Source organism: Silene latifolia, chromosome Y (assembly GCF_048544455.1).
Source record: "Silene latifolia isolate original U9 population chromosome Y, ASM4854445v1, whole genome shotgun sequence".
Classification (NCBI taxonomy): Eukaryota; Viridiplantae; Streptophyta; class Magnoliopsida; order Caryophyllales; family Caryophyllaceae; genus Silene; species Silene latifolia.
The window spans coordinates 172,438,422-172,510,510 of record NC_133538.1 but is presented as its reverse complement, the minus strand read 5'-3'; the positions used below and the strand labels follow the sequence as shown (position 1 = coordinate 172,510,510).

The 72,089-nt window shown below is 38.1% G+C and overlaps 2 protein-coding genes, 1 long non-coding RNA gene and 1 other non-coding gene across 4 annotated transcripts; 2 read left to right on the top strand and 2 right to left on the bottom strand.

Moving 5' to 3' along the window:
* Positions 1-32,908: 32,908 nt before the first annotated feature.
* LOC141636945 (small nucleolar RNA R71) lies at positions 32,909-33,015 on the top strand. The gene has a single exon (XR_012541510.1). It is a non-coding gene; the product is annotated as a small nucleolar RNA R71 (small nucleolar RNA).
* Positions 33,016-39,983: 6,968 nt separating this feature from the next.
* Positions 39,984-40,852, top strand: LOC141630152 (uncharacterized). The gene is made up of 2 exons (XR_012537443.1): positions 39,984-40,068; positions 40,496-40,852. It is a non-coding gene; the product is annotated as an uncharacterized LOC141630152 (long non-coding RNA).
* Positions 40,853-46,776: 5,924 nt separating this feature from the next.
* Positions 46,777-47,528, bottom strand: LOC141629433 (uncharacterized). The gene is made up of 2 exons (XM_074442436.1): positions 47,362-47,528; positions 46,777-47,224 (listed from the first exon to the last, which is right to left on the bottom strand). Exons 1-2 carry the CDS (start codon positions 47,526-47,528, stop codon positions 46,777-46,779), a joined length of 615 nt encoding a protein of 204 aa, XP_074298537.1.
* A 181-nt stretch (positions 47,529-47,709) lies between these two features.
* LOC141629432 (uncharacterized) lies at positions 47,710-50,588 on the bottom strand. Its single transcript, XM_074442435.1, has 3 exons — positions 50,492-50,588; positions 48,910-50,437; positions 47,710-48,310 (listed from the first exon to the last, which is right to left on the bottom strand). The coding sequence occupies exons 1-3, from the start codon at positions 50,586-50,588 to the stop codon at positions 47,710-47,712; spliced, it is 2,226 nt and encodes a 741-aa protein (XP_074298536.1).
* Positions 50,589-72,089: the final 21,501 nt, after the last annotated feature.

Genomic DNA, 72,089 nt, shown 5'->3' with positions numbered 1-72,089 from the left:
GTTTTTATTCCAAGTCCCAAAAGATAAAACAAATAAATAACTAAAAGCCCAAGCACGAGCTAAACGCGGCCAACAAAGCATCTGTCGACCGAATCTAAGTCTCTGTCGATCGACATACTTGGACCCTGTCGATCGACAGCCATCAATAGCTCCAAAAATAAATCTTCATGTGACCACGGCAGGTATGTCGATGGACCATCTTCCTCTGTCGATCGACACACCTTTTCTGTCGATCGACCAAACAGCTCTTCACCGGTTGTCCGTCTACAGCTTTCAACACAAGGTCGAACACGAACTCATCTCTTACCTTAATCAATGGGTTTTGGCTCATAATCGCACATTTGGACCTAAAACCTGCACAAGTCACACAACTCACCCAGTAGCGAGAAATGGGAGGAAATAATAGTGATATGATCGTAATAAACCATGAAAATGCGTGCCAAAAGAAGGGAAATATCGTATGTAAAATGCACGCATCAAACCTCCCCAAACCAAACCCTTGCTTGTCCCCAAGCAAGCAATAAGTAGAAATAGGAAAGTGGACAAACGGAGTGGCATGAGACTCAGAGCTAGCTACACAATTGACTCGCCCAAACTAATTTAATGAAACAATGGACACCAATGCTAAGGAATTAACTCCAAAGTGAGAGAGCACAAAAATCAAAATGCAAACGAGTTAAATTAATGTCCAAAAACTACCGAACCGTCGACCTTGCAAGACCCATCAATGTCGGACTCTCACGGTCGCTCATCACTTATTCAAGGCACATAGTGAGTATAAATTTTTTTTGTAAGATAGAAAGAATATAGACACTCACCTAACTACGACCTACAAAAACATGCATGCAGTATAACATGATAGGTATCTCTAGCAACCGTACACATACACTCCAACCAAACAAGGTCCATAACACATGCTGAGGACTTACATATGAAAGTGAGGAGAGGTAAATGGGTAAGAAGGGGCAAAAATATTTGGATATGTGGAGGTAAAAGCCAAGCTAGCACCGAACACAACCAAAAGTAAACACATTCCACTTCTAATCCAACATCAAAAATTAAGCATAATGCCAAGTGCGGCATAAACTCGCTCACAACCACAACAAAACTCCTCAAATTATGAATAGGATGATTATAGGAGTAAAATAAAATTTCCATCTTTTTTTTCTCTTTCATTCTCATTTTTTCTTTCACTTCTTTTTCACTGTTTTCATTTTTTTTTTCCTCTTTTTTTTCTTCATCAATTTTTTTTTCACCTTCCTTCCAACACAAAATCATTCTTCATAGATTGACCACAACAAGACTTCCAAACTTACCAACAAGACTAGCTTGACATGGGTAGGCCATATAGGAATGTAGTTGAAAAAATGGGTCAAAAGGGCAAATTTGGCTAATGTGAGGCTAATAGGTTAAACATAAAGGAAGGGTCGCCTCCCCACATATGTCACCACCACAAACCCGAGTGTATGTAGGCAAAAGAGACAAATTTAATGCTTGTGAAAATTAATGTTACATGCTTTGTAAGAAGTACTACTTACATCCTAAATGAAACCGGTCATGAATGTCACCAGTTTATAAGCTCTAACCTTAGAATGTATATGTAGTTTGCCAACAAGTAGGTCAAGTCTATTCGTTCGATAGAATCTATCAAAAACTCATAGATTATGCAAATGATTTTCTCAAAATAAAGGTGTCACAAGTTTAAGGCTTAGGCGAGATAACAAAAGTATAAATGCAGTGTCATCATTGTTACATAGCCACTCCTGACTCGACTAAAACACTACCTAAAAGCAAACATATTTTTGTATTTTTCCAATTTTTCAATTTTTTTTTAAAGAACAAGAAAATGCAAGAAAAATTCATATGGATGCAAAAAAGACATATGTATACCCTCCCCTAACCAAATCACACAATGCCCTCATTGTGTTCAGCAAACAATCAACAGCAGCAGAAAAATATAGGGAAGGGATAGACGAACAAAGTGAATGCAAATGAAACAAAGAGTGAGAAAAGAGAACTTACAACCTATATACAAAGAGGGCCTCCCCAAACCATCAACAACCATAGGGAGGGCGTGGCCAGCTACCACTACTCAGCATCCGTATAAGACAGATTCGTGCCATCCGTCTCGTCGTCGTCTTCATTACCACTATTCTCCTCATCATTACTACGAGCATCAATTGCTACACCATAATCGTCACTGTCACTAGTAGGAGGCGAGAAGCTCTCCGGGAATCGATACCAGGAAGGGTGCACCGCATTAGAAGCGATGTAGCCCGCCTTTGCCTTTGAATTATAAGTGTAGTAAGCGAAAAGAGACTGGTCGATCCGTGACTGCCTAATGTCCCTGCACATCTCAATAAACAATTTATCACGTGCCTTCTGGTCCATGACCGGAGGAGGGACAAAAGGAGGAATAGGAATATAATTAGCATTAAATATAAGTCGCGGTCTAATCTGAGATGTTGAGGGTGTCGGTGTTGTAATATGTGTCGGACGAGGTGGAGGAGATGGGGGAATACTCCCCGAACCAGAAGGCTGACCGACCTCTACAGAAGACCCCATAGTGAACTGTCCAGCTGATAGTTTATAAGATGGAGTCGGAGGTTTGGGTTTCTTAGGGTCAAGAGCGGGGTCAAACTTTGTCATAGGGGTAAGGGGCGGCAGACTGGAGAAAGGCAAGTGGATTAGCCTAAATCCCTCCGCCTTTCAATGTAAAGACGGCTTTATTTCTAGCCAATGAGCGTTGACCAAGTATTTAGTATTAAGCAAGCGGTCATCTTCCAATCTCTTACGGTTACCTTGGTCTATGGCCACTAAATGTGGGGGTGGGAAACCTGGTACAAGCTTACGGGCGAGGTGACTATTCACCCCACCATAATGAATAGATTTCAGGGTCGGGACAGTGTCAAAATGTTCAGCAACTAATTCAGCCACATTTAAAACAAAAGGGTCTTTTTAGTCAATGTTGAGGTACCCAGCCAACATTTCTTGTTCAGGTATGGTCAAATTGTTAGGTTCCTTGCGGCCGAAAATCATAATCCCTATTAGTCAAAACCTATAGCGAATGGGAGGGTGGTCGATATCATTGCCCTTAGGGCGGTCACGATGACTGGTAGACACAACCCTCCAAAGGAGCACAAGCAGGCCCTCCCTCGGGGCACATCGATCACCAGCATTAGCCACCCCGAGAATGAGTGCCAAGTTCAGTCAAGGTCAGTGTATAGTCACGATTAATAAGACGGGACGTAACTCGTCCCTCCTCAATACCCGCAACCTCATCTTCCTGTTCATACACATAACTACTTAAAAATTCATAAGTTAAAGACGCGTATGTGTATTCTTGCATCGTGATCAGGCCACTAGTCCTAGTTCCATTCAACAAATCAATAACGGAATTACGTACACCTATTCCTAATGCATCTAAAGAAACAGCGTCAAATAAACGAGTAGGAATAATAGAACGGGTACAAAGTTTTTCAAACCTGTCGCGCTGGTCCTGTGAGGCAACAGGATATTGGGAAACCCGTCAACACCAGTGATTTCTGTGCGCGGTATCTGTTGGAGTAGTGTCCTCCACAATAAATGCATTTACATATTAAATCTCGTTAAAGGAATATCAGGGATTTATTTATTTATTTTGTCAGCTGGTCATCGTTAATCGGTAATGATTGGCTGACTAGAGTTTGACATTAATATTGTCGTGTGTGACGGTGATCACCGATCCCTTTAGGTCACACCTATAGGATGACGCCCAAAAAGAATGAATTAATTGTTTGTATGAGATACGAGATAATTAATTCCTTGTATTATTTGACTTTTAATTAATTAATTAATTAATTAATTTTATACGATATGTGTATATGTTTTGAGGTGGAATTAATTAGCTATTTAAATTTTACAAGAGGTTGTAAAATTAGCTAAATGGGATAATATTGACACATTGTATGTTGATAAAATGGTCTTATGATTACTTAATAGTTAAGTAGTCATTGGTAGTTAATTAGTATTATTTAAGTGTTAAATAATTAAATTAATATTTTATTATGTAAGATAATTAAATAAAAGACCTATAAGCATTTGCGGGACAAATGTCGAAACCGAAATAGACCCAATTAAGTGTCCATTAAGTGGATTTTTCCACTCCTTTTTGTCTACCATTTTTACCTATAAATACCCATACCATTCCACTATAACTAAGGTTGAAGGAAAATTTGGTCTTTGTTGTTTCTCTTGGCCGGTTTCTACACACCACAAAAGGACCAATTTTTCCTTCTTATTTTCTTCATGTTTTTGTATAAAATCACATATAAATTAACTAATAATATTATCAAAGTAATAATATTATTTAGTACATCAAATTTACATAATACAAGGTTACTACTACTATTATCTAGTTAGTAATTTAGTAGTCTTTTGGGTCGATTCTTGGGTGCTACTCAAAGGAAGTACTCAACTTTGGGTACTTGTTCTTGGAGGATCTTCCTTAACATTTTATAGCTCAAGAACTACAAAGGTAGGAGACCTTTGTGGTGCCCATATTTGCCTTAATCAATGTAAGGAAATTTTTCCTTAAGTTGGTTTTATACCATTTTTTTGTTATATATCTTTGCATGCATGTAGATTTAGACCATATAATAAAATTAGTATGTAATTTTATTATCACTAAGATAGTCTTATTTAGTCTAAATAACTAACAAGTGGTATCAGAGCATTGTTACATACATGCATGTAGTATGAAGACGGTTTTAGTAATTTATGAGATAAATTAATAAAATTTGATATTATGTAGTTAAAATTAGTTTTATGACATGATATGGTCTTGCATATAAATAATCTTGTCATAGAGTGATATGAGATGAAAATTTGATTTTTGTTATATTTTTTCACTTTTTATGACTTAAATTGGCATAAAATTGATTAAAAATGCATTAAAATTAATTAAGAGTTAATTATGTTGCATGTTAATTTTATGCATATTTATTTAAAAATAACCACATTCATGTTCTATTTATGAGAAAATTAGAAACTTTAAATTAATGTGATTAAATTAGGTAGTTTATTAATTTTTATTTGATAAAAATTGGTAAATAATGGTTATTTTGCAAATAAATTATCATTTAACTTTTGGGCTCGAAATTTTTGAATTTTTAGCTCCTAGAAATTGTTCCAAAATGTACAAAATTTTATTTCAAGGTCGTTTCAATTTTTATGATTTGATTTAGAATTAAATCGTAAAATTTGTCATTTTACCGAGAAAATTGTGAAATTGTTTTAAATAAATTTTAAAACCAAAATTTTTCACATGCATATCATTTTGGTGAAAGACCAGAATGTAAAAAATCTTAAAATTTATTTTTTCATAAATATTTTAATTAAATGGAATTTTCCCATAATAATTGTGAATTATTATGTCTTTTTGTCATAATTTAAGTTTTAGTCCCATATAAATTCAAGATAATTAGTGAGAATAATTATTTTGATATTATATCAGATTAGTATGATTAGTGAATCTTAAAATTTTTTTAAGAATTGATTATGGAATTTTAATGGTAAGAATTCCGTCGAAACAAGCTCAAATGATCGTTGCTGGTAAGTTAGACGATTTGGCATGACATATTTACATAATGCATTTTTATTATTCATTTGGATGAATAATTTTTTAGTATTTTATTTATGTAATTTTTTCCTAATATGGCCATAGGTAGAAGTTGGTATTTCCCGTAATGTAAGGGAATATCGACTTGTTTTGTAATTAATTGCGATTTCGTATTGCCCAATTTCTAATTAATTAATAGTTTTTATTTTAATTTTATTACAAATTGTATAATAGGAAATTGTTATGTAATTTAATTATTAGTAGTTAGATGAAGCATCTAAAGACGGAGTTTTCATGAAGACGGTGTTTCCGGAAAGGCGTTCCGAAATCCTAAAGAAGGAGGCCAATTATATGAAGACTCAAGGGACCAAGGAGTTGGTTTTCGAAGTGTAATAGTTTAAGTTAATTAGATTAACTAGGTGGCCATATTAGGACTTGATTGTTTTAATTTTTATATGCATTCATGCCAAATCGTCACTAAATGTTTTATTTTGTTGTTATCGATCTAATTGTCTAGCATTCACCGATTTTGTTCAATTAAAAGTGATAGACAATTAAATTGATAAGATCTCTCACCTTTGTTTGAAAATTGAGATTAGCCTTAGCAAATAATAGCTCCTATGAATCCCTTCTTCATTAGAGGTAGGTTCGGATCACCGAGGTACACTCTTTTTACGTTGGGTAAGTAGGGTAATAAAAGTTATTACGCGTGAAAATTGGTTGGACTCAACGGAATAAATAAGGGTTGAATCGGTCCACCATGCCTATATTTATTTCTGGGGCTAAAAGATAGATTTTAAGAAAATCCGTCAACCAAGAGTTCTATTAGTAGAATCAGTCAAGATTGTTGACTCACCAAATTTATATAAATATGGGTTGAATCGGTCCACCGTGCCCATATTTATATAAAATTGGATCTTGGAATCATTTATATAATTCAGTGGGAGATCATTATATAAATGGAAACTTGTTTCACAAGCTAAAATATTTAGACAATATATGTTCATCTTTCCTTTCATTTCCTTTGTAGTAATCACGATGGCTTCTACTAGTGAAACCGTCACTATAGCTAGAGATTCATGGCTACGTTCTTTTAAGGAAAAATATGTTTTAAAAGCCGACGGTTGTAATTTTAAAGATTGGGAGGAAAAACATCGATTAGCTGCCGCAGGTGATGGCAAATTATGCTACCTTGTCGATCCCTCTCCCCTTCGCCTAGTACTAGGGCCACTGCCGATGTAAGGGAGGCTTATTCTAATTATCAAAAGGAATCCGCTGCAGTAAAAAAAATGTGTTAATTTTTTCAATGGATCCTGCTTTACAAAGGCAATGTGTCAAGTTTCGCGATGCACATGAAGTATTCTCGAGGCTTTCTACTATGTTTTCTCAAGCCCCGAGGATAATTTAGTATGACACTGCAGTTCGTTTCTTTGAGGCTAACCTCAAAGATGGTCAACCTGTAAGTTCTCACGTACTTAAAATGATTGAGTACGTGGAAACTTTAGAGGGGTTGGGATGCAAGATCCCCGACGAACTTGTGGTTGGCCGAGTGCTCCACTCTCTCTCTCTCTCTCTCTCTCTCTCTCTCTCACGTCAAAGGATTTACCCAATTTAGGTTAACTATAATATGACGAACATGAGAAAAAGTTTACATGAACTTCATTCTTTGCTTGTGCAAGAAGAAAAAGATATGGGATTGAGTGGGAGTACGAGGAAAGTTGTACTTGTGATTAACGTGAAGGGGAAGAAGCAGTTTAAGAGGAACTCTGGTAAGAAGCCCGTACAGTTGGAGGGTAAAGGTAAAATAATTGCGAATTACTCTACCAAGCCTGAACCTATAAAGGGTAATCCTCTTAAAGATACTTGTAATTACTGTAATAACAAGGGACATTGGTGGCGTAATTGCACGAAATACTTGGATGATATCAAAGCTGGCATTGTGAAGCCAACATGTAATTTCTCAACCGAATCTTTTATGATAGACATAAATTATGCTTCAAATACAACTTGGGTATTAGATACTATTTATGGTTCTCACTTGTGCAATCATTTGCAGGGCCTAAAAAGCATAAGAAAGCTAAACAAGGGTGATGTTGATCTCCGAATGGGTAACGGGTCTAAAGTAGCCACCGTCTCAGTAGGAACTTATGTACTTAACTTAGCTTCGGGATTGCAGTTGTTTCTTAATAATTGTTATTTTGTACCGACGTTGTCGAGAAATATAATATCAGTATCTGTGTTAGACACAGAAGATTTTTCTTTTGTAATTAAAGACAAATGTTGTACTTTTTCCCTTAATGGGACTGTATATAGCCAAGCTATTTCAATCAATGGTATTTATATTCTAGATACTTGCAATGATGTTTATCATTTAGATAATAAAAGACTCAAAACAGGTGATCCCGATAAATCTTAATTATGGCATTGTCGATTAGGACACATTAACGAGAAGCGCATTAAAAGACTAGTGTCGACTGGTAATAATTAAACCTTTTGATTTTGAATCACTTGGTACATGCGAATCTTGTCTTCTTGGCAAGATGACTCGTTCACCTTTTCTAGGAAAAGGATCTCGAGCTAGTGAGCTGTTGGGTTTAATACACACCGATGTATGTGGTCCAATGACAGTCACTGCTAGAGGTAATTATGACTATTTCATTACTTTTACCGATGACATGAGTAGATATGGGTATATCTACTTAATGAGGTATAAAAGTGAAGTTTTTGATAAGTTCAAAGAGTTTCAGAATGAAGTAGAAAACCAATTAAATAAGAAGATTAAAATATTACGATCAGATCGTGGTGGGGAGAATTTAAGCAATGACTTTAGAGATCACCTTAAGGACTATGGTATTGTATCCCAGTTAACTCCTCCTGGTACACCATAATTAAATGGTGTGGCTGAAAGGAGGAATCGAACTTTATTAGATATGGTCCGATCAATGGTGAGTCAAACTGAGTTACCGAAGTCATTTTGGAGTTTTGCCATTTCATCTGCTATACGCTCACTTAATCAAAGTCCCACTAAAGCAACTGACAAAACTCCATATGAGATATAGAAAGGGAAGGTCCCGAATTTGCGATACATGAAAGTATGGGGTTGTGATGCTTATAACAAGAGCAAGTCTGACGATAAGCTTGCACCTCGTTCTAAAAAATGTATTTTTGTAGGCTACCCTAAGGAAACGTGTGGATATTACTTCTACAATAGTAGCGAGAACAAAGTGTTTGTGGCTCGTGAAGCTGCCTTTCTAGAAAAAGAGTTCATTTCTAGAAGACAGAGTGGGAGAAAATTTGAACTTGATGAAGTTCAAGAGCCACAAACTGATGTGACAGTACAGGAAGATGTTCCTTCTACGTCTAAATCAGTTATTGTTCCTTCTGAACCTAGGAGGTCAGAGAGGGTTAGTCGCCAGCCTGATAGATACCTTGGTGTTATCGAGGAAGATGGTGACTATGAGGTTTTACTTTTGGAAAGTGATGAACCTAAGACCTACAAAGCAACTATTACTAGTTCTGACTCTAAACTATGGCTCGAGGCCATGCAATCCGAGATGGATTCCATGTACGAAAATCAGGTATGGGACCTGGTTGACTTACCTAAAGATGTTCGACCTCTTCAGTGTAAGTGGATATTTAAGATTAAAATCGGCATGGATGGACATAAAGATGTCTATAAAGCTATATTGGTGGCAAAAGGTTTCACCCAGGTTCATGGTTTACACTATGATGAAACTTTTGCACCAGTTGCTATGCTTAGATCTGTTCGGATAATGTTAGCGATACTGCATTTCATGATTATGAGATATGGCAAATGGATGTCACAACCGCCTTCCTGAACGGGTTTCTGGAAGAGGAAGTGTTCATGACACTGTAACACCCCCATACTCCAAGTGCCTTACCAGGACCACTCAGGTATGAAGACATTACCATCTCGGTTACCCGAGGCAATGATAATCAAATAAACAATGAAGAAACAACGTTTAAATATAAATACTTAGTGAAGAGTTATAATTCTCAAAACCAAACCAAAAGTATAATACATGTTCTCAAACTAACTGTTCTAGCTGAAATGTAAATAAACTAATAAGCTACAACGGAAGACTCCTATCATCATGTCGTGGCCATCCCAGCAATCCCAGACTCATCTCATACCGCTCAATATCCGCTCACCATCCCCGAATGGATCACCGCAGTTTACAAAACAACACCGGGGTCAGTACTAATCACACAACTTAATATATATTAACAATAAGATAAAAATGACCTAGCTTTTAACCGTCATACACACACAATCACGCCAAATCCAATCATCTCAATCACTGACTGTCCACTGGACCAGCCCTGCCAGTGGGGGACCGCAGCCGTACCCACCAAATCCCCGCTCCACATAGTGAGCGATAACCCATGTCCATTAATGTGCACATCCCTTCTGTGGCAGGTTCCACAGAAGGCGAAACTAGGGCGTGAAGCCACTCCCGCAAGTGACCTCACTCAGCCGAGGCCACACCTCGTGAACCATAGACAACGATCACAATCACAATCACAATCACAATACAATTACTATATCAAATAACCAATCACAACACATCAACAATCATCCCATTATGGGACTAATACTGAGTAGGAAATCCTACCTGGAAAGCACACTGTCAGACGGTCTCTACTGCTGTATCAAAAAGCCTCCTCTATGAAACCTCCTCCTATCATACAACACATAAATGCTACCCAATTACATACTACTCAAAAACCCCCAAATCCCTATATTAGGGTTTAACCAAATCAAAGGAAAGACAATAAAAAGGGTACATAGATCTTACCCTCAACGACGAGAACTGACCTTCCAAACTCCGAGGATTGCTAATAATGCGATTAGGATGAAGAACTTGCTTGCTTTCTCTCTTAAACAGTAATTTAGGTTTTGCAAAAGTGATTTAGAATAATGACGACAAAGCTTATATACCTTAATTGCATAATTAACAAAACCCGAGAAAACTCCCCGTAAAACCGGACACTCGATCGAGTACCCGAGGTACTCGATCGAGTACCCCCTTACTCGTTCGAGTACCCTAGTTACTCGATCGAGTACCCAACAGGTCAGAAACTTTTCTAAAACGCAACTTACCCTTACTCGACAGAGTAAGGCCTATTCGATAGAGTACCCCAAGACTTATAAATATGGAGTATTACAGTCTTCCCTCCTTAAAAGGAACTTCGTCCCCGAAGTTCAAACCACTACTAAACAAAGGTACTCCCATAACATTCCCGACTCATCAACCAAAACAAAATTCAACATAAAACATGTTATTAACCCAACTCATCCCGACAAACATACCGACGCAACATACAAAAGGGGTATAAAACTCTTAAAAACTGTTCGCGATCATCTCCTACCCCCCCTAAAAGAAACAAGGTTACGTCCCCGTAACCATACATACCGGATCAAAAAGGAAAGGGTAACGCTCTTTCATAGTTTCCTCTGGTTCCCATGTAGCTTCCTCAGTCTCGTGGTTAGACCAAAGGATCTTGAGCAGAACTGTCTCACCACTCCTAGTCTTTCTAACCTTTCGGTCTAGAATCTGCTTAGGCACCTCAAGATATGATAAGGACTCATCTAGCTCTAAGTTCTCTGTCTCTAACACATGTGACGGATCACTCACATACTTCCGCAGCTGCGATACATGAAACACATTATGCACTCTCTCTAATGCAGCTGGTAAAGCCAAACGGTATGCAACTTCCCCAACTCGCTCTAAGATCTCATAAGGCCCTATAAACTTCTGACTTAGCTTGCCTTTCTTCCCAAATCTCAGAACCCCACGCATAGGAGACACTTTCAAAAGAACCTTGTCCCCAACTTGAAACTCTATGTCCCGGCGATGTAGATCTGCATAACTCTTTTGCCTATCCTGAGCTGCTCTCATCCGTTCCCTGATCATCTTAATATGTTCCACCATCTCATGCACCATCTCTGGTCCTAAAACCACTGCCTCAGCGCTATCGTCCCAACAGATTGGACTCCTACATCTCCTCCCATACAAAGCCTCAAACGGTGCCATACCAATACTAGTGTGATAGCTGTTATTATAAGAAAATTCTATCAAGTCCAACCTCTGTTCCCAGCTACCACCAAAGTCCATCACACAAGCTCGCAACATATCCTCCAGAGTCTTGATTGTTCTCTCAGTCTGTCTGTCTGTCGCAGGATGAAATGTTGTACTCATCTTCAAAGTTGTTCCCAACGATTCCTGCAACTCCTTCCAAAACCTCGATATAAACCTCGCATCTCTGTCAGACACTATGTCCTTAGGGACTCCATGTAACTTAAGCACGTTCTTTCGATAGGCCATAGCCAATTGTGCCTTAGTCCATGTATCTTTCATTGGAACAAAGTGAGCTGATTTGGTCAGTCGATCCACTATTACCCAAATCATATTGTTACCTTGTTGACTCTTTGGCAAACCCACAATGAAATCCATGGAAATGGATTCCCACTTCCACTCAGGTACCTCTAAAGACTGAATCTTACCTTGTGGTCGTCGCTGTTCCCCTTTAACTCTCTAGCATGTCAAACAACGGGACACAAACTCAGCTGTCTCTTTCTTCATCCCAGGCCACCAAAACGTTTTCTTCAAATCCTTGTACAGTTTGTCACCACCCGGATGTACTGAGTATGGTGTACAATGTGCCTCTGTCATGATAGTCTTTTTCAACTCCTCATCATTAGGGACACACCACCTACCATCGAACCTCAAACTACCATCTGTATGAATAGAAAATCGGGACACTGTCCCTTTCTCTACTCCAGCTCTCCACTCCACTATCTTAGGATCCAACGCCTATTTACCTCGAATGTCATCATAAAACTCAAGATGTACTGTCATATCACCCATGGCGTCTCCTTTCTGCATCATATATATCCCAAACCTCGCTACCTCATCTCTCAGCCTCATCAAAGATAGAGCTGTACACAGAGAATGTACACTCTTCATACTCAAAGCATCAGCAACAACATTGGCTTTCCCTTCATGGTAGATGATTTCCATGTCATAATTGCCAATCAGCTCCATCCATCTCCTCTGTCTCATGTTCAACTCCGTTTGAGTGAAAATGTACTTGAGACTCTTGTGATCAGAAAATACCTTAAAGATTGCTCCATAAAGGTAATGTCTCCAAATCTTGAGAGCAAACACCACCGCACCCAACTCCAAATCATGAGTAGGGTAGTTCTCCTCATAAGGCTTCAATTGCCTAGAAGCATATGCAATCACTTTACCGTTCTGCATCAACACACATCCTAACCCATTCTTTGAGGCATCTGTATAAACCTCAAAGTTCTCGCTCCCTTCAGGCAATGCTAAGACAGGAGCTGTGGTCAAACGCTCCTTTAATGTTTGGAACGCCGTCTCACAACTCTCATCCCAACAAAACTTGTTCTCTTTCCTCATCAACGCTGTCATAGGTCTAGCTATCTTGGAGAAATCTTTCACGAACCGTCTGTAGTATCCAGCTAAACCCAAGAAACTCCTAACCTCAGCAACATTCTTTGGTGCTTCCCACTTTGTCACTGCTTCTATTTTTGCCGGATCCACAGCTACCCCATCTTTAGAGATCACATGCCCCAGAAAAGCAACTTTCTCTAACCAGAACTCACACTTGGATAGCTTAGCATACAACTCATGGTCCCTCAAAGTTTGCAACATGATCCTCAGATGCTCCTCATGCTCCTCCTTAGTCTTAGAGTAGACTAAGATATCATCGATAAATACCACTACAAACTGGTCCAAGAACTGTCTGAAGATTCTATTCATCAAATCCATAAACACTGCCGGTGCATTAGACAACCCAAACGGCATCACCACATACTCATAATGGCCATACCTCGACGTAAAAGCTGTCTTTGGTATGTCCACCTCTCTAATCTTCACCTGATGGTACCCCGACCTCAAATAAATCTTAGAAAAGACCGATGCACCACTCAACTGATCAAATAGGTCATCTATCCTTGGCAAAGGATACTTGTTCTTCACGGTCACTCGGTTCAGCTCTCTGTAGTCTATGCACAACCTCAGACTCCCATCTTTCTTCTTTACAAAAAGAACTGGTGCTCCCCACGACGATACACTAGGTCTAATGTATCCCTTCTCTATCAGATCATCCAACTGCTTTCTAAGCTCCTCCATCTCCTTAGGACCCATGCGGTACGGTGCCTTAGAGATTGGCCCCGTCCCTGGTTTCAACTCTACTGTGAAATCTATCTCTCTTCCCGGCGACAACCCCAGAATCTCCTCTGGAAACACATCCTCGAACTCTCCCACCACTGGTATCTGATCAACTGTCGGACTCTCTATCCGGCCATCTCTCACATGGCACAAGATCAAAGGACATCCCTTCCTCAGATAAGACTTCAAGGTGACAGCTGCAATCAACTTAACTTTGGGTTTGACTAGAAACCCACGATAAGACACACTAACGCCCTTAGGACCTCTTAAAGACACTTTCTTTTGATGACAGTCTATCTTAGCTTTATAATTTCCTAACCAATCCATCCCGACTATCATCTCAAAACCGTCAAAAGGAAACTCTAGCAAGTCTACAGGTAGATCAACTTGCCCAACTATCATAGATACATCTCTAAACAACCTCCCACATGATATAGACTCACCCGAAGGTATAAAAACTTGCTCACTAACAGACTCATATACCCTCAAACCCAACCGCTTAATATGACTCGGAGATACAAACGACTGAGAAGCCCCCGAATCAAACAAAACAAAGGTATGAATACCATTAACAAGAAAAGTACCGGTGATAACGTGAGCATCCTCCTCAGCTGCTTTCTTCTCCATCATGAATAACTTTCCACTTGTCTTCTGTCCACCTCCCTGGACAGTACTGGCTGATGTGGTCGGCTTAGCACCCGACCCTTGATTGTTGTTGTTGTTCGTCGGTGGTTTCTGATAAGAATTACCGCCGTTACGGTTGCCTCCACTGTAACTCGACTTCCCGGTTTGGCCATGACCCGGCCCCGGCCTATTGCATTGCATAGCTCTGCGCAGTCTCTGGAAAGTTCCCGGCGCACTTGTGCACTCATGTCTCTTGTGGTCTACACCACCACAGCTATAGCAGGTCACTCCCCAACTACCACTAACACTTCCACGGCCACGCCCATAGGAAGCCCCAAAGATCGAACCCCGACCTTAAGAAAACCCCTTAGACCGAGTGTGGTTGCCTTTCTTGTGATTAGATTGGCCACCACCCTCGCTCTCAGACTTCCTTTTCTCACCACCTAACCTCTCCTGAGCCATCTCCACCAACCTCTCGGCTCTCTCCGACCCTCTCAAAAGCTTCCTTAACATCGTAAGGATCCCCACGGGTAACTTATCCATAATCTTAGGGGTCAACCCTCTCTCAAACCTCAATGCCAAATTCTCTCGCTCAAACCCATATCCTCAAAGATACCTAGACTTATCATTGAACCGCTCTGTAGTACTCGCCACGACATCTCGGCGGTCATCTTAAAATCACAAACTCATCTCTCAACTTACTCCTCACATGCCCAGTACAAACTCCTTTCTTACGAGCCCCTACGAAACTCCTCCCAAGGTATAGCGGGTAAACCTTGGTTTGTATAAATCTCCTTAGCACTCACTTTCACCGTATCCCACCACTTGCACCGCCTCCCTCGGATAGAACGTAGCCTGTTCCACTCTCATCTCATCAGGACAGTGAACCAAATCTAGTATGTTCTCCATCTCTCTAAGCCAACTATCGAGAAGGTTAGGCTCCCCAACTCCCTTATACTCTTTCGGGTTAAACCTCGCTATATAGAGGCTGATTTTAGAATGATCAACCTCCTTCTCCTTATCCTTATCCTTATCTTTCCCCACAGTATTTAAAGCCTCAGTGAGAGCATCCTGATGCTCCAACATCTTAACGATGTCATCTATGTTCATAAGCTCAGCTCTCGCATACAAAGCAGTCTTCTTGGGCGGCATCTTGAAACTATCATAGAAAAAGGGGTGGATATAAACATACGTGATCGGTCCGTTTCGTGTTCACAATTAAAGATGTGGTCGTTGGGTCACGGTCGAATCAAAACACAATTTATAACTTCACAAACAACTCTACAATTAGTAAAGAGGCAAGTAAAGGTCGGATCCCAAGGGACGGGTATTGAAATGAGATTTCTATTGCAACTAGTGGTGTCTAAGGGGTGTCACAAATTGGGTTGATGTAGAAGGTGTTGGGGCTGGTGTCCTCTACAGTTAGTGCAATAACATTTAAATCTCTAAAAGGATCAAAGGGTATACTTTTGTATTATTATCAATTGGTCCACGTTTATCAATAACGGTTGGCTTGCTAGATAAGTTTGACGTTATTGTCATACAGATGGCGGTGATCAACTGGTCCCTAAAAGTCACACCTATAGGATACGTTTGAGAGATGTGACGGTATGAAAATACAGTCATGTTGATGCCTAATTTGACTAAACAGTTAGTCGGAGTTATTGACTAATAATTAGTCAAACGCGATGTTGAGATAATTGTTTAATACGGATTAAATAATACGGGCTAAGGCGAATTAAGCGGTTAATTCGTAAATTAAATATAAACGGTTATATTTAATTAATGTATATTGAATTAATTAATTATACAATATTGTCATTGTCGGACATGTATTAATATATCGACTGAGTCATGTTACTAGTTGATATTTTAATAACCGATAACCGATGATGATTTATAATAAAATCCCGTCATATACATTTTAGCATTTTGAGTCGGACCACGAGTTACAAATAAGGAGAAAGTGGAAAGCCCACTTCCCTCTTGTGATCTCGGTTTGGACGAAGCAACAAAAGGAGAGAGCCTCTCTCCTTTTGACCTAATGCATTTCATTTGACACAAAATTAGGGTTTTGGAGCTCTCTTCTCTGAAATCCTAGATCTCTCATCGAAAAATCTCACAAAAGCTCTCTCAATATTACAAGGCAATTAGAGAGCAATTCTAGCACAAGGGGCATAGTCTCAGACGATCTTGGGTGCAACGATTAGGAGGAAATCTACTTTGATTTCTGTTCTTAGGCCGAATTTCAAAGGACCCGAGGTTGATTCTATTCTCTTATCGTTTTCTCTTGTATTTTTGTTTTATGACAATAATCACATGTTAAAGATACGTTATAGTCCTAAAATTTAAGGGAATTTTACGGATATTTCCCTACAAGTGGTATCAGAGCGAGGCCACGTAAATTTTTCTTTGTGATTTTCATAAAACGTTTTTGAAACGATAATTTTTGTCTAGAAAACCGTGCGGCCAAATGAGCATCACGGTTGTTTCCTGTTTTTTTTTCGTGCATTGAAAACCGTGACATGTATATACACGGTTGATATGTTTTGCTTTTCGATTTGTTCTTTGCATATTGTTATTTTAAACAATAATTATAGCAATATGTTAAAATATTATCAATTGTAGATTTAATTGTATATGAATTAGATCATAATTGCAATTGGTCTTGTTTTGTTCAATCGAATTCACGAGGGTTTTGTTGTTTTTTTGTTAAACCCTAACGCATTCGATCGAGATGTCCTCGTATTTCGATCGAACAATATTGCAAATAAAAGTCCTCGATCGACCACGAGATTAGTCGATCGAGCACTTTCTGTTTGTCAAACCTCTCGATCGACTTGCAGCATCAGTCGATCGAGCCTTTTTGTTCTTCGATCGAGGACTTTAGTGTCTCGATCGAGGAAATGAGTTGTGGCAGCGTTGAAAAATCTTTTTTCATGTTTTAATTTTTCTTTTGGCCATTATATGTACATAATACGGATTTTGTACACTCGCTTGATAGTGAAACGGTTCACTCACGTACCATTTAGTTATTTTAAAGCAATTTAAAGTAACGGATTATCATGAATTAAAATTAAGTTGATAGAAGCGGTTTTGTCAAATAATTTTAATCGTCAAAAGGTGGTTTGGATAAATTTAACATAATTACGGAATTATGTCACGAATAAATTTTGTTTTAGTTGATGCATTTTTATTTATCGTTTTTTTTTTAATGCCTTGAATGTTTTATTACGTATTTAATTTTACAAACTGTTGTAACTTAGTGTGGCCTTAGTAGAACTTGTTACCGTAATGATGGAACACGGTCTTGGTTGTATTTTGAGATCTTGTATCTCCGTTTTGGTTTTTCCTTGTAATTACAGTTTTTTTATTTAGAATGTAAATAGGTTTATATTTTGTAATTTTTAAATTGTAATTTTGAGAAGACCAAAGATGGAGATCGGATGATCACTCCCGCTGCATGGACAAAGATGGAACATCAAGACAAGCTTCTCGGGTCCAACGATGGATTCCAAAGTTGTATTATGTTCTTTTTACTAGGATAGGCCACACTAGGACTTTTATTTACGTTTTGCATTCTTTTACATTTTTTTATTGTAACGATAGTTTGCATCATTTTCCGCCTAAAACCAAACCACCTAATATTTGCATGACAACTGACTCATATAGAGGTTACGCGTTAGTTTTCTATGATATACAGATATCACACGTTTTTATAAGCCATCACCTAAATTAATTCATTCACAAAATGCTAGTTTTTCGTTCACTTAAAATGAATTAAAACTAAGTTGATGGGATCTTCCTCGTATAACCAAAAATTGAGAATAGTCTTTATAGGTCAAACTCCAATGAATCCCTTCTTCGTCGGTAGGCATAATATGACCCCTTCTACGTCGGGTAAGTTGGAACTGATTGACCTATTTTATCTCAACACTATGGTCACTAAACGATCCCGTGATTATGGTGGACTATAGATAGGATTTACGGAAATCTATCGACCAAGAGTTCTAACGATAGAACTAGCTAAACAGTTGGCTTATCAATTTACGGAAATTGAGTCTTGGGATCATTTGTATAATTCTTGAGGTAGATCGATTATACAAGTGCAATGAGTCTACACGTTAAAATGAATTTTAAATAGACTTAAATCACCTCGATGAGTTGCTTATTTCGTTTTGTTTTTCCTTTCTTTTTCAGTGTAGATCACGATCACTTAAACTGCTAATAACAAAATGGCTGGCCGTGCTGACGACCCAATGCCAAGTGCCACATTGGACCGTGAGTCCTGGCTTCGGATCTTCATGAATCAGATGAATCAGTCTACTCGATCAAGAATGATGGATCAAACTTCGCGGACCGGGAGGCGGCATTACGGAATACTGTCGTCGCTGGCCGACGGGAAGCTCAAATATCTGACAGAGCCCATCCCGTCAAACCCAGGCCCCACGGCTGGAGCTAACGAGATCGCCAAGTATAACGATTTCGTCATGGAAGCGGGTGCGATTAAAAACGTACTCATTTTTGCAATGGAATCCAATTTGCAGAAACGCTTCATAGCCCAAGGTGCAAACAAGATTTTCACCACGCTCACTAAGGAATTCTCGAAAGCACCGAGAATCGTGACCTATGAGCATACCACTCGCTTCTTTGATGCAAAACTCCAGAAGGGCCAACCGGTTAGCCCACACATTCTCAACATGATTGAGAATGTCGAGAAACTGGAGGCGCTTGATTGTAAAATCAGCGAGAACATTGTGATTGACCGCATGCTTCATTCACTCCACGATGGTTTTGCGCTTTTTAGAGCGAATTACTATATGAATGATTTGAAGAAAAGTCCTCATGAACTACACTCCCTACTCGTACAGACCGAGAAGGATATGAAGTTTAGTGGGAGCTTGAAACAGGATGTTCTCGTTGTGTCAAACAAGGGCAAGGGTAAGGGCAAAACTCAGGCAGACCTAGCGGTAGGCAAACCGAAGTTTAAGAAGTCGGGATTAGGTAAGAGTGGGCCTGGTGAGTCGAGCACCTCATCAGGCACGACAAAGAGCAAGACCGATAACATGGAATGCCATCATTGCCACAAGACCGGGCATTGGAGGCGTACATGTCCTGTTTACCATGAGGACATAAAAGCAGGTCGCGTTAAACCTGTTGGTATGTCTTCTTCCTCTTCTACTTTTATTCATATGATTGAGATTAACCACGCAAGTTACGGAACTTGGGTACTAGATACTGGTTGTGGTTCTCATCTGTGTAATCATGTGCAGGGGCTCCGAAACATCGAACCCCTCGTAAAGGGTGAGGTGGACCTGCGTGTTGGGAATGGAGCATGAGTGGCTGCCGTCTCAAGGGGAACATATGTGATCTCGCTTCCTAGCGGATTTGAGTTATTTTTATATAACTGCTATTATGTACCCAGTCTATCCAAAAACATTATTTCAGTTTCTGCACTTGACAAACTTGGTTTTTCATTTGTAATAGAGAATAATAGTTGCATTTTCGCATTACACGATATGATTTATGGCAAGGCAGTCTCCATGAACGGAATTTATGTTTTAGATCAGACCACCGAAATATTGCACGTAATGAATAAAAGGTTAAAGGTTGGTGACAAAGACCAAACGTATCTATGGCACTGCCGTATGGGACACATTAATGAGAAACGCGTTAAACAGCTCATAAAGAATGGAGCTATCTTGGCCTTTAATTTTCAATCATTTGGCACGTGTGAATCATGTCTCATTGGTAAGATGACTCGAATTTCCTTCAAAGGTGTTGGAATGCGCGCTGCTGACCTATTAGGACTCATACATACGGATGTGTGTGGACCTATGTCAATCACCGCACGAGAAGGCTATAGATACTTCATCACTTTCACGGACGATTTAAGCAGATATGGCTATGTCTACTTAATGAAGCACAAAAGTGAATCCTTTGAGAAATTCAAAGAATACCAGAATCGGGTACAGAACCAACTGGGTAGAAATATTAAAACACTACGATCAGACCGTGGTGGCGAGTATCTTTCTCACGAGTTTGATCAACACCTTAAGGACTGTGGGATTGCCTTACGCTTAACTCCACCGGAACACCTCGGTTGAATGGTGTGTCCGAACGGAGAAATCGAACACTACTTAATATGGTTCGATCCATGATGAGTCACACCGTGTTGCCTGACTCATTGTGGGGTTATGCTCTTTTGTCAGCTGCTCTAATACTTAACCGAAGTCCGTCTAAAGCTGTTAACAAGACTACATATGAACTATGGAAGGGAACGGACCCTAACTTGTCCTTTATACGGGTTTGGGGCTGCGAGGCTTATGTCAAGTGGAGACACGAGGATAAGCTCGGCCCGCGATCGGTCAAGACATACTTTATAGGTTATCCTAAAGGTACACTTGGTCATTACTTCTATTTGCCAACCGAACAACGTGTATTTGTTGCGGCTAGTGCGACATTCTTAGAGAAGGAATTTCTCGAGAATGCGAAGAGTAATAGAACCTTCGAGCTGTCGGAGATTCCAGAACCAAATACCGAGCAACCATTGGAGGAACCAGTTCCTTCAATCCCAGCTGCGGTGAATATTCCTGAGGAACCTAGGAGGTCGGGAAGAGTCTCTATTCCTCCGGACAGATACATTGGAATGGTCGAGGAACATGACATAGATGACATTCTACTCTTAACGAGTAGTGAACCCGCAACCTATAAAGGTGCCATGACTAGTTCCGACTCAAAGCTATGGCTTGAGGCCATGCAATCCGAGATGGACTCTATGTATGAGAACAACGTATGGGATCTTGTTGATTTACCTGCTAAGGTTCGTCCCCTTCAATGCAAATGGCTTTATAAGATAAAGCATTTTGTGGAAGGTCAACAAGATATCTACAAAGCACGACTAGTTGCTAAAGGTTTCACTCAAGTGCCATGTTTGCACTACGATGAAATTTTTGCACCCGTAGCCATGCTGCGTTCCATTCGGATTATCTTAGCGATTGCCGCTTTTCATGACTATGAAATTTGGCAGATGGATGTGAAAACCGCCTTCTTAAACGGTTATTTGGAGGAAGAGTTGTACATGGTACAACCCGAAGGTTTCATCAATCCTGAACATCCTAAGAAAGTGTGCAAGCTTAAGTGTTCCATTTATGGACTTAAGCAAGCTTCTAGGAGTTGGAATCATCGTTTCAACCAAGTGATAAAAGAAAATGGATTTACTCGATCGGTTGAGGAACCATGTCTATATATCAAGTCGAGTGGGAGCAAGATTGTCTTCCTAATATTGTATGTCGATGACATACTCCTGATTGGGAATGACATACCTCTCTTAACTTCGGTAAAAGTATGGTTGAAGAACCATTTCCAGATGAAAGATCTGGGTGAGGCACAAAGAATTTTGGGCATCCGTATCTATCGAGATAGATCACGTCAGATGTTATCTCTCAGTCAGGAGTCTTATATAGACAAGATACTAGAGAGATTCAGCATGACTAACTCCAAAAAGGGGTTTCTTCCTATGGCTCCAGGGGTGCATTTGAGCAAGTCTCAGGCACCAGAGACACCGGAAGAGAAAGAGCGCATGACACGGATTCCTTATGCCTCGGCTATAGGATCAATCATGTATGCCATGATATGCACACGTCCGGACGTGGCATATGCATTGAGTATGACAAGTCGATTCCAACAAAGATCCAGGTGAATCACATTGGATGGTTGTCAAGAACATTCTTAAGTACCTACGGAGGACTAAAGATTGGGCATTGACTTATGGAGGCGAACAAAAGCTATGCGCAACCGGTTACGCAGATGCTAGCTTCCAAACGGATCGAGATGACTCGAAATCTCAGTCTGGATTCGTTTTTACTCTTAATGGCGCGTAGTCACTGGAAGAGTTCCAAACAAAGTGTTACAACAGATTCTACGATCGAGTCCGAGTACTATGCCGCGTCGTCGAAGTCGCAAAGGAAGCGATATGGATGCGTCAATTCTTACAAGGACTATCAGTAGTGCCTAGTTCGAATGACCCGATCACCATCTATTGCGACAATAGAGGTGCCATCTTCCAAGCTAAGGAGCCTAAGTCTAGCAACAAGTCTAGACATGTACAACGGAAAGCTCATCTAATCCGAGATTACGTGGAGCAAAAGGAGGTAGTGATAGAAAAAATTGCTACAGATGATAATATAGCAGATCCTCTCACTAAACCACTACGACAAGATAAGCATGAAGGGCATGTTAATTCCATGGGAATTAAACGTGTTCCTGAGTTGTAGTACTCTTTTATGGATTAGATTCATTCTCTTTTGTACTCTATACGACATCATCGTTTTGATATTTATATATTTTGTTTTTCATGTGGATTTGTACGACAATTTTGAACACCACAAAGTGAACTGAAAAAACATTATATTTTTTGGTCCTTAATTGCCCACGTGAGCTGATAACTCTGACAATTATTTTGTGACGTTGGTTGATGGTGGGTTCAATGAGCCATAAGTCAAAAGGTTGACTGACCAATCACAGAGGCAAGTTATACGGATATCTCGTAGGACACAATTGTGACATCGACATGGAGTCCTAAATGTTTTATAACATTCGGTGCCAGGTCGTGGATAGGACCTCCATGGTGATCCTAAGAGTCGATTCTTTTGATTATCGATTGTCTCTTGAGACTAAGGCAGATTTTGGGTGACTTTGGTTTCTATCTCACGGTCATCCGTAACAGGGGGCCAAGTAGATTTTTTTCTGGGTCATTTCATGCTGTGCTTAGATCGGCAGGAGTCGAGTTAAAGGAAATATTCAGCCTTTATCAGGTACTCGATATTTCTCAGGGCCACTCGAGGAGTCAGAATCGAAATGCATGGCCATGCTCGAATACGAATTCGTTTTATCAGTTGAGTTACTCTCTAGTCGGGGAAACCACTCTTGATACAGATCGATTGTAAAATACGACCTTTGCCGATCAGGATCTGCAAATTGTTTTACATTGAGTGGGAGAAATTTTAAATGGATATGAGAATCGATTATCGCACATACACTTGTACGGACAAGTGGGATTTTGTTGGAGCCGGTGTCCTCCAGTGAGTGCGGATAACGTTATTGCACGTACACTTGTACGGACAAGTGGGAGCTTGTTGAGGCTGGTGTCCTCTACAGTTAGTGCAATAACATTTAAATCTCTAAAAGGATCAAAGGGTATACTTTTGTATTATTATCAGTTGGTCCACGTTTATCAATAACGGTTGGCTTGCTAGATAAGTTTGACGTTATTGTCATACAGATGGCGGTGATCAACTAGTCCCTAAAAGTCACACTTATAGGATACGTTTGAGAGATGTGATGGTATGAAAATACAGTCATGTTGATGCCTAATTTGACTAAACAGTTAGTCGGAGTTATTGACTAATAATTAGTCAAGCGCGATGTTGAGATAATTATTTAATACGGATTAAATAATACGGGCTAAGGAGAATTAAGAGGTTAATTCGTAAATTAAATATAAACGGTTATATTTAATTATTGTATATTGAATTAATTAATTATACAATATTGTCATTGTCGGACATGTATTAATATATCGACTGAGTCATGTTACTAGTTGATATTTTAATAACCGATAACCGATGACGATTTATAATAAAATCCCGTCATATACATTTTAGCATTTTGAGTCGGACCACGAGTTACAAATAAGGAGAAAGTGGAAAGGTTCGTCAAGGTTCTTTCGATTTCACGGTCAAAAGGTAACAAATCACCTTGTAACCTTCTAGACATGCAAAATATCAAACAACTCGAAAACAATTAGAACAAACCTTGAGGAGTTTTACTTCCCCAAGGCGAAGAAAGACACAACTAATAACAATAAAAAGGAAATCTAAATCAAACAAACACCGTCGCCGGCAACGGCGCCATTTTTGATCGGTCCGTTTCGTGTTCACAATTAAAGATGTGGTCGTTGGGTCACGGTCGAATCAAAACACAATTTATAACTTCACAAACAACTCTACAATTAGTAAAGAGGCAAGTAAAAGTCGGATCCCAAGGGACGGGTATTGAAATGAGATTTCTATTGCAACTAGTGGTGTCTAAGGGGTGTCACAAATTGGGTTAATGTAGAAGGTCACTAATCTAAAATAGCAATGAAAATAAACAAGCAAGATGAATTAAAGGGGTGTAAACAATTGATTAAAAAGCACTAGGGTGTCATGGGATCATAGGGGAATCATGAGAATTGATCATACGAACATGTTCTCAAATTATAAGCAAGCAATTATTGTTGTGATGGATTGAGTTGGGTTATATCTTACAATCCTAGGAAAGTTTGGGTCCCGGAGCCGAATCGATTAGATTGTACAACACCTACAAGTCGACTTAATCTTCCCTACTTAACAACATGCATGGTCTAATGAGACTCGAGTTGGGTTATGTCTTACAAGTCTCATTGAAAAGATAGAAGATGATAGTAAATGCAAGGATTCATAAGCTTAGCATTTCATCAAATATAACATGTGCATGAGTTGAGATCAAAACAAGCAAGCAAATAAAACATGAAAGCATATTAATTTAAGCATGAATCATTCCCCATGTTGGTTTCCCCTAATCACCCATTAACCCTAGCTAAGAGACTACTCACTCATTATCATGTTGATCATGCTAGCAAGGTTTTCAATCATACCAACAATATGAAACATGATGAATAAATGAAAGTAATTAACAATAATTAAAAAGGGATTAAGAGAATTATACCTACTAATTATTCCAACAATAAATCAAAGATAAAAGAAGTACTTGAATGCTTGATTGAGAGGTTGTCAATCTCCCAACAATAACCCAAATAATCTTCAATTACCCAAAATAAAGGATGAACAAAAGAGAGATTAAGGAAATAAAACTTGTATTAGAACTTGATTAATTGTTGATTACAAAACTAAAGAGAGATTTGATTGATATTAACTACTCTAATTATTGATAAGAAGAACATGCTCCTCTAATTAGACTAATGGGGTATTTATAGTGGAAATTAGGGAGGATGCATTAGGGTTAACTAAGGGCTAAACTAGTAATTACACTTTTAGATTGAGCAAGGAGGAGCCGGTATTTTTCGAAGGAAGGGCTTCTTTCTTTTTAACTTGGAGAAGAGGAAATCACGCGTGCCGGAATCAAGGCGGAATAAGGTCGGGAAGGCGGATTTCGCGATGGGGTCCGAGCGGATTCGAGGGAATCCGGGCGGATTGTGGAGGTGGAATCCGAGCGGATTAGAGGAAAGCCGCACGGATTGTGCAGCTGGGGGACGGCCGGATTGGGGACAATCCGCACGGATTGTCACTCAAAGAAGACATCTTCTTCTTTTCTTCCCTTTTCTTCATAAATTCCTTGGGGATTTCCTTGGGGACTCAAGGATCCTTTCTCAACATTGCTCTTCTACTATAATATGTACAAAGGCCTTCTAATCTTGTCTCTCCTTGATGCTTGGTCATTGAATTCAATCAATTTAGTCTCGTTTTGCCATGAAAATGCAAGATTCTTACTCCTTTCCTACTAAGGGATCAAAATCTCAAAGAATATGCAAAACAAAGAACTAAAGATAAGAAATGACCCTAATATGCACTAAAAAGCATGGGAACAAGGCTAATTCGGGGGCTAAATATGCGCTAATTATGATCACATCAAATATCCCCAAACCGAACCTTTGCTCGTCCCGAGTAAAGAGGTGACAAAGACTAGGACCAAGACTAACCTATCCTAATAATATAGCCGATATGAGACAATTAGCGGGTCTCACTCCGCCCCTTCAACTCACAACAAGACAACCATGAGGTAGGATGCCTTCTTGCAAGGCAAGGTGGGTCTTGCCAAAATGGCGACACATCCAAACATTAAGCACACAAAATCACATAATGGATGCATCTACAAAAGGAATAGCCACTTCCTCATCAAGTGGCGGAGGCACTAAAGAGGAACAAATATAAGAGCATGTAATCCTTCACAAATACTAGTTCAACAAATTACTAAGGCTAAGAGGATGGCACTAAATCACCTCCAAATGGTGTTAAACTAGACTACTTTCGTCCTCAATTTCCAAATGCTTTCGTCAAGAGCGATCGGATGGTGGTGGAATGATGATCCCTATGATGCTAGTAGCATATGACATGACAAGTCTCGAATTCTCTACAAAAGTAAAGGTCATGGATCGTCCCAAGCTCGACCAAGTGGCTTGACAAAAGGCTTTTTGGGAATGAAATGCTCAAATCTTTATTCACAACGGGTGGATATGACTAGTATTCAAAATTGTCCTCATTTCACTTTCACATTTCAAAAGTTTAAGATGGGGTTTGTCCCTTCCGGGCTAGTGTCCTTTGCTTTCGCCAATCGCTTATTAGGCAACCGGTTAACCTCTAGACAATAGCTTTTCGGGGTGATAGTCACTCTGTCTCTGGGCGGCCGAATTCACAACCGTATGGGGGCCCAATTCAATGGATCCCGCACCAAAGCACATCGAAGTGGTACGCCTCCATCAAAACAACTTAAATTTCTCAACTTTCAACAATTCATAACATTTGAGGTTCCTTGGCATTAGATTACTTCCACATGACAAAATTCTTTGAAATGAGCACTTCAAGCTTATTGATAGAAAATATTTTTGGGTTGCCTTACCACAAGGTCAAACAAGGTCACCTAGACAAGTTAACCAAGTCCACATCGCATCACGGGGTTGGATAGGTGACTCACATGCAAACCCTGGACTAGGCTTTGGGTCATGGGTCAAAAGACACTAGTATGACACTATCTAGGGTGTTTTACAACCATTCTAGTAGGCAAAGTCTTAAGTTGAACAAGTATTTGTAATAGCTTAGTTGCTCTTGTCAAAGTTCCTAAATAGGCATTTTTCAAAACATTTCTAACATGCAACTACATGCCATGATGCAACTAATATAAACATCCTAATGCAAGTGATTCTATCAACTAATATGACATATAAACTAAATGCAAGTCCTAAATTCACATTGTTATACCGCATCAATCAAAATAAAGCCACATAGTCATTAACATAAAGAGGAAAAAGGAGATTGGAAAGATCATACCATGCGGTCTTCATTATCCTCATGTCTCGGATGTGGCGTAGTCAATCAATGTGAACAAGGATAGAACAAACACAATATATACAAGACAATATATACAGAAGACTACAAAGGGAAATAAACATGTTTTTGGATTTTCAATTTTCAAATTTTTATGTTTTTCGAAATTTTTCAATTTTTTGGATTTTTGAATAAGAGTTAAAATGTTAGAATTCCCATCCCCACACTAATATGGGAATTGTCCTCAATGGCCAAAATGATCGAAATTATGCAAAGATGATGCATGATTTCTATATTAAATGCAATCTACACTAAGCTACACTACATGATGCATGGTTTTTGTTATGACGGAGAGGATAATTTAGATTACCTCCCGTTGTGTATGCATTAACTTCCCCAAACCGAGTGAGACACTATTGCTAATGTCCAAGAATGGGTGTAGTTCATGCACACACTATGAAATGCATGAAACTAATTTGTCATTTTGGATTTTGAAAATGGGAACAATAAAATGAGAACACCTTAATGGTACCGAGGTGTGAGTCCTCTATGGTGCTAGGACTACTCCAACAATGATCAAAATTATAATTAAAACAAAGAGAGAAATAGACAAACCATTAGAGGGTAGGAGCCTCCAAGGCTTGCTAATCTTCCATCATATTATCACCATCACTTTCCTCATTAGAAGTGGTCACATTGCCACTTCCCTCTTTATTTGCTTCTTCACTTTCTTCCTCATCTCGCTCATCATCATCTTCACCATCCTTTTCTCCTTCTTCACTTGCTTCTTCATCAATGTTATCATCGACTTCTTCATCATTACCAACAACCTCATTGTCACCCGAAACGACCCTAGATGCACCCGGAAATAGGACTTCTCTATCCGCCCAACTAGGCAAAGGACATGATGGATCAAGTAGTCCTTGCCTAGCTAAGTGTAGGAGGTGTGGATATTGAGCCAAGTAAGCATTTTTCCGGTCCTCAAAGGCTTGCTTGTGCATTGCTTGCATGAGAAGAGTCAAATAATCATTTCTAGCTTCAACTCCTTCCGGCTTGAACTCTTGATACTCAAAGGGGTAAGGTGGTATGACAATGGAAGAGGAGGGAGTTTTAAGATCACCCTTTTGTTGTTGGATAATATACTCGGCCTCTTTAGAAAGGGGAAGTAGATAATTGGTCCGGTGGACGCTTAGACGACAAATCTTTGAAGGCAAGGTGAACGATCTAGCTTCACTAGTGAGCCATCCATACTTAGTGTCAAGGGGGTTATGGGCAACCCACTTGAACTTGTGTATCATAGTATGCATACCAACAAGATGGCCACCCTCCTTTGCTTTGTACTTGTTATCCTTATTGAAGTTAGGATCAAAGTACTTAGCTAGGATAGTGACTAGGCCGCCATTGACAATAACAGTAGTGCCCTTCTTCCCACAATCAATGTTGAGCCATCTATCTACCAAGAGCCTCAAAGAATTGTAAGGCTTGGTGTGCACTCTTCCAATGTTCAAAGCTGATTCAAGGAGGGTAAAATCAAGTTTGGTGAAATGGTTGGTATCTTTCCTTGCGATTATGGTGTTTCCCATGACCTTGTGCCATACTCTTATGCCCGGATGGTGGACCAAAAGAGCACGACTCGCATGAAAGTCCTCAAATTTCCTCCCGGAAATTGCCTCCCAAAGAGGTTCGGGGTCATACGTTCCATAATTCTTAAAATAACGCGGTTCATCACTAAGACCCAAAATTTCATCCAATTCTTTAAAGGAAATGCGTCTACTAACATTAGCTAGACGAAACTCGAGATTCTCCCTACTCTCAACTTTGGTGAGTTTCAAAGAACTCAAAAATTCCAAGGTAAGGGAGGGGTATGTCAATTCTTTTGATTCAAACAATTTCTCCAACCCCATGGCTTTGAAAAAGGCTCTAGTTTGCTCAAGAACACCCAATTTTTCTAAGGTATCTTCACATATAAATTTGGTGGATTGTAATGACTTCCTAGCAAACTTGGCAAAGGTATTTCTATAGGTTTCGGAAATAAAAGTTACCTACGGATAATGCAAAAGTTGATCAATTTCCGGAGTAGAAGGTATTGTTGCTCCCATAGAAGGTTGTTGTTGCTGTTGCACTTCCATGTTTGGTGTTTCTACCACCATAGCCAATGCTTTCTTTGTTTGAAGAGCCTTTTGCCTTTGTGAGAGTGCCTTAGCCTTTGGTGCCTTTGTTGCTCCCTTAGTTCTTGCCATTGATGAACTAACCAAGAAAAGAATGAAAAATCTTCAATTTGTAGTATACCCAAATCGATTTAAAGGTGAAAGGCTTTGCCTTTATGAACTCAAAAATCGACTCAAAGGTTGAAGATTTTGTGCTTGGTTTTGATTTTTATTGAAGAAGGAGTGATTGATTTGTTGTTAGAAGGATGATTTGATTTGTTTTTGGTGAATGTTGTTGAGGGATTTTGTTTTTGTGATGGAGAGGATGAGGGTTTTGATGTTGTGGGTAGTGTTTACGAATGAATGAATGAATGAATGAAGGAATGTGGGAGGGATTTTATAAAGACCGAAATTTTCGAACTGCAGGGGCAATCCGTGCGGATTCTGCTCTTTCTGGGTTGTACAAAACTCGCCTAAAGACGGGCGGATTCAGAAGAAGACGCTCGGATTTTCTTGATACGGGACGGGCGGATTTGCCTGAAGACGGACGGATTTCAGTCCAGGAAATTTTTCTTGTTTTCCTCAGCAGAGAAGACGGGCGTCTTCAGTCCAGGACGGACGGATTTGCAGATACGGGCGTATTATATTCCAAGATGCCCGGATTCTCTTACAGTCAGAAATCTTCCAAAATCTCAGCTTATAAAGTCGTGCGTCTTCGACCCAGTACGCTCGGATTACTAAAGACGGGCGGATTCTCTGGAATCCGTTCGGATTCGACCCCTTGTACCCGGATTCAGTTCCATCCGTGCACAATGCATTTCCCTTACCATTCTTCTATTCTTCTTCAAATCTTGTGTTCTTCATTGTGGGAGCACTACTAAGGCATGGATAGCCTAGGCAATTGTCATCCCCACACTAAGCTAGAGCACTACACATCAATTGAAATTATTAGTCCCTCCCTCACTTCTCTCAAACATGACAATTATCTTGATCAAAGTAAATAAAAATCCAAAGATGACAAAAAATGCAAGACAAGAATTGAAATGTAAGTTAGGGAGTTAGAAATATTTACAAGTGGTGGTTTAGGGAGGACTCCACCAAACTCTCATTCTTGATGAGATATCAAGGGGGCATGTCCAAGGTGTTGTTGATGTTGCTCAACACCTTGAAAAAGTAATCGAAAGCTTGTTCATTATCATGGTAGAGGTCTTCAATAGACCTTGGCCCTTGTTGTCAGTCTTGATCGATGGCATTACCAATGTAGGGATTAAAAATCCCTTCAAATTCGTTGTCCCAAAGACCACAAACTTCATTAAGTTGATCATTGAAAATCTCTTGATTTGATGGAGAACCCAATTTCTTCTCTTGGCCAATGAGGCCATTCTCTCCTTCCTTGATTGATTTTGATGAGCTTTGCAAGCTCTCCTTGTCACAATTCACTTGCTCTTTGAATGGAGCATCTTCAATTTTCTTCTTCCATTGGAGTTCCGATTTCTTCCTTTCATCCTTTCGGCTATAATGATCAATCATGAAACATGGTTCATGCAAACGAGGAGCTCTCATAGTCTTGTCAAGATTAAAAGTTATGCTTTCATCTCCCACTTCTAGAGTGAGCTCACCATGTTTCACATCAATCACCGCACCCGCGGTGTGTAGGAAAGGTCTTCCTAGAATGATTGGAATGTTGGAATCTTCCTCCATATCAACAATGACAAAGTCCACCGGGATGAAAAACTTCCCAATTAAACGGGGACATCTTCCCATATCCCTAATGGTGTCTTCGTTGATCTATCGGCCATTTGGAGTGTGATATTGGTGCATTTAAGCTCTCCCATCCCCAACTTTTTACTCACCGAGTACGGCATGACACTCACACTAGCCCCTAGATTACATAAGGTTTTGTTGATCGTCGTGTCGCCAATGGTACACGGTATTGAGAAGCTTCCCGGATCCTTTAACTTTGGAGGTGAACTCCCTTGAAGTATTGCACTACTCACCTTAGTGAAGGCGATAGTCTCAAGCTTCCGGATCGACTTCTTCTTTGTGAGGATATCTTTCATGTATTTCGCATAGGCCAAGACGTGATTGATTAATTCCGTGAAAGGAATTGAGACTTCCAAATTCTTCACAATTTCCATGAACTTTCCAAGTTGATCATCAAATTTGGGCTTGGCTTGACGACTTGGAAAAGGAAGTCTAATCACAATGGGCTCCTTCTCCTTGACCTTGTCTTCATTTTTCTTTGAACTTTCTTCTTTTGATGATTCTCCATCTTTGGAGCTTTGCACAATTTCTTCCTTTTCACTAGCTTCCACAACTTCATCCTCAACTTTCTTCCTTGGTGCTTCATACCTTGTACCACTTCTCAAGTGAATGTCACTAACCGTTTCATGTCTAGGGGGATTACTTTGAGGTGGTAATTGCCCCTTTTGTCTTTGTGAACTTGAAGATGCTAGTTGAGTCAATTGTGTTTCCAACATCTTGGTGTGAGCTAGAATGTTGTTGATGGTGGTTTCCTTTGCTTGTCTATCTTTTTGCATTTGAGTGAAAAATTCTTGTTGATTCTTTTGCATTTGGAGGACCGCTTTTTGGACATCAAAGCCTTGGTCATTTTGGTGATTGTATGGATTTTGATTTTGGTAACCTTGGTTTTGATTGTAAAAGGGTCTTTGATTTTGGTTTCTCATGGGTGGTGGAGTGTATGTTGTTTGAGGGTTTTGAACATTTTGGCTTTTGTATGAGAGATTTGGATGGAATTTGGTGTTTTCATTGTAAAAGTTGGAATAAGGGGTACCACTCTTGTATGCTTGGAAAGCATTCACTTGTTCATTTGTTCCCCTACATTCACCTTGGTCATGTCCCAAAGTTCCACAATTCTCACATATCCCACTTGGGATTGATGAGGATGCCGTCATGGCATTAACATGATGCTTTGATGATTTTGAGTTTTCTTCAAGTCTAGCCATAACTTGTTCAAACTTCAAGTTGATTGTGTCAATGTGAGCACTAAGTTGAGCACCCAATTGAGTAACGGAGTCCACTTCATGCTTTCCTCCTCTAGTAGCCTTGCGAGGTCTACTATATTGTGAGTTATGGACCGCCATTTCCTCAATCTTGTTCCATGTTTGATTGTCATCAACTTCGGTGAACATTCCATTTGATCCCATATTGAGAATGTTCCTAGAATCCTCATATAAACCATTCCAAAATTATTGTACCAAAAACCATTCGCTAAGTCCATGGTGAGGACATGAGCGACAAATTCCCTTGAACCGCTCCCAAGCTTCATACAAAGATTCTTCATCCCTTTGCTTAAAACCCGTGATTTGAGCTCTTAGCATGTTAGTCTTTTCCGGTGGGTAGAATTTTTTGTAGAAAGCTAGAGCCAACTTTTTCCAAGAATCTATTCCGAGGGTGGCCTTATCAAGGCCCTTCAACCATTGCTTCGCGGTGCCGATTAGAGAAAAAGGAAATAAGACCCATCTAATTTGGTCTTGAGTCACGCCCGTTGGAGAGATTGCATCACAATAGTCGCAAAATGTTTCCATATGAGAATGAGGGTCTTCACTAGGCATCCCCCCAAATTGGCTCCTCTCAACTAATTGGATGAAGGCGGACTTGGCAATAAAATTTCGGGTTAGATGTTGCGGTGTAGGAGTACCATTTGGTAGATTCTCCTCGGTGGGTACGGAGTGTGACGAGAATTTAGGCATTGTAGGTGGATTTTGTGGGGTATTGTGTAATGGGTTCTCCTCTCCTTCTATTGCGAAAGGGTTGATGAACTCACTAGTGGGTTGAACAACTTCACTAATACCTCTTAAATTCCTCCTAACAAGTCTCTTATTGTTCGTCAAGGTTCTTTCGATTTCACGGTCAAAAGGTAACAAATCACCTTGTAACCTTCTAGACATGCAAAATATCAAACAACTCGAAAACAATTAGAACAAACCTTGAGGAGTTTTACTTCCCCAAGGCGAAGAAAGACACAACTAATAACAATAAAAAGGAAATCTAAATCAAACAAACACCGTCGCCGGCAACGGCGCCATTTTTGATCGGTCCGTTTCGTGTTCACAATTAAAGATGTGGTCATTGGGTCACGATCGAATCAAAACACAATTTATAACTTCACAAACAACTCTACAATTAGTAAAGAGGCAAGTAAAGGTCGGATCCCAAGGGACGGGTATTGAAATGAGATTTCTATTGCAACTAGTGGTGTCTAAGGGGTGTCACAAATTGGGTTGATGTAGAAGGTCACTAAACTAAAATAGCAATGAAAATAAACAAGCAAGATGAATTAAATGGGTGTAAACAATTGATTAAAAAGCATTAGGGTGTCATGGGATCATAGGGGAATCATGGGAATTGATCATACAAACATGTTCTCAAATTATAAGCAAGCAATTATTGTTGTGATGGATTGAGTTGGGTTATATCTTACAATCCTAGGAAAGTTTGGGTCCCGGAGCCGAATCGATTAGATTGTACAACACCTACAAGTCGACTTAATCTTCCCTACTCAACAACATGCATGATCTAATGAGACTCGAGTTGGGTTATATCTTACAAGTCTCATTGAAAAGATAGAAGATGATAGTAAATGCAAGGATTCATAGGCTTAGCATTTCATCAAATATAACATGTGCATGAGTTGAGATCAAAACAAACAAGCAAATAAAACATGAAAGTATATTAATTTAAGCATGAATCATTCCCCATGTTGGTTTCCCCTAATCACCCATTAACCCTAGCTAAGAGACTACTCACTCATTATCATGTTGATCATGCTAGCAAGGTTGTCAATCATACCAACAATATGAAACATGATGAATAAATGAAAGTAATTAACAATAATTATAAAGGGATTAAGAGAATTATACCTACTAATGATTCCAATAATAAAGCAAAGATAAAAGAAGTACTTGAATGCTTGATTGAGAGGTTGTCAATCTCCCAACAATAACCCAAATAATCTTCAATTACCCAAAATAAAGGATGAACAAAAGAGAGATTAAGGAAATAAAACTTGTATTAGAACTTGATTAATTGTTGATTACAAAACTAAAGAGAGATTTGATTGATATTAACTACTCTAATTATTGATAAGAAGAACATGCTCCTCTAATTAGACTAATGGGGTATTTATAGTGGAAATTAGGGAGGATGCATTAGGGTTAACTAAGGGCTAAACTAGTAATTACACTTTTAGATTGAGCAAGGAGGAGCCGGTATTTTTCGAAGGAAGGGCTTCTTTCTTTTTAACTTGGAGAAGAGGAAATCACGCTGTGTGTCGGAACCGGCGGAATAAGGTCGGGACGGGCGGATTCTGGCGATGGGGTCCGAGCGGATTCGAGGGAATCCGGGCGGATTGTGGAGGTTGAATCCGAGCGGATTAGAGGAAAGCCGCACGGATTGTGCAGCTGGGGGACGGCCGGATTAGGGACAATCCGCACGGATTGTCACTCAGCAAGACATCTTCTTCTTTTCTTCCCTTTTCTTCATAAATTCCTTGGGGATTTCCTTGGGGACTCAAGGATCCTTTCTCAACATTGCTCTTCTACTATAATATGTACAAAGGCCTTCTAATCTTGTCTCTCCTTGATGCTTGGTCATTGAATTCGATCAATTTAGTCTCGTTTTGCCATGAAAATGCAAGATTCTTACTCCTTTTCTACCAAGGGATCAAAATCTCAAAGAATATGCAAAATAAAGAACTAAAGATAAGAAATGACCCAAATATGCACTAAAAAGCATGGGAACAAGGCTAATTCGGGGGCTAAATATGCGCTAATTATGGTCACATCAATACGCGCCAAAACCTCAAAACAAGAAAACACGCTGCCCAGACCCCTACTCGATCGAGTTCCCAAACATACTCGATCGAGTAACGGGCTACTCGATCGAGTGCCCAACATACTCGATCGAGTGCCCCAACATCAGACCTCAAACAGACCTTCTGATCTCTAACATACTCGACCGAGTATGTTACTCGATCGAGTGACCCCTTACTCGATCGAGTGCTCGAGGTACTCGATCGAGTGCCCAAAAATACGATTCTGGACTCAAAATCGTCAAAACCCACCCGATCGAGTCAGTCCCACTCAATCGAGTCATGCTAACTCAGAAACGCTACCCGCATGCTATATCATATGCTAACATGCTAAAAACTTTATAAAACCACATATTATATCATAACTAAGCATAAAATGCTACGCATCCTTTCGTACGATCTACGAGATCATTATATCATGTTATTAAATGCCACCTTATAAACATCCAACATGTTATCACTCCAACAACAAGTCTACATATATCATTAACCTTTCTTTCACATTCTCAACTTTCTACTTCAAACATCCAACAATTACACACACTTCATCACATTCTTACACAAGCTAACCAAACAACACATACGACCTTGACATACACCCCCCCATGTGACCGGTTCAAAATTATAGGGCAAGTTCGCGACTTTAGGACGTCTCCCAAGCCTTTGCATTAGCTCCTACAACTTTTACCCCGGGTTCATTTTAATTGACTCCCTATGTTCATTAGGTTCATTGGTTACAGGTTTCAGGATCGTCGCTCTGATACCATTTGTAACACCCCCATACTCCAAGTGCCTTACCAGGACCACTCAGGTATGAAGACATTACCATCTCGGTTACCCGAGGCAATGATAATCAAATAAACAATGAAGAAACAACGTTTAAATATAAATACCTAGTGAAGAGTTACAATTCTCAAAACCAAACCAAAAGTATAATACATGTTCTCAAACTAACTGTTCTAGCTGAAATGTAAATAAACTAATAAGCTACAGCGGAAGACTCCTATCATCATGTCGTGGCCATCCCAGCTATCCCAGTACTCATCTCATACCTGCTCAATATCTGCTCACCATCCCCGAATGGATCACCGCAGGTTTACAAAACAACACCGGGGTCAGTACTAATCACACAACTCAATATATATTAACAATAAGATAAACAGGCAGCTTAATTGTCATACACACATAATCACGCACTACTACAAATCTCTTGTGTTTATGACGCTTGACTATTGACGCTTTAATAAAGCGTCAACCACATAATACACCTCCCGTCTTTATTAGTACGAGCGCAATTATTAAAAATAGAAAATTCACGAAAATTTCACCGCCCCTTCACCTTCTTCCCTCTCTTCTATTTTCCATTGAACAAAACTCTTAACAATAACTGCAAAAATCTCTCAACATTCAACAATAATAATAAAAACCTTATCAACAATAATAAAGAATCTCTCAACAATAATCAATTACTAGCAATAATCGATTCAAACAAAACCCCTAATAAAATCTGCTGCGTTAATTGTTCTATTGGTAGTAATAATCGATTCATTTGGATTCATTCAATCACCCAGTCACAAATTAAGACCAAGGTTTGTTTCTAATAATATTAATATCTGCTGCGTTATTTTCTAATTGATTTATTGCTGCTTTAGATTCCTTTGTTTTCTAATTATAACCCTAGATCTAGTGTTTTTGTTCATTTTTGTACTCTGTATCTAGTAACTTGATTATAGGTGCGCCCGTCAATTCGTTAATATGGGAGAATCCCGGCACTAAATCTGGGTTTTTGAGCATGTATTGATTCGGTTGCGTCTCTTTTACCAACTTTGGGTAAAGTAAATCCATTCTCTTACATTTTGATTTTTGATTTCTAGGGGTTTCGATTTCGATTTTTGAGATCGTTTTAATTTTCTGATGTAGATTTGAAATCTACTATAGCCACCCTTCATCTACTCATTAGGTTCATTCATAATACAATACGTATAATTTATTAAATTATCCTCACAAGTATAGGAATGTATACAAATCTGGTTAACAACTCAAATATGTGTCAAGTTGGATGCACTAGTCTACTGGAGGCATATATTTGACCTTTATTCTTATTTTTTTTATATGAAAGACTATAGATTTACGAATAACCTATATTGTTCATTTTGTTTATGTTCAGAAGTAAAAGCATACTCATGACAATGTCCACTATGCATAGACTATTCAAAAGGTCAGTGCATTCAAGAATGTCTTTTCTTTTAATTTCTCTTTGCATTTGATGTGGTGGATTAACTTTTAAAGTAACAAGTAAGACTTGAGAGGTTAGAAGGGTTGAACAATACCTAGTAACTATGAATCTTTAGAAACAAGTGGAATATACTTTGATATGTTTGATTTGGAGGATAAGTTGTTCTATATTTTTCTTTTGGAAGTTTTCGTGTTGGAATGTAAATTAGGCTGTGCAGAAAATTGCTAGTATTACACAAAATAAGATCGTGACACTAGTAATGTCTGAAAGTTATTGGCTGCTAAAGATCTTTACAATCTTATGATTTTTATTGGAAGTCATTATCAATGCTAAGCTAGTCCAATTGTGAACATCAGAGAAAATATGAATACTGCAGAACCTGCTAATGCAACATATGCAGGTGTGAATTCTCATCTTGATATATTTTCATTTCCCTTCCTCTAGTCGGAGAATGTTTTGTTAGTATATTTGCAATTATTTTTGCGCTGTTTCTTCTATATATGACTTAAGTTTGCATATTCAAGAAATAAGCAGGAGGGACGATTCAAAATCTCATTTGCTAGTTCGATCTAATTCCTTGAAGGCAAGGTTATGATTTCTCCCCTTTTAAGCTACACCATATGTATAAGTGTAAGTCTCCTTTTATTCGTCTTGTGATTTTTTTTTCTAAATAGTATTGTGCCTAATTTCTGTTTCAACATGTGCAAGTCTGGTGTTTCTCTTAATGCCAATGTGAAGTTGTATTCGCCAACAGTATATTCATACACTTGCATTCAAAGGAAAAAACTTTGTAACAATAGTTTTTTCTATTAATAATTACAGGCTTAATGCTCATGGAAGATAGAGAGTCCTAAAAAGAATGTCTCGGTCATAGTCTATATGAGGTTTTGGTACTTAACGTTGGTATAGAGTATGTAATGTCACGAAAATGTATGCCATCACAAAACTTCACTGAGTCCACTAATCTTAATTAGACATTAGCTTTTATAACATTTTATGTCTATGACTTGCAAAAACTTGTTTTGTTTTTTTTTGGTCTAAATCATCCGGTAATCCGAACCACATTGGGCCGACTAATCCGGATTTCGGGGCGTGTCCAACGATTACGGTATTTAAACCCCTCCCAATCGCAGTTGTGGGGGATCGATCCGCAGACCTCCCTACCAAGCGCAGCCCCATGCTACCACTGCGCCAACCAATTTGTTTTGTAATGGCACTTAAAATTACATTCTCCCTTCGTCCCAGTCATTTTCTCATTTGTGTATCCTTTAAAAAAATACTTATTCACTCATTAATAAATTTGGTTTCATATATTTAAAGTAGCACTTTCAGGTGCGTATTTCAACTGGTCACTAAATTTTTGTCTTACCATAACTTACTACAATTATACTCCCTATGTCTTAGATTATTTATTTCTTATTGATTACAACACCCTCACTAAGAATATAAAGGTAAACAAATGACTGGGACGAAGGGAGAAGGTAATTTTAAGTTTGTGCACCATAGTGCAAGTGTGATAGATTGGATGGTAGACTTGACAACGGAACTTCATTTATTATTTGGATTGAGCTTCTCTTGTTTCTAAATGAGTTAAGACAATGTTACTACAGATAAGCTTTGAATTCTAGACGAAAGTTAATTATTGTTTCTCCTTCCTGTTTTTTCTTCGTATAACTAGAGTGTTCTCAATTGTCTTGCACTTAAACTTGTAGGATTCGTGAATAAGGCATCTTCGATCGCTTAATTTGAATAGGATTTAAGCACAAGATGGATCAGGTATAATCTTACAGCGCATATGAAACACAATGCTATTGGATTTGAATGCCTACATATTTAAAAGATGTGCTGGTGCCATTTACATTAGGTGATAAAATTTGTCGTCTTTTGGTTGCATTGATCTAATATTCTTGTTTGATATTGTGTTCCTTACCACCTTGCCTAAGTTGTTTGAAATTTCATAATCAAGTGATAAATGGATTCTTACATATTTTTGAATGAAAACTGGCGCGGTTGTATAGATTACTAAGCGATGTGTGTACAAATTTTCTATTACATATCAGGTTTTAAGTTATGGACAAGCTATAATTTGGGGATTTCCTCATCAGAATTTGCTGGTTGATCAAACAAGAGGCATTTAATATGCCAAATGTAGATTAATTACTAATTATTGTGTTCTGTCACAGCCTCAAATGATATATTTGTTAATGTTGCAGCATTTTGTTGTTTTCACATAGTTTTTCAGACCTCTTTAGTACTGGAAAAGCTACGACTGAAGTTATAGACATGGCAAAATCAGTCTTGAACATGAACATGGGCAGTACACAGGTATTCGTAATTCTTTTTACTTCTTCTTATATAAATCAGTCTGGAACTCTTTAATTTTGTTTCTTTTGAGTGAAGTAGTTAAGTCGCGGTTTGCTTGTGCCTCATGGGTGCGTGTTTGTGTTGTAATTGGCTGGAGTTTCTGTTGCGACTCTAACTTATTTCTATTATTGGGTGTTCTAACTATATTTAGTTAATTGTCCTCTAATCAAGTTTTTCTTGCGCTATAATTTTCCGAGATTGTGATTGTTTTTGTGCTTTATTGACCTGAATCTAATATTGTTTAGTAGTCTCATCCTCTCGCTAATTTTCTCTCTTCTTACCTTTCGACGGGTAATTCTATTCAGCACAATTTTGAAACATTTTTGTGAAGTGTATATGTACTAATCAAATATATTCATATAAATTATATTTTATTTGCCCGTTATAGGTTTCAGATTCATCAGATGGTGATGATGCGCCTTCAAATGTTGATTGAAGATGCGCCTTCATATGTTGATTGAAGTCTCTGTGACATTGCGCCTACATGATTGAAACCCCTACCACATTCAAACTACTGGATCAGTGTCCTTGTCTAGCTAGTTACGTAGCATTTTTTACGATTTTTTGGACTTTTACTATCTTCCGGATCCCTTTTGGTATTTTTGATTTTGTCGTACTAAAAATTACGTACTAGTTTATATTAGTTAAATTGTCAATGCTAGCTAGCTATAGTATTTGTGATGGAGACGGTATATGTATCAAACGTATAATTATTTATAAAAGTACGTGGGTACGTTATTAATTATATACGGAGTACATTGCATTATGTTTTATTTTTTATGATTTAGTAATGATAGCTAGTAGTACTATATTATTTATAGGTGTATTTAATTAATCTCTACGCGATTTTATCGTAAATCAAAAGTCGAAATTAGACCGTGACAAGAAGAAGTGTCAATATATGAATAGTTGACGCCTAATTCCGTCTCATCGACTGACACATAAAACCATCAATAGTCGCGGAAGACGCTTAAAAGCGTCACATTTATTGACAATTAAAAGCGTCAATAGCCACCAAAGACGCTTAAAAGCGTCAATTTTGTTGACAATTAAAAGCGTCAATAGTCCATGAAGACGTTTAAAAGCGTCACATTTATTGACAATTAAAAGCGTCAATAGCCATCAAACACGCTTAAAAGCGTCAATTTTGTTGACAATTAAAAGCGTCAATAGGCCATGAAGACGCTAAAAAATGTCATAATTATTGACTAAAGAAAGCGTCAAAAAATAGTGACGGCCCAAAATTTGACGCTTTTATAAAGCGTCGATAAAAAAAATTGACGCTTTAAAGCGTCGAAAAACGCCTGAAAAAGCGTCACCAGTGCAAGGTATGTGTAGTAGTGACGCCAAATCCAATCATCTCAATCACTGACTGTCCACTGGACCAGCCCTGCTAGTGGGGGACCGCAGCCGTACCCACCAACACATAAATGCTACCCAATTACATACTACTCAAAAACCCCCAAATCCCTATATTAGGGTTTAACCAAATCAAAGGAAAGACAATAAAAAGGGTACATAGATCTTACCCTCGACGCAAGGAACTCAACGGTATAACCAACGACGAGAACTGACCTTCCAAACTCCGGGGATTGCTAATAATGCGATTAGGATGAAGAACTTGCTTGCTTTCTCTCTTAAACAGTAATTTAGGTTTTGCAAAAGTGATTTAGAATAATGACGACAAAGCTTATATACCTTAATCGCATAATTAACAAAACCCGAGAAAACTCCCCGTAAAACCGGACACTCGATCGAGTACCCGAGGTACTCGATCGAGTACCCCCTTACTCGATCAAGTACCCTAGTTACTCGATCGAGTGCCCAACAGGTCAGAAACGTTTCTAAAACGCAACTTACCCTTACTCGACAGAGTAAGGCCTACTCGATAGAGTATCCCAAGACTTATAAATACGGAGTATTACAGACACAACCTGAAGGTTTTGTGGATCCTAAAAGTCCAAACAAAGTATGCAAACTTAAGAGATCCATTTATGGTCTTAAGCAAGCGTTAAGGAGTTGGAATCATCGTTTTGATCATGTTATTAAACAGAATGGTTTTTCTCGAAGTGTTGAGGAATCATGTTTATACATGAAGTTTAGTGGGAGTAAAGTTGTTTTCTTACTTCTTTATGTGGACGACATATTACTCATTGGGAATGATGTAGATATGCTTGCTTCTGTCAAGAAGTGGTTAGGAAATCACTTCCAAATGAAAGATTTGGGAGAAGCTCAGCGCATCTTGGGTATCCGGATCTATAGGGATAGATCCAAAAGGATATTAGCTTTGAGTCAAGAAGCCTATATCGATAAGATTCTTGACCGATTCAATATGAAAAACTTCAAGAGAGGTTTTCTACCTATATGCAGTAGGATTACTTTGAGTAAGTCACAGTGTCCTACTGAGCCTAAGGATATTGAACGCATGAAATCGATTCCCTATGCTTCCGCTGTTGGATCAATCATGTATGGTATGATGTGTTCTCGTCCTAACGTCTCGTATGCTTTGAGTATGACGAGTCGTTTTCAGAAAACTCCATGTGAGAATCACTGGATAGCCGTCAAGAATATTCTGAAGTACTTGAGAAGAACTAAGGATTCATTCTTAGTGTTTGGAGGAGAATCTGAATTACGTATAAGAGGCTATACGGATGCCAGTTTCCAAACTGACAGGGATGATTTGAAATCCCAGGCTGGTTTTGTCTTTTTGTTGAACGGAGGGGCGGTTTGATGGAGAAGTTTTAAGGAGTCTGTAACTGCTAATTCTACAACGGAAGCTGAGTACATTGCAGCCTCTGAAGCTGCAAAGGAAGCTGTTTGGATTAGGCAATTCTTAGAGGGACTGAAAGTAGTTCCAACCGCCGAGGATCCTATCACTTTATATTGTGATAACAGTGGGGCAATTTTTCAAGCAAAAGAGCCCAAGTCTAGAAACAAGTCTAGACACGTACTTAGGAAATTTCATGTAATTAGAGATTTAATTGAAAGAAAGGAAATTACAATCTATAAGGTTAGGACATCTGACAACATCGCTGATCCTTTAACCAAGCCATTGTCTCAAGCTAAACATGATAGTCATATTGTTTCGATGGGATTGAGACGAATGCCAGAACTGTTGTAAATTATATGATATGTAATAATTAAGATATTGCATTTATTATTTCATATATGATAATTACATTTATCGTTGTATTCAGTTTTTATATCTGAATTTTATATACTTTATTTTTATCCAAATAGGTTGTAGCGACAATGTCGAACCCTATTAAAGTGGATTGGATTAACATTGTATTTTTTCCCTAGTTACTTAATGAGGTGACGTCTCGGAGTGACTAGATTGTAAGGCGATAGATGACAAGTTCGACTGTCATATGGTCATAGTGATGGTTGATCGATTACATAGGCAGATTGTGAGACGATATGTCGGACAGTTACCGTTAATAGAGTCCTTTTGTTGCTGGGTCGTGGCAAGGATTTCTATTTATTCCTTCAAGTCAATTCTTTAGACTGGTGAATATTTGTCTGAGTTGGTGCGGTTTTCCAGTGCCTTAGGTTTATGTTCTAGGTCGCGCCGTAAAAGGAGGCCGATGGGCATTTACTGGGTCATTGTGATCTGTATCGAACAAAGAAAATAGGTTAACGCGATTATCCATTTCAGTCATATTTTATCTAAAGGCCACTCGAGGAGAGGTGACTGGAAATGCGTGGCCACGCTCAGATGAGATCTATAGTAGATTATCCGGTCAGATAGTCATTCTCCTGATCGAGGAGACCACTTTATGATATGATCACGTGCAAGAACGACCTGAAAGACATCTTGCATTGAGTGGGAGATATTATTGGACAAGAGAATTGGTAACGTACACTTGTGTCGGACAAGTGGGAGATTGTTGGACTAATGTCCTCCACAATAAATGCGTTTACATATTAAATCTCGTTAAAGGAATATCAGGGATTTATTTATTTATTTTGTCAGCTGGTCATCATTAATCGGTAATGATTGACTGACTAGAGTTTGACATTATTGTCGTGTGACGGTGGTGATCAGCTGATCCATTTAGGTCACACCTATAGGATGACGCCCAAAAAGAATGAATTAATTGTTTGTATGAGTTACGAGATAATTAATTCCTTGTATTATTTGACTTTTAATTAGTCGCGTAAATATATTATTTGATGACGGGAGGAGATTTATTATTTAATTATGTGATATTTAAATGATAAATAAATAAATTAAAATTTATTAATTAATTGTTAATTAATTAATTTTATACGATATATGTATATGTTTTGAGGTGTAATTAATTAGCTATTTAAATTTTACAAGAGGTTGTAAAATTAGCTAAATGGGATAATATTGACACATTGTATGTTGATAAAATGGTCTTATGATCACTTAATAGTTAATTAGTCATTGGTTGTTAATTTGTATTATTAAGTGTTAAATAATTAAATTAATATTTAATTATGTAAGATAATTAAATATAAGACTTATAAGCATTTGTGGGGCAAATGTCGAAAACCGAAATGGACCCAAGTAAGTCCACTATCACCGGTTTTTTAAGGGGATAACAAGTGTCCATTAGGTGGATTTTTCCACTCCTTTTTGTCTCCCATTTTTGCTTATAAATACCCATATCATTCCACTATAACTAAGGTTGAAAATTTTGAAGGAAAATATGGTCTTTGTTGTTTCTCTTGGCCAGTTTCTACACACCACAAAAGGACCAATTTTTTCTTCTTATTTTCTTCATCTTTTTGTATAAAAACACATATAAATTAACTAATAATATTATCAAAGTAATAATATTATTTAGTACATCAAATTTACATAATACAAGGTTACTACTACTATTATCTAGTTAGTAATTTAGTAGTCTTTTGGGTCGATTCTTTGGTGCTACTCAAAGGAGGTACTCAACTTTTGGTACTTGTTCGTGGAGGATCTTCCTTAAAATTTTATCGCTCAAGAACTACAAAGGTAGGAGACCTTTGTGGTGCCCATATTTGCCTTAATCAATGTAAGGAATTTTTTCCTTAAGATGGTTTTATACCATTTTTTTGTTATATATCTTTACATGCATGTATATTTAGACCATATAATAAAATTAGTATGTAATTTTATTATCACTAAGATAGTCTTATTTGGTGTAAATAACTAAAGTATCATCGCTGTACCTTACTGCTCCACATTACCATTACCGCTGCTATGATTACTTTGTTGACCCGTACCTTCACCATTGCTCCCTACGACAGCCGTGTGACCACCACGACCTGAGGTGGCAGCCGCTCGACCACCATGAACCCATGCAGTGCCGCCGTCAAGCGCGGCCTGACCACCGCGACTGGTTTCGGTACTCACTTTTCGCCTTTTCCCTCGGCTGTCCATCACCAACAAGTAAATTACAAACTCGAATCCCTGCAGTCAATGCTTTGTGAAACGAAATTCAGATGAAATCGCCAATTCCGTCAAAACCCTAACCCTAATTCGAAATTTGCAATTGAATTCGGGATTGGGTTGATTCAAGTTCGATTATACATAATTAGGAACCGATATTTGTCGAATTTGAAAAGACAATCACAAACAAATTTCCGATTTTCCAAAACCCCTAACCCTAATTCGAAATTTTGCAATTGAATTGGGGGAAACTGGGTGATTTTTTTTTGATAAATTTGAAATTGGAAACGTTTATGGAGATGAAAGATGAATTATTGGAGAAAATTGACGGTTGAATTGAAGGATTTTTTTCTTTTTGGTGTTTTGAATCGTGAAAGAGGAAGAGCAGGTATAGTGTGTTGATGGTTGAGGAGTACTCATGTATGTGAGAATAACTAAGGCATTAGTTATTGTAGTTGAACTCCTCTGTCGATCGAATGGTCTGCTCTGTCGATCGACAACACCAAAACGCCACAAGTTGAGACATCCTGTGACGATGTCTCTTTTGTCGATCATTTAGAGTTGCCATAACTTCTTTGCCGATCGACCTGGGCTGCTCTGTCGATCGACATTAACATAACACCCACAATTATAAACAAGCTGCGACGATCTCTTCTTCTCGATCGAAATTAAATTCCTCTTTCGATCGACCTGGGATGCTCTGTCGATCGACAACACCAAAATGCTGGCAATTTGAAACAACCTGCGACAATACTTGTAAAAGCGATAAGTCCCTTAGTCTCACTCACTAAAATAATGAAATTCGAAAATTAAAATAAAATGTTCCAAAAATTAAAATGCAAATACGTGAATAAAAAAACCAAACGCGCTAATTAAATAAATTTAACTATCGCTCAACTAATAGCTAATAAATTTAAATCACGCAAATTACAAACTTTTACAAATCCGGGTTGTCTCCCGGTCACCACTGGTTTATATGGTCCCACTCGACCTTTGTTACCTCAATTAGCAGAATCGGTAACGGGTTCGTGGTGCAACACCTCAACCACTCCAATAAAATCCTCTTGGCCATAATAATGCTTTACCTGATGACCATTTACCTTAAATTTTTCCCCCGCGGAGTTCTCTAGCTCAACTGACCCAAAATTCAAAACAGATGTTACCATATAGGGGTGAGACCACCTGGACTTCAGCTTACAAGGAAAAAGGCATAGTTAGGAATTAAACAGCAACAATTTCTCCCCAACTTTGAACTCATGCGGTATGATCCTCTAGTCGTGCCATCTTTTTGTCTTTTCTTTGTAAATTCTGGCACTATCATAGGCATTCAGCCTAAATTCCTCAAGCTCATATAGCTGCAATAAACGTTTCTCGCCACATAATTTATTATCAAAATTCAGCTCACGAATTGCCCACCAAGCTTTATGCTCTAACTCTACAGGCAAATGACAAGACTTACCGTAGACTAACCGATATGGCGAAGTGCCAATCGGTGTCTTTAAAGCAGTTCTATAAACCCATGAAGTGTCATTCAATTTTAGACTCCAATCTTTTCGTGATTTAGACACAACTTTTGCTAATATCTCTTTGAGTTCCCGATTGAAAACCTCTACTTGACCACTAGTTTGAGGGTGATACCCCAAACCTCGATGGTGTGATACACCATACTTAGACAAAAGAGCAGAAAGTTGTTTTTCTTTGAAATGCATACCTCTGTCACTGATGACAACCCGAGGGACACCAAAGCGAGGGAATATTACTTTCTTGAAAAGTGGATCACAGTTTTTGCATCACAATGGACCGAATCAACGGCCTCTACCCACTTGGACACGTAGTCTACAGCGACCAGAATGTACCTGTTACCTTTGCTATACAGGAATGGGCCTTGATAATCAATGCCCCAAACATCGAAAATCTCAACCTCCAATATGCCAACTTGAGGCATCTCATGCCTCCTAGATAAATTTCCCGTTCGCTGACATGCATCGTAAGCTGAAACAAAAACTTTAGCATCTTTAAACATAGATGGCCAATAAAAACCTAACTTAATTACCTTAGCCACGGTCCTGGATGGACCGAGGTTGACCACCATAGGATGAAGAATGGCAAGCTTCCAGGATAGCTTTGGTCTCCCACTACGGTATGCACCGTCTATAAAGACCGTCAGCGCACTCCTTAAACAAATAAGGATTGTCCCAAAAGTACTACTTCACATCGTGAAGAAATCGCTTCCTCTGCTGATAGGATAGATCTGGCGGAAGTAAACTGCCAACAATATAATTGGCATAGTCAGCATACCAAGGGTTATCACCAGTTGCAATGGCCATTAAAGCATCATCTGAGAATGAGTCATCAATAGGGAGAATATCCCCCTCATCTTGCAGCTGTAATCTAGACAAATGATCAGCAACAACATTTTTAGAGCCTTTCTTGTCTCGAATCTCTAGATCAAACTCCTGAATTAGGAGTATCCATCTCAATAATCGTGGCTTCGTGTCCTTCTTGACAAGAAGATGCTTCAGAGTTGTATGATCTATAAAAACAATCACCTTGGACCCGAGTAGATAAAACCTAAACTTTTCCAGTGCATAAACTACAGCTAGCATCTCCTTTTCAGTAGTGGCATACTTCACCTGAACCTCATCCAGAGTTTGGCTCGCATAGTAGATTGCACTCAAAGCTTTGTCTTTCCTTTGACCCAGCACCACGCCAACTGCATAATCGCTAGCATCGCACATTATCTTGAATGGTAGCTCCCAATCCGGAGCCTGAATAATCCACGCGGTAATCAAAGCCTTCTTCAACCTGTTAAAAGCAGAAAGACATTCATCAGTAAAATTAAATGGCGAATCCTTAAGTAATAGCTGTGTAAGTGTTTTAGCAATCTTGGAAAAATCCTTGATAAACCGGCGATAAAACCAGCGTTACCAAGGAAGCTCCTAACTCCCTTAACGTTCACGGGAGGAGGCAATTGCTCTACCACTTGCACCTTTGCCTTATCGACCTGGATGCCCTTATCAAATACTAAGTGCCCAAGGACAACTCCCTCATTGACCATAAAATGGCACTTCTCCCAGTTCAAAACCAAGTTAACCTCAACACATCGTTGCAAGACTTTCTCAAGGTTAGTTAGACAATTATCAAAATTACTGCCATAGACGCTGAAATCGTCCATAAATACCTCCATGATTGACTATATATATTCTAAAAATATCCCCATCATGCACCTTTTAAAGGTAGCTGGGGCATTACATAATCCAAACAGCATTCTGCGATAAGCAAAAACACCATGCGGACACGTAAAAGTAGTCTTATGCTGGACATCAGGATGGATTGGGATCTGAAAGAAACCTGAATATCCATCTAAATAACAGAAAAAATTATGTGAGACCAATCTTTCTAACATCTGATCAATGAAAGGAAGCGGGAAGTGATCCTTTTTTGTGGCAGCATTTAACTGTCTATAATCAATGCACATGCGCCAACCTGTTACAACTCTAGTCGGTATCAATTCATTTTTATCATTTTTCACCACTTTAGTCCCTCCTTTATTGGGGACTACCTGAACTGGACATACCCATTTGGAGTCGCCAACAGTATAAATGATACCTGCATCAAGTAACTTCATTACTTCCGCCATTACAACATCCTGCATCTTCGGGTTCAACTTACGCTGACCTTGTTTGCAATGCTTATGGTCTTTCTTTAACTCAATTATGTGCATACAAATGTTAGGACTGATGCCCTTAAGGTCATCCAAACTGTAACCCAAGGCTTTTCTATTCTTTTTAAGAACAACCAACAAAGCATAAAGTTGGTTATCATCAAGTTTAGCACTAACAATGACAGGGTACTGCTCTAATTCATCTAGAAACACATATTTAAGATGGGAAGGGAGAGGTTTAAGCTCAGGTTTCTTTACCTCAACAGCATAAGAGGTTTCCATGATTGCATTTACCGTCTCACCTTTCTCAATAGTGAACTCCCGACCTTTTATTGCAGTATTCATTGTCTCGTAATCGACCTGTACGTCCTCTGCGTAATAATCAAGAACAATCAAAGCCTCTAACGGGTCTCTAATAAAGGATCTCGTCCAATAATCAAACAGAGACTCATCAACTATGTCGACAACATAACAAGTATCCTCTTTCATAGGCTTTGCCAGTGTGGTAGCTAAGTTAAAGGTTACTTTATCGCCCCCTACCTCAAGAGTCAAGCGTCCGTGCTTGACATCAATGACAACCCCTGCAGTGTGTAAAAACGGTCTACCCAAAATAATAGGAATCTGGGTATCCTCAGCCATGTCTAACACAATTAAATCAACAGGTATAAAGAATTTACCTATCTTAACAGGGACGTCCTCTAAGACGCCTAAGGGTCGCTTTACTGTTCTATCGGCCATTTGAAGAGTCACACTAGTGACTTTGAGGTTACCCATATTCAGTTTCTCGCAAACTGAATAAGGTATGACACTGACACTTGCGCCTAAATCAAATAAAGCCTTATCAATCACATGTGTGCCAATGGTACAGGGAATCGAGAAACTACCTGGGTCTTTCAGTTTAGGTGGAGATTTGTTTTGTAGGAGTGCACTACACTCCTCAGTAAAAGCAATCGTCTCTATTTCATTAAAATTTCTATTACGTGATAGAATATCTTTCATAAACTTAGCGTAAGAGGGTACCTGGGTGATCAGCTCGGTGAATGGAACTGTTACCTGACGATTTTTAACGACCTCTATGAACTTACCGAACTGTTGCTCTATCTTTGTATTCCGTAGTCGGTTAGGAAACGGAACCTTAACAGCTATTTGTGTCTCAGCAACTTTCTCCTTCCCTTTTTTTTTATTAGTAGACTTAAAGACTTCACCAATTGACTTATCAGCAGTAGAAACCGACTTATCGGCAACGTCGGTTGACTTACGAACAAATCCTGCCGGTTTGTCACAGATGCCCGTCGATCAACATGGTATGTCTGTCGATCGACCATCCTTGCTCGAATCAGCCGTCACTTGGTCTCCTATCTCAGCTTCAGCGTTAACATCTATTTCTTCAATAATGAAATCGTCACTTTCTTTAGGCATAGATGGTCCATCATAAGTGAGACCGCTTCAGAGATGTATAGCATTAGCCGTATCATGTGGATGCTCAGGCTGAGATGGCAACAAACCCGGTTGCCTAGTAGCTTGCTTAGACACCAATTGTGCTATTTGAGTCTTTAGAATCTTAATTGACGCATCCATAGCTTGATCACTCTTTTGGAGTTGTATCATAAGAGATTTCACCATACCTTTAAACTCTGTCATGTCACTTGGATTTTGAGTGTTTTGCTGTAAAGGAAAAGTAGATCTATATACTCAACATATTCATATATGTTTTATTTTAATTTAATCATAAAATTAATTGGTGATCTTATGCATGCAAACTATAAACAATTTAAAGAAGAAATCTCTATCTTACATTGATATTTCGGTTTATTTGGGCACAAGAGAGATCTCCTTCTCTCTTGTTCTTGGGCTTTCCTCAATGGATGAACTAGGATCCAAGTATAGGATCCCTCCCAAAGTATAATACCCAAAGCAAACTCTTAATCAAATTAATATTATGTATACTAGAATAATATTAATTTAGTGAAAAATTGACCCAAAAATATTATGGAACTCTCTATTATTTCGGTTAGAGAGAAGGAAGAGAAGGAAGAGTTTTTATCTTTGTAAAAACCAAATTTTTAGATGAATGAATAATATTATACACTAATTACATTTGTAGTGTATAATGGGTGAATTAAGAAGAAAAACCAAAGTGGTTTTTCTTCTCAAAAACCGGGTGGAAGAGGGGAGAAAAGGGAGCCAATGCATGCACTAGTTGTTCTTCACAATGATCACTAGGTTTGCATGGCTAGTCAATTAGGGTAATCATTATGCTTACCACTCACATAATAAACATAATATTATCCTAAATCCTCCTTTAATTTCGGTACATATGGATAAAATGGAATCCATTTTATTTTTGTCAATTTGTCAATTTGTCACACGTCACATGTCACATAAAATTGTTATGTATTTTTAACATATTAAAAATCAACGTTTTAATAAAAATACGTCATATACAAAAATCGACTTAGCAATTCATAATTACCTGTACCAAAATATTTTACCAATTTATAAATCACAATAACTTGTATTTATGATAATTCATTCAATTTCAATTGTTTCCTTGAACAATAATTTCATCTGAGTAATGAAACAATTCGATTACTTAGACCGTATCTCATTTAATCAATTTCAATGAGACACGTAAATATTACTTCCAAAATCGTTCGTCAATTTTAAATAATTTAATTGACTCGTAACGTTATACGATCAATTAATTGATCAATTAAGAGTGTTGCCCTTTAGGTATGACCTAGGGGATCAACTTATCACCACCGTCGCATCACAGTAATGTCAAACTCTAGTCAGCCAATCATTACCGATATGTGTGGACCAGTTGACAGTAAAATATTACTTCCCAATTGTATTCTTTAAAATGAGACTTAAATATGTGATCATCATGATCAACAGTTGTGATCGCATTATTGTCGGAGGACACATATTCCAACAATCTCCCACTTGTCCTCGACAAGTATGCGTCACCAATTCTCTTGTCCTATTACTATCTCCCACTCAATGGAAGGTGTCTTTCAGGTCGTACTTGCAAGTGATCATATCGAGAGTGGTTTCCTCGATCTGGAGAATAACTGATTGACCGGATTTATCCACCATGGATACATTCCGAGCGTGGCCACGCATTTCCAGTTCATTACTCCTCGAGTGGCTCTGAGATATTGTTATAACCCTGACTAGGGGTGGACAATTCCCATCGCACTCATTCCCTTCAACTAGCCACAGCCATCATAACCCAAAATATGCCCATTTGACCCCATTTACGAAGGTCGTAGTAACACAAATCAAAGTTAATCTGAAACTGTGCCATCTTAGGTGAATAGTCTTTAGTCAAAAGAATCGACTCATTTGAATACTATAGCAGCTCTCGCCACGACCAGGCTATATAAATTTGCCAGAACTCTATAAGCGGTCATAAGGCCCGACAAAATGTTCCTAACAGTCCGCCTATGTGATCGACTAGTCATTCTCATATGACTTTATGGCACTTGAACTTGCCATCAATCGCATCACACTCTAGTCACTTCGAGACGCCACCTCATGTAAGTAACTATGGGCAAATACAATGCTAATCCGTGTTCACTTAAACAGGGTTCAATTGTCTCTACAACCCGTTGGATGTAACAAAGTATAAGGTGAGTTAATAAAAACTCAAACGACAAATGTCGACATCACACTTGGGTAGTCAATACCATATTACAACCTTGTGATGCATATCGTAAGTGTGTAAACACTTGTTGATTGCAATAGAAGTTTAACATGTTACGTGTCCATGTGTTCAAACTTCTTAATCGTATTATCCTTTACATTCATGTTATCACTCATAGCATGAACCTTACCAAGTACACATCAAGGTTACCGACCTTGGTTTCGGTTCTTTATCTTGAAAGAACTTCCTTATCGATTATCACATAACGAACGAATTTGTGGTGAATGATATAATTTGTACTGATCAAGTACTTCATCCACACACAATGCACTAGGTATATGTTTTGTAGAGTCTTGCAACAATTTGTCAAGATGATTAGCCTAGCACTTCTCACAAGTCCTAGCATATTAGGAAAGACTAGTTTTGAGAAACTTCTTATTCAACTAAGTATCTTTCCAAACTTCCTATTTCTCCTTTTGGCTTGAAAATTTTAGGATTTTCATAAATCTTTAAGTGTGTTCGGATTTTCTATAATATGTGCAACCTCTTGACACATAACAGAGTATTCTATCAAACACCGAAATCGCTCATCGAATTCTTCTCGAGAATTCATGACGTTTCTACTATGGCTTACCAATGATTCATCATGCTCCTATGCATATGATTCATAATTGGACATGTGCATGATTATTCTAATGGCGGAAACATTATTAACTTTTAATCATGTTATCAACTATATTTAGGTTCAAGGAATGACCATGACTGCTAATGGCAATTCCATTTTCATTTAAATGAATAACCTACGTATCTCGTTGATTCGAAGTGTATCTTACAATACTTATCCAACATCTCATGATGTAGTTGGATTCATCATGGTCCATTTTCATCCAGAATTGAAAACTCAAATCTTCCTCTGTGAAGGAAGGTATTAGCTCGTCATTCTTCAATGACTGATGAGTTATAAACTTTTACAAGATGATTGCTCCCACTAAATTCCATGTCTTCACATGATAATTTCAAACTCCCACTCAATTCCACATGTTTCAATATTTACTTCTTAATTGAAACACTTCAAGAATTGAAATATAAATTGCATTGCCAAGTTATTAAGATAAAACCATATATGTTCCCATCATATCCATTCAAAATACCTATTTTGAAGTGGTCTCATCTTAACCTTATCAAAAGAGATTTTAATCTCTAACTCACACATGTCATAATGATGTGTAGCAATGTCATTATTCAAATATAAATAATATCTAGAACACGTCCTTCGAAATACCCTTTCGGAAGGTTTAACCATTCCATTTTCATAATGAGGTTAAGTAATGACATCTGCGTGGTTAAAACTTGGCTATTGAAGATATCGGTATATCAATCCTTGCAACCTCTAGTCAAAAATATTGTTTATTTTCTAGGATGTTACTTTGATTCATTTAGGCTCTTAAGTAAATATTAATATTGAAACTATTGGTCAAAATTTATCATAAACTAGTCAAAACTCTTGTTAAGACTTTACATTAGTCATTTTTCTTCCAAAACTTTCTTTTGGTCTCCTCGTGTAGTTATCTTGAGAAAATATTCCTTTGATTACTTAACTTGGTCTCTTTAGTCATATAGAACTATTTGAGACCATATTCATATTCATTCTCCTTGCGTAGATCTCATATACACAAGTACACATATTTATCTTGGTGTGTGTTGTGTCCTCATTTTTCTCCCACTCTATCTTTAGAATAAATACACTAGAGATTCAAAGATAGCATATGAGACACAAATAATGATTTTGAAGTATAAGGAGAACTATCTCATAGGTTGACTAATAGTTTTAGATTTTGAAGTGTACTTGGTGATTGACATTCCTTTAAGAGAGTTCATAGACTCAATATCACTTTATAAATGATCATACACAAGCCTTAAGCATGTGGACGTATAATGAATCCCATCATTATAGTTGTCTATTAGATCACTTTAAGTGAATAATCATATGTTTCTAAGAGCAAGCATGTAAATACGAATTTTAGAACAAGGATAAAATGATAAAACGGGTGACTTGGGTTGCAAACCAAGCCACCATTATCCAAAATACAACCAATTATCCAAAATACCTTTCCATGTCGAACACGGAAACTTAAAGGTTCTAAAATCCAAAACATAATTAAAATAAGACAATAAAAAGCGAAGCTCCATGAAAGCTCTTCCTAGCTTCTTGATGGTTTCTCAAGCTTGCTTTTCTTTTCCCTTGTCTTTGCTTGGTGGAGGCCCTATTTACAATAAAAAGGGAGATACATTATCACAACTTTGTATCACAATACCATAGTTGAAATAGAAACATAAAAGAAAGGATAGTCATTTACCTACTAGAGTAATCTTTCCAGCCTTAATATCACCAAGGTATTTGGAACAATTTCTTTTCCAATGTCCAACACCATTACAATAATGGCATTTATCAAGAGGACCCTTCTTGATTTTTGAAGTGCTAGCTTCATAAGTCTTAGCTTTGGTGAAAGTGGGAGCTTGTTTCTTACCCTTACTCCCATTCTTCTTGAACTTCCCCTTGCTTTTGGTGCTAATGTTAAGCACATCCTTGGGTGGGTTCACATTTAACCCCATGTCCCTTTCGGCTTGCACAAGTAACTTGTGCAATTCTTCAAGAGATACATCCTTGTCTTGCATGTTAAAATTCACCCGGAATTGAACATATGCCTTGACTTTGGATAAGGAGTGTATAATCCTATCTACAATGAGTTCTTTGGGGATTTCAATCTTTTGAATCTTCAAGGTCTCGACTAGCTCCATAAGTTTGAGCACATGAGGGCTAACCATTTGGCCCTCTTTGAAGTCGAGATCAAAGAATGCCGCGGCCGCCTCATATTAGACGATCCGCGGAGTTTGTGAAAACATTGTCACAAGCTTGGAGTAAATCTCATTAGCGGTGCCCATCTTAAAGGCTCTCCTTTGGAGATCCGCCTCCATCGCAAAGATCAACACATTTTTCATTGCGGCGGACTCCTTATGGTAAGCCTCATATGCTTCCCTAGTGGCGGCGGTCGACCTAGTAGTAGGTTCGGGTGGAGAGGCCTTGGTAAGGTAACGAAGCTTGTCGTCACCTTGGGCGGCTAATTTGAGTTGGGCATCCCAATCGGAGAAATTTGACCCATTCTTTTCAAGTTTACATCGATCCATGAAGGATCAGAGCTATGATGAATTAGCGAGAGGCGTGGCGTTTGGGTTTGGTGTAGCCATTTTTTATGAGAAAAAGAAGTGGTCTACAAAACAAAATAGGAGTAAAACATATGTCGTTTTAAAATAATACTCGTAAAAAGATTTAAACAAGTTTTATTACATTTTTCTAGTGACCTCTACCCAACTAGATAAATGATTCCAAGACCCAAATTTATATCAACTTAGGCACGGGATAGCCGACGAAACCCTTATCAATATAACTCGGTGGATTAACGCTTAATCGATTCTACTTTTAGAACTCTTGGTCGATAAATTTACTCTAATGTTTATCTATAACCCGGAACACATGCGACTACGGTCACGAATACTTCCGTTGAGGTCAATCCAAATTTCGAATAAATGTGTCCATGATCCAAATTCACATTAATTTGGGCACGGGATGGCCGATGAAACCCTCATCAACACGAATTCGGAGAATAGACATTTATCACCCACTTCCCCTATGTAACAAGGTTTGTACCCCGGGATGGCCGAGTGCACTCCCTCACAAAATAGGTTTTCATGGTTTCTACTCTTTGGTAAGGCTATGTCTCAATTGTTTATTTTAGCGAGAGGTCATGTGAATTTATTATCTATCACGTTTTAAGTGAACTAAAGCGGTGAACTACGATAATTCTAATTGACACGGTCGATATACTCGATAAGTGATGATGCATGTTTTAGTTATGGCGATTTACCGATGCATGCGACATATAAACAAAATGCAAAGCATAAAAAAAAATCCTAGTATGGCCTTCCTAAAATTAGAAAAACTATTTAACTATTACATATTCGGAAACCAACTCCATTGGTCCCTTGAACTTCGGTTATGGCACGCATCTCGAGGTAACACCGTCTCAATGTATCGCCATCTTGAAGAAATCCGTCTTTGGGAACTCCGAAATAAATTAAATTACGTAACAAATTACATAATTTCCTATTATACATTTGTAAATAAAATAAAATAAATCTATTAAATTACAAAACGGTGATACGAGATCACAATAACTTACAACCGAATTGATATTCCCATACATTTCGGGTAATACCAATTAAAAACTAAGGCCATACTAAGTAAAATTACATAAAATAAAATTACATAAAATAAAATTATGACAATTATAAATAAATTGCAGCATTATAAAATGTATGAACATGCCCAATTTTATGCTAAATCGCCTTTAAGTAGCCAATATCGTATATTACACGGTTTTTACGGATTTGCGTGATTCAACGTTTTATAATCACAAAAATTACATAAATTCATATTTATGCATAAGTTAATTACCTTAACCTTTTAGGACTCAAAATTTAGTCTTCACTAATTATTTGACCATAATTAACTCATATTTCTAAAATTTGTTCATTAATGGACTTAAAATTATAATAAAATGCTATAAACTTCAAATAAATCACAAAATTTCAAATAAATTTGAAATTTGAAATTTAAACTCATGAACATTCTGGAAAAATACCATGACACTCATAATGTTCAAAAACTTAGGTTAAATATTTCGAAATTTATCCGGAAAAACAATGTTGCGGTTTATCGGTTTTAACAAAAATAATCATAAAAACATGAGAAAAATTATATTTATCAACTTTTCAATTTTAGATCTGAAATGGATAATAAAATGCAATATATGAAGTTTTTCCTTAGTCATGGAGTATGTTTTATTAATATTTCACTAATTAAGTCACTATTTATGCTATTTTTCTTCAAAAATCATAAATCATGCATAAAGACTTCAATATAGCCTATTATTTTACACACATCTTGTAAAATTGCATGTGACAACATACTAAATTTCTATGACCATATTCGAAATTTATCTCATATTAACCAATTTTTCATCTAAGTCCGATTTTAATAATGAAAAATCCATTTTTCGAGCAAAAGAAGTCCAAAAATTATGAAAATTTACAAGTCATCTCAAAATAATATATGTGACAACATATCCAAAAATCACCTGAAAATTCGAAGTTTAGCTAATTTTAGTCCGAAAATGACATTTTATTCATAAAATCATATTTTAATGCCATTATTATATAATATGAACAATAAAAATCCATAAATTAACCAAAATATCCTAAAAACATTTTAGGACCAGAAACTTTAACATGCATAATGATTTTCGTGATATATCATAATAACACAAATTAAACAAGTTTTATATGTTAATCGTATAACTCGGGAAAACTTTTAACCGATTTGCATGCAAACAACCATGGCTCTTGATACCGATTGAAGGAAAAGTAGATCTATATACTCAACATATTCATATATGTTTTATTTTAATTTAATCATAAAATTAATTGGTGATCTTATGCATGCAAACTATAAACAATTTAAAGAAGAAATCTCTATCTTACATTGGTATTTCGGTTTATTTGGGCACAAGAGAGATCTCCTTCTCTCTTGTTCTTGTGCTTTCCTCAATGGATGAACTAGGATCCAAGTATAGGATCCCTCCCAAAGTATAATACCCAAAGCAAACTCTTAATCAAATTAATATTATGTATACTAGAATAATATTAATTTAGTGAAAAATTGACCCAAAAATATTATGGAACTCTCTATTATTTCGGTTAGAGAGAAGGAAGAGAAGGAAGAGTTTTTATCTTTCTAAAAACCAAATTTTTAGATGAATGAATAATATTATACACTAATTACATTTGTAGTGTATAATGGGTGAATTAAGAAGAAAAACCAAAGTGGTTTTTCTTCTCAAAAACCGGGTGGAAGAGGGGAGAAGAGGGAGCCAATGCATGCACTAGTTGTTCTTCACAATGATCACTAGGTTTGCATGGCTAGTCAATTAGGGTAATCATTATGCTTACCACTCACATAATAAACATAATATTATCTTAAATCCTCCCTTAATTTCGGTACATATGGATAAAATGGAATCCATTTTATTTTTGTCAATTTGTCAATTTGTCACATGTCACATGTCACATAAAATTGTTATGTATTTTTAACATATTAAAAATCAACGTATTAATAAAAATACGTCATATACAAAAATCGACTTAGCAATTCATAATTACCTGTACCAAAATATTTTACCAATTTATAAATCACAATAACTTGTATTTATGATAATTCATTCAATTTCAATTGTTTCCTTGAACAATAATTTCATCTGAGTAATGAAACAATTCGATTACTTAGACCGTATCTCATTTAATCAATTTCATTGAGACATGTAAATATTACTTCCAAAATCGTCCGTCAATTTTAAATAATTTAATTGACTCGTAACGTTATACGATCAATTAATTGATCAATTAAGAGTGTTGCCCTTTAGGTATGACCTAGGGGATCAACTGATCACCACCGTCGCACGACAGTAATGTCAAACTCTAGTCAGCCAATCATTACCGATATGTGTGGACCAGTTGACAGTAAAATATTACTTCCCAATTGTATTCTTTAAAATGAGACTTAAACATGTGATCATCATGATCAACAGTTGTGATCGCATTATTGTCGGAGGACACATATTCCAACATGCTGAGGCGGAGGAAATGATGGTGGTTTTTAAAACCCTTGTTGTTTGTGATGCGGTGGAACATAAGTTTGCTGCTATTGTTGCGGTGGTGATGGAGTAGGATTCAACACATTTTTGCTTGTCCACGAAAAGTTAGGATGCTCCCTAGTTCTCTCATTGTAAAAAGTTCAGAACGGACTAGCTTGCTTGTAGTCACGAAAAGCAAGTACTTGCTCCTTCTCCGTGATACATTCAGCTGCACAATGTCCCTCAATTCCACATCTTTGACAAATAGGCTCTTGCTACATTACAGCATTAACCATTTTATAACCACCTGAGGCTTGACCCAATTCAAGTTTATCGAACCTGGCATTAATCGCTTCCAGTTGTGCTGCAACGGCACTATTATCCCCGCTACTACCTCGCACACTACCCCTCGGATTTCCATACTCTGCTGTATGGGTAGCCATCTCCTCAATAATATTCCAGCCCTTATCATCATCAATATTCTTCTGGAACTTACCATTCGCAGAAGCATCAAGAATGGCCCTATGATCGTCATACAACCTATTATAAAATTGGTTGCAAAGGAACCATGGCTAAAATCCGTGATGAGGAATGGAACGAATAAGCTTCTTGAAACGAACCCAAGCCTCGTTCAAATCTTCAGTTGGAGACTGCTTGAAGCTAGTAATCTGTCCCCGTGGAGCATTTTTTCGATGTGGAGGATAGTACCTCTTATGAAAGGCAAGTGCTAAAGAATTCCAATCAGTTATCCCAGCTGCTTCCTTGTCTAAATCGCGATACCACTCGCGAGCATAATCTTTCAAAGAAAAAGTAAACATGGTTTCCTTCACCTGGTCTTGTGTTACTCCAGCAGTGAGAGGGATTGCTGAATAGTAATCTGTAAAAGTTTCCATGTGCTTGCCAGGATATTAACCTCCCTTACCTCCTAATTGCTTCGCTCCACCATACTGATATAGGAAGGGCGGATATCAAACGTGCCATTTTCAGTTGTAGGGAGTTTGAAACCCTTAGGTATCGAAGCAAGCGTGGGCTCAGAATGGCTAGATAATTTAGGCATGATCTGAGCAACGGCGGAAGTAGAAATATCCTCTTTAAAGGACTTAGTTTCTGTGATAAATTCAGCGTAAACGGATTCAAGCGTACTCAAGTCTTCGGCTTGACTAATTTTTTTCCAAAAGTTTCATCTAGCACGGAATGTCTTTTCCGGTTCGGGATAAAATGGAATGAGGTCGGACCTATGAGACCTGGGTATAAACAAACACTAAAGGAAAAGAATAAGAACAGTCTCAAGGAACTTTAGTCCCTTGAGACAAATGACAAACTAAAATAAACAAATAGAAAATCACCGTCTCCCCGGCAACGGCGCCAAAATTTGATACGGCTATCGCAACCTATCAAAAATAACCAACTGGTCTCTAACTAATATAGCTAGGAAAGTCGGGATCGTATCCACAGGGAGACTAAAATGTGCTCTACTTGCTAACTAAAGTCTGCCTAGGTAATAAATTCGAGGTTGTTTGATTTTGCTTGCTAAACTACAAGTAGTGAAGGGAAAAGAAATAAAGGATTAGAGAAAGTGTATAAAAGTATGGAGAGAAGAACTAGGATTGTCGGTTCACCAATGAATGTCTAACGGTATTATCTAGGTCACAGATCGGTCGCAGATATCGGTCTAAGGAGTAGTGAAAAGGTCCTCTCGGATCGCTAATCACCCTAGAATGCTTCTAACGGGCTCTCGCAACTTATTATGGCACTCTAATGTTTGTAGCAGGTCTAACCCTTACCAGGTTCTTGATCTTAGGTCGGGGTTTACCGGATCAATTAATCAATCATGCGCATTAACTGACTGATCGCGATCTAATGCTACAATTAACAACAAAGGCATAAAGTAATTGACCAATCTAAAACCTAATTAACAACCGTCATAAATTCATTGGCCCCCCTAAATCCTAGCGGAGAAATTAGCTACGCATAATGGAAATAACAATAACAACAATGATAATAATAATATGGAGAGAATTCATGATGACTAAATGATGAAAGAAAATAAATATAAAACTGAAGCAAATATGGTAGGCCGACATTTTGTGTTAAAACAGCCAGCTTTCTCAAGAGAAATGAAGAGCACAATTGCAAGATTCCATGGACAAAATGACATCATATGGTCCACTTTTTGTCTCCTAAAGGTGCCAAAACAAATTGAAGAGCAAGGCAACCCCACAAGACCATAAGGAGCTTGTCCTTGGCTGTTAAAGACCAGCCATTTAGGCGTGGAAATGCTGCTGCCAAGACCTGTTTTCTTTGGTCATTTGTCTAGCTTTATGATGTAAAATATGTACTTGTTGTTTTGTTCATTTCCTCTTTAATTTGTAGCCTTTAGATTTACTTTTAGATGGATGGTTTGGATGTAATTTGAGTCTCTATTTAAAGAGCACCTATCCCTTGTAATAATTTCATATTTGAAGATTATGAAAATGAATTTAAGAGGTTTTTGAAAAACCCTTGTTTAGTTCTTTGCTTAGTGCTAGAACAACCTCCTTTGCTTAGTGCTTGGAGATGACTCTTTCCATTTGCTTAGTGCTTTGGAAGAGTATTATCCCAGGCTTAAACATGCTTTGTGATCTTGTTTAAGTCATATCTTTCATTCTATGTTTCAAATAAAACCTCACAAAACAACCCAAACCGAAAACAATACAAATACACAAAAACAGCATGTCTCAACGTAGTTTAAACAGTCCGTACGACTGTTCGATTTGAAATTTTATTCCTGTTTTATGTCGTATGTTGGGTTTGTTGTTTTTAGGTCGTGGCTCTTCATCCCTTTCTCATTTGCTCATGCTAATGTGAGGGTGATGATAACCCAAACGGTTTCCGGGACCGTCTTATCCCTAGCCCGGTTTTAGGTCTATTTTTATGTTAATTTTGGGATCATTTTCAAAGGTCTTAAATTTCCTTGCAATTGTTGTCGTTTTTGCTGCGTTTTTTGGCCTATTTTGGGCTGAATAAGGACCACACTCTCGTTTTACTCCAAAGTGGTATCAGAGCTTCGGCTCTTGCGTTTTATTAAACCAAGACGATCTTGGGAAATGGTGGTCCTTGGTGTTCTAGGGTGTGACACCGCAAATCTGTGCGTGGCTTGATTTGTGGGTGTTGGCTTTGGTTCGAGCACTTGTGTGTTGCTCGGGTCGAATTGGCTAACAATAAGGTTCGGTCTTTGCTAAGTGCTTGACTAGAATGGGCTCTTGTTGTTTCCCTTTTTAACATCTATACTACATTTTTCTGAAATTGTATTTGTTTTTGAAATCGTCTTTTGTTATACCATGTTCTTAACCGCGAAAGTTTGAGGACAAACTTTTCTCAACAAAGGGAGTCTGAAGCAAATATGGTAGGCCGACATTTTGTGTTAAAACATCCAGCTTTCTCAAGCTAAATGAAGAGCACAATTGCAAAGATTCCAAGACAAGATGACATCATATGGTCCCTTTATTGTCTCCAAAAGAAGCCAAAGGAATTGAAGAGCAAAACCATCAAAATGGGCAGCATTTTTACACGTTAAAACAGGCTGCCAAGCTTGTTTATTTTGGACCCATTTGTAGTGCTTTTGTGTGTCAAAATATCTACTTGTACTTTTGTCCATTTATGCTTTCAATTGTAGCCATTAGATTTACTTTTTAGATGGATGGCTTAGATGTATTTTGAGACTCTATTTAAAGAGCTCATTTTTCATGTAAACATTCAGATTAGAGATTATGAGAATGAATTTATGAGGTTTTTGGAAACCCCTTTGTTTAGTTCTTTGCTTAGTGCTTGAACAACCTCCTTTGCTTAGTGCTTGGAGATGATCTCTATCCATTTGCTTAGTGCTTTGGAAGAGTACTATCCTAGGCTTAAACATGCTTTGTGTTCTTGTTTAAGTCATATCCATATATCTTTCTATCTTTCACACAAATAAAACCTCCAAAAAAAGCCCCCAAACCGAGAGCAAACAATACAAGAAAACAGCCTGATTTCAGCCCAAAGCAACAGTCTGCCTGACTGTTACTTTTGTCATTTGGGTTTTAAGTCTTTAGCAACAGTCTGCCCGACTGTTTCTTTGTCTTTCGAGTCTTGTAATATGTCGTTTGTTAGATGGGCTTTTTTTTGGACGTGGCTCTTCATCCCTTTCTCATTTGCCCATGCTAATGCGAGGGTGATGATAAGCCAAACGATTTCCAGCACCGTCCTATCCTTAGCCCGGTTTTAGGCCTCTTTTTATGTTGTTTTGGGTCATTTATGACGGTCTTAAATTATGTTGCAAATTGTTGGTGTTCTTGCTGCGTTTTTGAAACTATTTTGGGCTGATTACGGACCACCTTCTCGTTTTACATCAAAAACTAAAGGTGACAAACCTAAAATAGAGAAAAAGCAATAAGAAATAAAAGGAGCGAAAGAACAAGAATTAATTGAATTACCAATAATTCGGAAGAATAGCGAAGAGAAAATACAAAGTCTAGATCTCAAAAGTTGTAGAAAAGTTCTACGTAATTGAGTTTTTAGCAGTTAAAGGCAGAAATAAAAGATAACCTAATGAATTATTTTTCTAGTGTTTTTATACCAAGTCCCAAAATATAAAACAATCAAATAACTAAAAGCCCAAGCACGGGCTAAATGAGCCAACGAAGCATCTGTCGATCGACACTAAGTCTCTGTCGATCGACACACTTGGACCCTGTCGATCGACAGCCATCAATAGCTCCAAAAATAAATCTTCCTATGATGACGGCAGGTATGTCGATGGACTATCTTCCTCTGTCGATCGACACACCTTTTCTGTCGATCGACCAAACAGCTCTTCACTGGTTGTCCGTCTACAGCTTTTAACACAAGGTCGAACACGGACTCATCTCCTTCCTTAATCAGTGGGTTTTGGCTCATAATCGCACATTTGGACCTAAAACCTGCACAAGTCACACAACTCACCCAGTAGTGAGAAATGGGAGGAAATAATAGTGATATGATCGTAATAAACAATGAAAATGCGTGCAAAAAAAGGGAAATATCTTATGTAAAATGCACGCATCATGGAACCCGCCACGGGAGGGGATGTGCACATTAATGAACAGGGTTATCGCTCGTTGATGAGCGGGGCTTAGGTGGGTACGGTTGCGGTCCCCCACTGGCAGGGCTACACACTTTAGCGTGTAGTCATTTACATGATGTGATGGGAGTTGGAGGTGGATTGTGATCAGCTGTTTATTTGTATCGTACTTGTCTTATTTTGATTATATAGTGAACTGACCCCGTTGTTATCTTGTAAAATCTATGGTGATCCATTCGGGGGTGGTGAGCAGATTCTGACAGGTGATGATGGTCTTTAGCTTTGGGAACGAGATACGGAGTCATCACTTCGAGTCTAGCTTCCGTTGTCATGAGATTTACAGTTTTAGTTTCAGTTGTTTGAGCACTAGTGAACCTTTGTTTTGGATTTGGATTTGGTTTTGGAACTTATAATCGTTAACTTTAACTTTATACTTAATTAAATGTTTTGAAATGGTAACTTTGATATACTAGCCACGGGAAACCGAGATGGTAGCAGTCTCCCATGCTAGCGTGGTCTTGGTAAGGCACCTTGGTATGTGGTGATGTTACAGAGGAAGCCTAGTAATGATGACTAGCTTAACTCCCGTTCCAATCCAAATGCCAAGTATGACCCCCTTAATCCAAATCTCCCTCTCATATTTCATTTCCGCATGCATTTAGTTAGTTGTAATATATGTAGAATATGTGTGCCATCTAGTTTCATTTCATATAGTTGCATTAGATTTTTTTTTTTTAAATACGTCATATATAGGATTGCATTCATATAGGCTAGATTGCATCGTATTTCAATTTTGCATTTAGTTAAAAGCATGCATTGCATTCTTATTTAAAAAGACAAAAAATTGAAAAATCAAAAAAATCTTCAAAAACAAGTATATCATTTCCGAATTTCCTCCACACAATTATTTTCATTGGAAATTATGTAAATAGATAAATGTGGGGAGGAAATTCTACAGATTTAAAAAAAAACATGGTACTTATTTTCAGAAATTCAAAAATCCAAAAATATGTTCTTTTATTTCAAAAATTGCCTCTTAACCACACTTCATCCATCATTGGATGTTGTACATATTGAGTGTGGAGAGGAGGCTTAAAAAAATTCAAAAACATGTTATTTCCTTTTCACAAAAATTGAAAAACCAAAAATAAGTACTTATTTTTGATAAAAATTTGAAAAACCAAAAATATGTTCTTTAATTCTCCTATTTTCTCCCTACATTTAGTTCCATCGAGAACGATGTAAATCTTAAGTGTGGGGAGGGAAATATCTACTTTGTGAATATTTGTTTATATTTGTATATATTTACTTGTAAATTTAAAAAAAATTCAAAAAAATGCCCAAAAATCATAAAAAATCAAAAAATTCCAAAAATATGCATTGTATATATTATATATATATATTGATTTATACTAACCAAGTTGATCGGCAACACGTGCATTGCATCGGAGAAGACGCTTGGTAAAATCTTCCAATTCTCTCTTTTACCTTCCTTTTCATTTTTGTATATATTTAACATGGAGGAGGATGGGATTATGTGATGTGGGTGCTCCCTTTAGGAGCCGTTGTGGAGATGCGTGTTGTTGTTGATCTGCTTTCAGGCCTAGAATACGTTTGCATTTTGGTTAGAATCGTATATATGTGTTCATTCTTGCATTCACGTAGATGTATATATGCTTAGTTGCATTTCATACACTTTGCATGTTGTTTGTAAATAGTGCATAGAAGGTCTAAAGTAGAGGGTCATGTCGACTATGATGATAACCATTTTACCCGTGCCATTTCCCTTTGGATAGCCTGTACCTTTTGGTGGCACATGGTTAAGCAAAAACCCGGGAGTCTAGCTTAATGACCAAGTTTTGACACCCTTGTGAGACCGTATTAGGCCCGAGACTTGACCTAGGACCGACATACCTACTCAAATGTGAGGTTAGAGCCTCCTTATGGCCGATCCATCAAACCGATCCCGCTTAGGAATTGTGAGTAGTCTCCTTACGTGGTGTGTCAAGTCAAAACGCATAAGTATGACGCTCATTCCTTGATTCCGTAGAAGTGTTGATGTGCATATTGAGACAATTTTGTTCAATAAAATAGCCTCACTTTAGCCAAATAAGCTTATTTTATACCCTCTAAGTCATTTTTCCTTTTTGTCATCTCATTTTGAGGTTAGCCTTATCGTTTCTATTGCCAACAAAACAACTACATCCCATAAACATCTCACCTTTGTTGAGTAGTTCGTCGTTGTAGTGCTTTTGTGGAAGTATATTTGGGTGGAATTTTGACTTTCCTTGGAGCGGATAATCTTTGGAATCACATGAATATGACGGTGTTTCAATTTTGGCTACTTTTGTTTAAATAAGAAGGTTACAAGTGTGGGAAAATAAAACAAAGAAAAGGAAATAGAAAAGAGAAAAATGAAATGAAAAAACAAAAAGAAAAAAATGTTGCGTTTGTATCTAATAAAGGGTTGACAAATTTACCATTGAATCTTGTTTTGAAAAAATGAAATGAATTTTTGGAAATGGCAACCTTTGCCAAATTTTGTGGAAGGATTCTCTTGCTTTGGGTAAGGTTTAGTGAACTGGTTAGATGTGGCGACTACTTGACCTCTAGCCCCACATGTCCTAAAACGGTGCTTGCACCAACCCCTTTTCACCTAACACAATCCCCGTTACAACCCGATTGTCTCTCTTGTATGTGCATCATTTTGACACTTCTCTTGCAGATATTGGATGGAGTACCATATTAGATTGCGGGCATGCTTCGCAAGTCGAGATAGGAGAGTGATTTTGGTTACTTTTTGTCTCAAAAATCGCCCTATTCTTTCATTGAGTGACTAGTGAAACCCGTGAGAGTCGATGCCTCGGTCTCCTTTTGGTCAAGGGCTTGATATGGAGTCGAATCTTGTGTGTGTACCGTCAATCTTGGGAGTATAGCTATGTGCTTCCCCTTTCCCGCCTAGAATTTGTTTCTTTGGCCCTCTGTGTTGTCAATGTAGGCTACTCGAGCTAGAAATTGGGGATAAGCACCTCGGTGAGACCTTGAGTCGACATCCTCCACTAATGACTCTCTTTGTTCCGTTTTGAGAAACCCCACTTGGATGAGGCAAGTGTATATGCATTTTGAATGATTCATTTCCATGCTCTAGTTGGTAGTTGAGTGCCATTTTGAATCAAATTTTTTTGGCAAGACCTCACTTGCCTTACAATAGGGCACTTCCCCTCATGAAGTGTCAAATTGAGAGTTGAAAGGGCTCCGGGTGAAGCTAAACCCGATTCGGCCATTATGAATAAAGTGTGCTAGTTGTTAATTTCAATAAGGGCCCTAGTCTTGTTTAGGTCACTTACTCAGGGATGAGTAAGACTTAAGTGTGGGGAATTTTGATATGCATTTATTCGGTCATGATTCCTTCTTCTTCTCTATGCATTTTGGTCCGTTTCTATACAGATTTACGTGTCTTTGCTTGAATAGTGCGTCCCTATTTCCCATTCTATGGGTTTGCACCTCTCCTTGCAGGACTTGAGGCGGAAATGGGCTAAATGAAGTAAGAAAGGCGGGATTAGAAGCTAGCATGATGAGAAGAAGGAGAGAAAGCTGAGAAGAGGTTCCCAGCCGGCAACCAGTCCGCCGGCTAGGAACCCCATCCTTTGAAGACAAGAAGATTTGGACAAGAATTTACAGGAAGTTCCCAGCCAGGTAGCCGGTAGGATGCCGATGCACCGGCTGGGAAAGCGTGAAGAAGAAAGAAAAGATGGAAAATGAAGAAGAGTTACAGCGAGCGCCCAGCCGGCACCCCACTGACGGCCGACCCACTGGCCGTGAATACCCGATCACTCAAAATTAATTTCCAACTATCAGAATACTCCCAGCTGGGCAGCCTACCGGCGGTCAACCCACCGGCTGGGACACACATTCCGCATTGTTGACTTCCTTTGTAATTTTTGACCTATTTTCCTTGTAAACTATAAATACCCCCTCCCTTAATCATTTTGACACACAACCCTAGATCTGAAATACTCTCTAAATTTATGCAACATTCATTAATCAAAGTTTTAATCTTTCCATAATTAAGCCTTAATTACTTACTTAATTGGCCTAGAACTACTTAGTTTCAATAGTTTACATTTGGGGTACTTTGTTTGTAATTGAAATTTGTTGAAGAACATCTTCCATTTATCAAACAAAGATTCAATCTTTCCTTTTTGTTGGTACAATTTCTTTTCTTTTAGTTTAAATTTTCAATTGTTTGCATTTCCATTTCCTATTTAGTTGTTGTTTCATTTAATTACATGTTTATCATCATGCTTGTTTGTTTTTTTCCAATTGTTTACATTTGCTCTTTGAGTATGTGTGCGTAGTGACCCCTAGGGTTTAGGGGGAACTTAAGTTGGGATTAGGACTATAAATATGGGTTGTTAATGCTTTGTTTTAGATAAAATTGTTGGTCTTTTTAAGCATGCATTGAAGGTGTTTGTTGAAAGGTGTGAACGAAAGTTCATAACTTTCTTCATTATTTACTTAGTATTTTCATAAGGCGAAAGTTTATGTGAATGCTTGAAAGTGTGCTTATGATAAGTATGGATGCTTTATGATGATTTAGTGTCCTTCTTTAGTAGAGTTTATGACATTAGCTCTCCTAGGCCAGCAACTACCTAAAACCCATTGACACCCATCGTTAGTCCGTCTCACTTAGGGGAACCCGAAAACCTTAGTCTTTAATCAATTTTTTACTCATCATCGTGCTTGCTTTGCTATAGTTTACCTTAGTTGTTAGTCAATCAAACCAATAATCTTTTATTAGACTAGACTTAGACTTGAACAAACTTTGTATACACCCACACCATCCTCGTTGATTTCGACCCCAACTATACTACTTATTTGGGCTTTGTTTTTGATTCGGAAATGACGACAAATCCGACTATCACCCATTTACCGTTGACTAGTCTTTGACCAATGTAATAAAATACGGGGTATTATCGCATAACTAATGATGAAATAATCTTTTAGAGTGTATAAGTATACTCGTGTAAGGCGGTCTTATTATGAGATGAGTTCTTTTAAAACTTAAATACCCGACCACTAATATGGTTATTTTCACAAATTTTCATTTAAGACGGTACTATCTGTTTTAAGCTTAAGACGAGTCAGGTATCATTCCACCTGTGTATATAAGACAAATATATTGTTTTTAATTTTCTATGCATTCTTATATACAAAAGTGATATATACTTAACCCGTCTTAAGCTTAAAACAGATAGAGCCCACTTAAGAGAGATTTACTGAGTTATTGTAATACTACAGATTTTATTAAGCTAAGTACTCGACCGAGTAGAGCCTACTCGGCCGAGTAGTGCTAAGTGTATGTTCTGTTTAGCTTCTGCCGAGGAATACTCGGCCGAGTATGATGAATACTCGACCGAGTAGAGGATACTCGGCCGAGTATAACTCTATACTCGACCGAGTATCCGGTCTGGCGAGTAATATTTCAGCGGTTTGATTCGGAAGTAATTAGAACGATATATATTTCGTTAAGCAGTTTCCTAAACATAATTTACAAAACCTAATCATCGTACGACGCTCTAATCACTCCGAATCTCTCCTCTGTGTGTGTGGATAATCGTAGCAATCACATTCGATCATTTATTCCTCCTTCGGTAAGTCTTTATCCCCATGTTTGTTGATGATTATTTTAGGGTTTGTCTTTAATTATGAATTTGGGGGAAATGGGGTTTTGCAAATAGTGTTTGCGTTATGTGATTGTTGATTATCATTGTTGTAGGTGACGATGTGGTAATTGTTATGCATATTGTATGATTGATTTCAGCATAGCGGATTGCGAAAAGGTAGGGTTTCCCTACTCAGTTACTGTTAATTGATTTTAGACGGTGCTTGTGTTGTAATTGTTGTTATCTGCTGATCATCGGAGTATGGGTGTTGTGTTGGCGGTGGTGATGTGGTTGTGTTGTGACGGTTGTGGTGTTGTGACAGCTGTGATGCTGTGTGATTGTGGTGGAGTCACTTGCGGGAGTGGCTTCACACCCTAGTTCGCCCTCCGTGGAACCCATCACGGGAGGGGATGTGCACATTGATGCGTGTCATTTATATGATGTTTTACACCCTATTTTACACGCATTTAAGAGCTCAATTATGTAGTTTATGCTACTATTTTCCCTATTTCCGTCTACTTTTGTGTTTTTGTATAATATTGCAGAAATGTGAAGAATCCAGCGAAAATCGAGCTGAATCCGTCCCTAAGTACTTACCATTATATTTGACATGGAGTAAAGACTCGGGAAGCGAACTTGGTGCGCGTTTCGAGGCCTGAAAGACACATTTATGGGAGCTTCAGAAGCGAATTACCAGCTACAGCAGTCTACAGACTGACCTACATGGTCTATAGACTGTCAGAATGCTTCTCGACATTGCAGCCTTATTCTGATGGCTATATCTCAAGTTCCAACTGGAGGTGAAAGCTTATCCTCTTAGCTTTCCAACGCCGCGTAGAACGCATGATTTGACCAAGTAACGAAGAAATGGCAGCTGTTTTAAGATCGGTGTGCGCTGCAGGAATCGTCAAAATGCAATTCTGTACAGCGCCTGTGGTCGATCGACTGACCTAAGTGGTCGATCGACGACTCCACGAGCTGATGCGCAATTTAAAAGACGAGAGACCGAAGCCCAATTGTGCTTAGGTTTAGGAATAGGTTATGTTATTTTCCTATATAACGTAACTCTTTCTGTTTCTTTAGGCATCTATTCATTAGCTTAGTTTAATCTAGTTCCTAATATACAATCCCTCATTCATTAGTTTAGATTTTAATTTTCCGTCAATAAAGTTCTCTATTGCATTGGGTTGCTCTTTTCTTTGCAATTCCTCTTCACGGTATTCCCTGTTCTTTCGTTAAATTTCATTGCTTTTATTCTTCCGCAGTTAGAATTGCTAGTTAGATTTCCAAAGCCGAATTTATCGTTTTATGTCAATTAATTATTTAATAAATTTAATTATGAATTCAATTGCTTTAGTTGTTAATCTTGCTGTTATTATTATCATCGTTATGAGTAGCTAAACACCCTTTGCTAGGATGTAGGGGATCTATGGCGTAGATGGCATTAGAATAGGTGACCCCGAATTAGGGCATGGTCGATCGACTGGCTTAACTAGTCGATCGACTAAGCCGTGTGGTCGGTCGACTAAAGTAGTTGGTCGATCGACCGGACCGTGTTTGATTAGCGTTTGTTTGATTCGTTAAGTGCAATATTTAACAATGAGACCGAGAGGAGACTTGTTAGATGCTTAGTTTTGACCAACCTGTAGATCGAGAGATAGGGAAGGGCATTAATTAATGAATTAAGACGACTAAATTGCTGAGATCGAGAGATAATGTAATTTAGGCTTTAGGAATCACTAATCGGGGCGAGAGCTAGCATTAGTGAGACTTAGGGACTGG

Excerpts from the sequence above, each read along its gene's own strand:
- LOC141629432 (XM_074442435.1), bottom strand. The coding sequence starts at position 50,588 with ATGCCTAAAGAAAGTGACGATTTCATTATTGAAGAAATAGATGTTAAC. Across the intron at positions 50,438-50,491 it reads GGCTGATTCGAGCAAGGATG|GATTTGTTCGTAAGTCAACC; the intron begins GTCGATCGACAG and ends ACAAACCGGCAG. Across the intron at positions 48,311-48,909 it reads CTTCCTTTCATTGATCAGAT|GTTGAAGAAGGCTTTGATTA; the intron begins GTTAGAAAGATT and ends TGCTTTTAACAG.
- LOC141629433 (XM_074442436.1), bottom strand. The coding sequence starts at position 47,528 with ATGTTTAAAGATGCTAAAGTTTTTGTTTCAGCTTACGATGCATGTCAG. Across the intron at positions 47,225-47,361 it reads CTGTATAGCAAAGGTAACAG|TGACAGAGGTATGCATTTCA; the intron begins GTACATTCTGGT and ends GGTTGTCATCAG.